The sequence below is a fragment of the Camellia sinensis genome, chromosome 13, assembly GCF_055761805.1.
Source record: "Camellia sinensis isolate YWXY chromosome 13, ASM5576180v1, whole genome shotgun sequence".
Taxonomy (NCBI): Eukaryota; Viridiplantae; Streptophyta; class Magnoliopsida; order Ericales; family Theaceae; genus Camellia; species Camellia sinensis.
The window spans coordinates 33,849,793-33,907,687 of NC_138973.1; the positions used below are offsets into that span (position 1 = coordinate 33,849,793).

At 32.0% G+C, this 57,895-nt stretch overlaps 4 protein-coding genes and 1 pseudogene across 6 annotated transcripts; 1 reads left to right on the plus strand and 4 right to left on the minus strand.

The window, feature by feature from the left end:
* The first annotated feature begins 10,931 nt into the window (after positions 1 to 10,931).
* LOC114284933 (thioredoxin-like fold domain-containing protein MRL7L, chloroplastic) lies at positions 10,932 to 22,022 on the plus strand. Of its 3 annotated transcripts, XM_082901908.1 has the most exons (6): positions 10,932 to 11,188; positions 16,760 to 17,059; positions 17,802 to 18,057; positions 20,607 to 20,688; positions 21,425 to 21,536; positions 21,630 to 22,022. In XM_082901908.1, exons 4-6 carry the CDS (start codon positions 20,626 to 20,628, stop codon positions 21,758 to 21,760), a joined length of 306 nt encoding a protein of 101 aa, XP_082758034.1. In that variant the 5' UTR covers positions 10,932 to 11,188; positions 16,760 to 17,059; positions 17,802 to 18,057; positions 20,607 to 20,625; the 3' UTR covers positions 21,761 to 22,022. The 3 variants fall into 3 exon arrangements, with proteins under 3 accessions (XP_082758034.1, XP_082758035.1, XP_082758033.1); XM_082901909.1 differs by lacking the exon at positions 17,802 to 18,057; XM_082901907.1 differs by lacking the exons at positions 16,760 to 17,059; positions 17,802 to 18,057.
* On the minus strand, positions 14,342 to 15,469 carry LOC145805293 (putative disease resistance protein RGA1). The gene has a single exon (XM_082900410.1). The coding sequence runs from the start codon at positions 15,467 to 15,469 to the stop codon at positions 14,342 to 14,344; it is 1,128 nt and encodes a 375-aa protein (XP_082756536.1).
* Positions 16,430 to 16,969, minus strand: LOC114256646 (putative disease resistance protein RGA4 pseudogene; annotated as a pseudogene).
* A 3,666-nt stretch (positions 22,023 to 25,688) lies between the features above and the next one.
* Positions 25,689 to 27,291, minus strand: LOC145805294 (putative disease resistance protein RGA4). The gene is made up of 4 exons (XM_082900411.1): positions 26,890 to 27,291; positions 26,584 to 26,669; positions 26,133 to 26,344; positions 25,689 to 26,065 (listed from the first exon to the last, which is right to left on the minus strand). The coding sequence occupies exons 1-4, from the start codon at positions 27,289 to 27,291 to the stop codon at positions 25,689 to 25,691; spliced, it is 1,077 nt and encodes a 358-aa protein (XP_082756537.1).
* LOC114269651 (putative disease resistance protein RGA3) lies at positions 27,056 to 28,510 on the minus strand. The gene has a single exon (XM_082901904.1). The coding sequence runs from the start codon at positions 28,362 to 28,364 to the stop codon at positions 27,360 to 27,362; it is 1,005 nt and encodes a 334-aa protein (XP_082758030.1). The 5' UTR covers positions 28,365 to 28,510; the 3' UTR covers positions 27,056 to 27,359.
* Between the last annotated feature and the right edge of the window lie 29,385 nt (positions 28,511 to 57,895).

Here is a 57,895-nt window from a genome sequence, read left to right on the forward strand (position 1 = left end):
AGTGGTTCCAACATGGAAACCAACAGAGATCTCTGTAACAGTAGCAGTACAGTACAGTAACAGTAGGTTGCTATGCATGCCACGAATACAGTTCACAAATAGGACATCATTCATTCAGTAAGTAGTGTCATTTCATAAAGCAGTACAGTCATTATTCAGAAAATAATTTCAATTGAACATATCTTTACAACATTGTTACTCACAGAGTTCTAGGCTACAGATAAGCTATAGCATCCTTGGATGCCAACCCTACATAGTTACAGGATGAACACACACTAAGCTATACAGTTGGAAAAATAATAACTTAATCCCTAATTTGCCTCGGTGTGGTTCTACATCAATATCATCATTAAGATGCTTAAACTAGGCCTAAGAATGCCTAGAATGGAATGAGGATGCAAAGATGCACTATAAAAATATTTTCAGAATTTTCAGAAAATAGGGGTCCCGCTCGAGCGTGGGTTTCCCCGCTTGAGTGGACTTGCAAACAAAAGCCTACACTCGAGCGTCAACCTTCCCGCTCGAGTGGACTGCAAAAGTAATGGATGTATGAAAATCACGCTCGATGGGCGCTCGACACCCGCTCGAGCGTGTGACACAAGTCCTCGCTCGAGCGTGCAAAACCCCGCTCGAGCGGACTGTAAACACAACAGAAGTGCTGGATACACGAATTTCCCGCTCGAGCGCCACTTACCCAGCTCGAGCGGGAGTCCAAAATCTGGAATTTCCAGATTTGAACCTCAAGCTCAAAATCAAGTTTCAATATATCAAATTCGATCCTTCTGGGCTAATTTTCTAGAAAACACTTTAAAACTCATAATATAACATGATTCAAAGCTCAATTTGTAAAATCAAAACCCAAAGGTGAGTCAATTAAATACCAATTTCAAACCAACTTTCATGAACATGATGTACATGCAACATGCATGAATTGGAACAACTTCAAAGCTTCAAATACATGTCCTAATGAGCCAATTCTTCTCAAAACATGGTGAATTCATGGATTTCAACAATAATATGGACGTGCATGCAATAATTTTCATGAAAACAACTCTAAACTTCAAAATATGCACATGCATGCAAGGAATGAGCTTCAATTCAACAATCTAAACCAATTCTAGGCTCAACTCTTCAATTTAAATAAAACATGAAAGAACTAACTTAAATTCACAATTAAAAGGATGGACACACTACCTTAGGTCCTCAAACTCAAGAATATAAGCTCAATTGTACAAATCCTCTACAAATTCTTCAAGTCTCCAAGCAACTTCAGGTTGAATTCAATTCCTCTCTCACTCTCACTCTTAGTCGGTTTAGACTAAGAAAAAGGCTGAGGAAATGTTGATTCTAAGTCTCAAAATATGATATGGAGTGGGCCACTAAGTGGCAAAGTTGTAAATAAGACCAACTCTTATAATTTAGCTTCATTTAATCTAATTTAATCATACCAAATCGCATTTCAATTAAATATGCCATAAAATCACATTAATTCTGACTAGCATAAAACATAAATCAATTTCAGATTCGGCCGCCGATAAGGCCTTCAATTCGCAGTTTAAAACATAAAACATGAATAGGTAATTTAACAGTCAACAGATAGAATTGCATTCAAACTAGCACAATAAATCAATCGATTCAAAATTTCAGTCAGTCAGTCAATTAACATGCTTAATCATAAATTAGCACTAATCAGTGTTATTATCAGTAAACAGTGGTGAGGGTTGTCACACTTCACCAACCCAGTCCTTTATCGGGATATATAATTATTTGTCTGAAAGGCCCCTGTAATTTGTCTTGTTAAAACATTTCCTGTTTATCAATATTCAATTTAATGTGTACACACAGTTTTAGAAACAGGAAAAACAGAAACAAAATTATTATTATGGAAATAGTGTCAAATAAAAATAAGCACTCAAGATTAACCATACACATCAAGGGTTGCTTAAAAGACCCATCCTGATAACATGCTCTTTGTATGTCTTTGGTGGCAATCCCTTTGTGAATGGATCAGCAATCATAAGAAAGGTGCTTAAGTTTTCAATTAACACTTGTTGTTTCTGAACTCTTTCTCTAACGACTAAGTACTTTACTTCCATGTGTTTGGATCCACTGGAGTACTTTCCATTCTTAGAGAAGAAAACTGCTGCGGTATTGTCACAATATATCTTCAGCGGCCTGGCAATTGAGTCAACAACACCAAGTCCTGAGATGAAATTTCACAACCATAAAGCATGATTTGTAGTCTCAAAGCATACCACAAACTCAGCCTCCATAGTAGATGAAACAATAATGGACTGCTTCATACTCTTCCATGAAATTGCTCCACTAGCTAGTAGAAAAACAAAACCTGATGTAGATTTTCTACTATCAAGGCAACTAGCAAAATCTAAGTCTGAGTATCCAATAACTTCCAACTGTTCTGATCTCCTATAGGTGAGCATATAGTCCTTTGTTCCCTAAAGATATCTCATAACTTTCTTCACTGCTTTCCAATGTTCCATTCCAGGATTACTTTGGAATCTTCCCAACATTCTAACTGCAAAACTAATATCTGACCTGGTACATGTATGGGCATACATCAAGCTCCCTACAGCTGATGCATATAATGTCCTTCATTTGTTTTCTTTCCAAGTCATTCCTTGGACACTGTTTTTCACTTAATTTATCACCCTTTTTAATGGGTGCATCACTGGCTGAACAAAACTGCGTATTAAATCTCTCCAAAACACAATCAATATATCCTTTCTGAAATAGTCCTAGCAATCCTCGAGATCATTCCCTAAAAATCTCTATGCCAATAACATAGTTTGCCTCACCCATATCGACCATTTTAAAGTTTTTGGAGAGATATTCCTTGATTTTATGCAATAAACCAAGGTCATTACTTGCTAACAAAATGTCATCCACATATAGCACCAAAATAATGAACTTACTCCCACTAACCTTTAGATATATTCATTGATCAACTGCATTCCGAAGGAGGTAATGGTATCATTAAACCTTAAATACCCTTGCCAGGAAGCTTGTTTGAGGCCATATATGGATTTTCTTAATTTGCAAGCTAAATGTTCTTTACCTTTCTTTGCAAATCCTTCTGGATGCTCCATATAAATTTCTTCATCCAAATTTCCATTTAGAAAAGCAGTTTTCACATCCATTTGATGCAACTCTAAGTCATAATGAGTTACCAGGCTAAGATGATTCTAAGCGAGTCCTTCTTAGATACTGGAGAGAAGGTCTCCGTATAGTCTATGCCCTCTTTTTGAGTAAAACCTTTGGTAACAAGTCTGGCTTTAAATCGTTCGATATTACCTTTTGCGTCACACTTGGTCTTGAAGACCCATTTACACCCGACCTTTTTGCAGTTATTAGGCAATTCGACGAGATCTCAAACACTGTTTTGTTCCATGGATTTTAACTCTTCGTTTATAGCATTGACCCATTTAGAAGAATCATCACTATTCATGGCTTGTGAAAATGAGGATGGATCTTTGTTAATCCCAATATCAAAATCAGATTCCTGTAGATACACCATGTAATCATCTGTAATGGCAGACTTTCTTTCCCTCTGAGATCTTCTCAGAACTGCCGGTTGTGGTGGTTCTACAATATTTTCAATGGTGGTATCTTCATGAAGTGGTGAAACATGAGGTGGTGAAGGATTTTCATTATGTTGTCCGTTTCCCTCAGCCTGTGAAATAGTCTGAGGAACAACAATTTTTCGATAAGGGTCAAATGTTGGCACATCCACCCTAATTTCCTCGAAATTCACCACTCTTGTTTTCTCACTCCCACTAATTTCACCATTCTCTAGGAATTTAGCATTACCAGTCTCCATTATCCTTGTACTGTGATTAGGACAATAAAATTTGTACCCTTTAGACTTGTCTGGATAACCAATGAAATATCTAGATATTGTTCTTGAGTCCAACTTTTTCTCTTGTGGGTTGAAGATTCTTGCCTCTGTTGGACAACCCCAAATATGTAAGTGTCTTAAACTAGGTTTCCTACCAGTCCACAACTCAAAAGGAGTTGCTGGGATCGCCTTACTAGGAACCCTATTTAAGATATATATTACAGTCTTTAAAGCTTCACCCTACATTGAAATAGGTACGATTGAGTAACTTAACATATTCCTAACCATATCTTTAAGTGTACGATTACGCCTTTCAGCAACTCCATTTTGCTGTGACGTACCAGGCATTGTATATTGAGCACAAATGCCTTTCTTTTCTAAGAATTTGGCAAATGGGCCAGGATTTTGGCCTGACTTATCATATTTACCATAATATTCACCACCCCTGTCTGATCTCACTATTTTAACCTTTCTATTTAATTGTCTCTCGACTTCAGTTATGTACACCTCAAGGATGTCAACAGCCTGAGACTTTTCATGAATTAGATACACATATCCATAACGTGAGAAGTAATCTATAAATGTGATAAAATATTTTTCACCACTAAGACATGGGATGTTGAGTGGCCCGCAAATATCTATATGAATTATCTCAAGAAGCTCATTACTTCTTGTGGCACCTTTCTTGGTGTGTTTGGTTTGCTTTCCTTTAATGCAATCCACACATATCTCAAAATCAGTGAAGTCTAGGTTTTCCAAAATCTCATTCTTTACCAATTTTTCAATTCTATTTCCAGAGATATGCGCCAACCGTTATGCCACAAGATTAAGGATTTTTCATTAATTAGACCACGTTTTAAACCAATATTCGAATGCAGAGTTACTAATGATTGTGCAAACTCATGATTTAAGGTAATTTTATATAAACCATCACATAAATTACCAGAACCAATCACTGTTGAATTAAACATTAAATTGAGTTTTCCACAATTAAATAAAACTGAATATCCAACATGATCTAATTTGGATAACGAAACTAAATTCCTAGAAATTGAAGGAACATAAAAAGTGTCTTCTAGATCCATCTGATGACCCGTCTCTAAGATCAGTCGGTAGGTTCCTACAGCTACCACTTCAGCTTTGAGACGGTTCCCCATATAGACAAATCTTTCACTTTCCTTCGGCTTCCTGGTTGAGAGGTATCCTTGCATGTCATTTGTAATATGGGTCGTGGCCCCAGAGTCAATCCACCACGTATTAGAAGGTACTTCAGCAAGATTTGATTCATAACAAACTAAAGAAAATTTCTTACATTTCTTTTCGAACCAAGCCTTTCGCTTGCTGCAGTCTTTCTTCACATGTCCCTTCTTGCCACAAAAGTAGCACTTGACAGTGAAACCATTCTGCGTCTGATTTTCTTCCTCAGGATCATTCTTTTTCTTTGGTGGATTTTTCTTTGATTTTACAAACTTACCCTTGTTTTTCTTTATAGCTCCATGAGTTACAGCCAATGTAGTTTGACGTCCTTCCTCCTTCAACCTCACTTCCTTCTGAACACACATATTAGTTAGCTCATTCAAACTCCACTTATCTTTATTGGTGTTATAGTGAATTTTGAATGCGCCGAACTGTTATGGAAGTGAGTTGAGAGTAAACTGCACAAGAAAAATTTCGTCAACTTGCATTCCTAAAGTTTTAAGCTTTGCAGCTTTGTCAGCCATATTGAGGATGTGATCCTGAACTCCTCGGTTGCCATCATATTTCATTGTTGTCAATTCAGCCATAATATTGCCAGCAAGTGACTTGTCAGCAAATCTAAATCGATCTTCAACAGCCTTTAAGTATTCTAATGCATTAACAGTTTGAGGTAAGGAGGTCTTGATGATGTTATTTGCAATGGTCATCTTCATGAACATCAAACTGAGTCTATTGGACCTTTTCCAAGATTCAGAAAGGGCAACTTGTTTTGTAGTACTATATTCATTAATGTCTGCAAGTTTATCTTCAAGTAATGCCATATCGAGGTCCAACACACCCAGTGTAAACTGAACATGTTCATACCATTCCGAAAAATTCGAGCTAGTAAGTAGAAGGACACCCGATGCAAGAGAGTGCAATGAGGTGGGAACTATCACTGAATAAGATAAAAGAATATACATATTAAAGCTTTGAGAATTATGATGAACTATTGATATCACATAAGTCTTTCATTTGGGCAAAACTTAGGTATATCTATTGTCCACTCGTCAAGAATCACTCATGTAGGTCTAAAGTAATTTATGCAATTTTTCAGCTAGTTATGTTACCTTTGGGTATTCAATTCTAATCTGTCAAATTACATAAGTTTCATTATCCTACCCAGTTTATAATTATTTGAAAGTGACTCTCCTTTGGGCTAGTCTCAATCTCCTAATTATAACTGCAATTGAGAATATTATCGACGTTAATGTTACCCTTTTAACAATTCTTTTAGTAGTTCTATATTCATAAGTTTTACAAATCTAAGCCACTTTGGCAGCTACTAAATTAGTAAACCCTATGAATACGGAACTAACCAACAATATTTTCTATTCATTAATTTTGAGTTATTTAATTATCATTAATTTAATCACAATTTTAATGAAATCACTATTTTATGATTTCTAAAATTTATTTTATGTGATTGCAATTACCAATATAATAATAATAATAACTCTGGACGAACATGAATATTTATATATCAAAATCATGTAATATAACAATCATGAATATCTCATATAATGGTTAATAAGAATTACACCTAATATGAATTAACTACTTCAATATTTAATATTCAATGTCATAAAATTATATCATGATATCAAAAACTACATGTACAAACACCCAGACAACTACACTACATGCATGTGTGTATGCGCACGTTTATAGAAATATACAATATATATATATATATATATATATATATACGTAAATATGTACCATAACATGACTAACTAAATAGCAGTAGGTTGCGTATAAACATTCTGACGCAAACATGCAAGAAAATTAATAGATACAAGTATGCCAAGAATACAATATATATATATATATATATTGGGCTTAGGACATGTTATCAGCATGACAAAATCAATCCGCATAACAAAATCAAAAAAACAAAAATGGTGTATTATACGTTTGATCAACAAATTGAGATAATATTTTAAAATCAATACTTTTAATAAAACAAAGGTACCGTTTATTAATAACAGTATCATAAATATATCATTATTCCAAGGTGTATTGATTCACAAAACTAAAGCTCTGATACCACATGTAAGATTTAATAATACATGTAACCATAATAATAATACGAAATTATGCTTTACAGGACCTTGAATTCAATACAACTCATGAATAAAACGAACATACCTTTGTCAGCCATTGAATTTAGAGAAGTTGAGAAAATACCCCTAATAGTTGAACCTTTAATTCTGGGCTCACCTAATTAGGATGACTATAAAGCTTAGAGTGATGGAAAATACTTATGATATGTAAGGGAAGTCACCCATCCTTATATAGAGGAGAGAAGAGGGCCAGATAAACTCTATCAGAAGAATTCCTAATCCATCAAGGTTTCCTTCTTATCTTAGAAGAGTAATTATATTAAAATTCTAATTACTGAACTTGATCTCAAATATTGGCCTTATCCAATTGTGGAGTCCAAATAAAATAAAACATGTAAAAATATTTAGGCTATTGGGCCACACTAGAAAATAAATCCAACAAAAATTACCAAACCCACCCTCACCATCGTGACCCTCCCTCTACAACGATCTTCCCTAACCCATCGGAAAGAAGCTTCTCGCCAAAGGCAACTGCAGTGGCGAAGCTTCAAATCGAAGCTTCAAATCCTAAATCGGAGCTTTGAATCTGTTTTGCACGATCGAACTTCTGCTAACCCTAGATCTAGATCTGAAAACCCTAGGATTCTCACTCACTCTCTCTCTCTCTCTCTCTCTCTCTCTCTCTCTCTCTGTGATGAAAAAAAACGAGCCATGACCGAGGTGGGGAGGCTGGGTTGTTCACTGGTGAGGGGGAAGGGAGAAAGGTTTGCATAAGGGAAAGGGGTTGCCGGCAAGGTAGGGAGGTTGTGGGGGTTGCGATGCTGGCTGGGTTTCGATGACGGTGGCCGGAGGTGGAATTAGGCGGCAGAGAGTGGTGGTATGTGGGGGTGCCTAAAAGAGTAGGGTTTATAATTTTGTCCAAATGGTAATTTGATAAAGGGATATAAGTGTAATAAAAAAAATTATGAAAATAGTGTGTATTGAGAGGTTTTGTGATGTGTAAATAAAATTACTCATATTGAAATTAACCTTGTTACTTTTTACGGTAAATTATACTTTTAACGATTAAGCTTTTGTTCAAATTTTATTTTGATTCTTTAGTTTTTTAGAAAATAATTTCACGGTTCATTGAAGTTTTGGAAGAAACTACACGGGCTTCATTTTCATTTTCCTGCTAGGTATTAATGCAAGGGGGAATTGATTTTCATCAAAATTCGTTGGATTGATTTTTTGGGTGAAACATTTCTACTCACAACATTTACCACATAATTTATAAAAATTAATGAGAAAGTCAACAAATATACAAATTAATGGATGAGTTTATGTTCCAATTTTTTTATCCTATTATTTACATATATTGACAATTTCAATTATGTTATCTAGAGTGACATTATGGGTCAAAGTTCACATGAATCTGTCTGGAGTACTCTGTACTGATATCATAAAGACGTTAAAAGATGTTAAAAGATACAAGGCCACTAAGGGCATCTACGATGGATGTGTTAAAATTATGTGTTATATGATAAAAAGTGAGACCTAAAAATATGTATTAAAAGTTTGTTAATTTAGTCAGTGAATAGTGAATGAATGGCGATACAATAGATGTGTCAAAGGGTGTGTTAAAAAATATATATATATTAAAACAATAATTTAATCAAAAATTTTAAGCGAAAAAAAAAATCTTTCCGTTGACCGCCGGTTGACCAGTCGAACGTCCCGCTAGTCAACCGCTTAGACCAATTTTTCTTTTTTTTTGAAGGGGCTAGACGTCCAAGCGGACTTCCCCCAGGCACACATCGCTCTCTCATTCGTTGGTTAAATCGCTCGCCGCAATTAACACACATTAACATCTGACACTAACACAAAACACTAATACACCCATTAGCAGCTCCATTGTAGCCCCAAACAACACTTTGACCTAGCCAAAACTTGACATCTAACACTAACACAGTTTAGTGTGTCCATTGTGGATGTTCTAAGAGCACAAAAGATGTAAGTTTCCCACATTTAAAAAACATGTTGTAGTCTGATCTGTTAACTTAGATCATCACTAATTTTTAATTTTTTTTTTATCAATTTTAAAAATGATTAAAAATCAACCCCGTTATCATTAAATATATATCAAATCAAGGGAGAAAATACTTTTTTTTCATTAAATTAAAAATTTATTAAATCCTTCATCAAATTAGAATTTAATGAAAATTAAAAAAGACAAAGCAAGAAGATATTTTTTTTCAAATTACAATAATAGTCCCTGTATTTTAATCTTTATGTCATTTTAGTCCCTGTAATTTTATTTGACTCGATTTCGATCTTAAATTTATGATTTTGTTTCAATTTAGTCTAATTGATTACAATGTTTTTACAGGGCAAATTATGCAAATGGTCCTTGTAATTTACCCGTTTTGTCATTTTGGTCCCTATTGTTTCAATTTGATCACTTTTGCCATTGAATTTTACGGATTGTGTCATATTAGTCCAATAAATAACAGCGGTTAAGTTTGATGGATGGAAAATCAAATAATGTGTCAATTTGCTGCATGTAGTTTATAGGATGTGTCAATTTGATCCCTGTAATTTATAAGAAAATCAAAATAGCAATGACCAAATTGACACATTCTGTAAACTATAGGGACCAAATTGACATATCATTTGATTTTCCGTCCATCAAACTTAGCCATCGTTATTTATTGGACTAATACAACACAATCCGTAAAATTCAGGGGCAAAATTAATCAAATTGAAACAACAGGGGCCAAAATGATAAAACAAGTAAACTACAGGGATGACCGCTGTAATTTGCCGTTTTTTATATTTTTTATGAAAAAAACACATATAAGTGGAATATGTTATATTTTTAGAGTAAAATTATAAATTTACTTAATTCAGTGAGTTAACCTAAACTAATTCAATACTTATTTTTCGTCAAAACACTAACGACATTATTAATTGGGTTAAATTGACACAAAATTTAAAATTGAATCAATTGAAAATGGAGAGATCCAAATGATGCAATGGGCAAAATGTTGAGACCACTGCTATAATTTACTCAAACAAAAAAATTTAGGATAAGAGAAATAAATTTAAAAATATTTTGATAAAATAATTGGAACCAGTCATATCAAATCAAACATTTTATTTAAATTTAAAAATCAAATTAGATGAAAAAAAATTAATGAAGGGTTGGGATGGTCTTAAGGCCACGTTTGTTTGGCGGATTAGGTTGGATGAGATTGTTAGTGAAAGGATTGTTAGTGAAGGGATTGTTAATGTGGAGATTGATAATAAGGGGATTAAATAAAAGTATGTTTGTTTTGATGATAGTGTGGGAGATAATTAGTGATGAGATTGTTAAATTATTTTTGTATAAAATAAATAAATAAATTATTTCTATATTAAAAAAATTAAAACAAATATTAAAGTAAACAAGTGCACTTGGTAAAAAAAATGAAATTAAAAAAACAATTTTTTTGTATAAAATAGACTCAATCTCCTCACTATTTTCCTAATCCCACTCAAAATCTACCCAAACTAATCCCCTGTGTGATGTGTGAGAGTATTCATAATCCCATGAGATTACCAGTCCCCTCCTATTTTTTCCAACCAAACATTGTCTATGTAGGGCCCACGGGATTGGTAGTCCAATCTCCCCACCTATGGAACCAAACAAACATGGCCTAAAAGAGTTAAAATATCAAGGTTTTATTTGAAATAATAATAATAATAAATTTAAAATAAAAAATAAAAAGCAGAATTAAGGTAGTTACAAAGGGTTAAGACCTGGGAGTTTCTTTTGGGGACGAAAGACACGGAAAGCTCAATTAAAAGGACAATGGTGAATTTCCATCTTGCGAAGATTGACGAAACTTTTAAGCAGTTCTTGCAATGGTAGACCTCAATTTCACTTACATTTTCCAGAGCCAGAATCGGGAACCTTTTCAAGTTCAAGTTCAGATTCAAAGATATGTTTGTGATTCAGATTCAGCCAAATCATATTCCCAATTCAGTTTCAGACTCAGAGACTTCTCAGGTACGTCATGTTCTTTGGGCAATCTCTCATGTTTCCGACACTAGTCTAGAATTAATGTTTGCAAATTCCAGATTCTACAAATTGAATTAGGAACTCGCTTGCTTGATATTATATTAGTTAGTATGATTGAATGTCCAAATACCTCATTTGCTGGATGTTGTAGTTGGAATGTCTGTAAGGATACAACACTATGAAATGTGTCATTATAATTATATATCCCATCATCAACCAATGTTACACCTATAATCCACACAAAACTCATGACACAAGTAAAAGACTTCAAAATTAACATTCTCACAAATAGTTATAGCAGATATTGAACTCCAAATCATCACAAACAATAGAGAGCACGAAAAGAGGCCATGTAGAAGAAGGCTAGAGCCCCCAGTATCCCCCACACACTAACATTATTACACACTGACAAATAAGACCTGCATTTAATTTTTATTCTGCAGAAGAGAAACTAACACAACAGAGTCGGATAACAGAACAGCTGACTCAATCCACCTCCTATTAGTTAACCTCAAACCCATGAACAGCCCAAAACCTTCCTGCCGACAATGCTTCCGATGCCACAACTACTTCAAGCCTAGCAGCAGCCACCATCAGCACCTGCTATTACAAAAGCAATAAATTATTGTATATTTGAAAACGAATCAAATTACCCTGCAATGACACAAAGAAAAACAAAAGAAAACAAAAACCTATAAAGACGGAAAATTCAATCTCTAAATCATGGAGGACTCAATGCACTCTCAATCATGGGAGCTGTCTCAATGCGCTCAGAATCCTAGACATTGGCAATTCCTGTCATAGGTAAACCACAAATTCATACCGTCAACATAGAAAGTAATCTTTAGACATTTATGCTTCCAAGGCCATTTTGAAGCAAAACCAATTCGAATAGACCATCTTAGATTGCTCAGGTTTAAAAAAGTAAATGGTTTATGTTCTTCAAATATAACCAAGTTCAAAACAAATGATTCATCTTCTTCAAACCATTAGATAAGTTCTTTCAATTCGAGTAGTTCGGTTACACTTGAATGTGAAAATTTAGTTTCAGCAAGCTTTCTTGAAATAAATAAAAAATAAATAATAATAACAAAAAAAAAACACACAAAAACACAAAAACAATTAAAAGATAATAAGTAACCATTTTTAACCAATAATTGTGATTGACAATGGAAATTGAAGTTCAAATTATGAATCATGCCAAACAGCTCAAGTCCAATCAATTTTGTGACAAATCTTTGCCATGAGAGGTAGCCAAATCATCACACAAGTCCTGGTGAATGATTTCACCCAATGTATTAGGCGCCATTTGTTTCGCCATGAAATATCATGGTCAATACTATTCAAAGTACATATGAAGCCTCGTTGCTTTCATACACACTGGACGTCTTTGTTCTCTCTTGCTCTCTACATATATATATATATATATATACTTATACATATATTATGGTTGAACAATTGATCAAAATTAAGTTTTAGGATTATTGTTTTTGTTGCTTTCAATCATTATCTTATTTTATTCATTGAATAATGATATACAAACATAATTCGCATACAAAATTTCTATACATAATGATATGTTACATTTATATCCACTTAGTAAAAAACAAAATTTGCAGAGTGTCGTTGCCACATCATTTGTGTTCAATTCTATATGAATATCATTTTTCTTTATTCTTTTTATTTTTACTCTATAATTGGTTCTCTATTAAGATATTTTGTTGTAGAAAATATTTTAGTGTTAACCAAACATCATAAAATAAAAATAAAAATTTATTTTTGAGCAAAATCATCTTACATGAAAAATATTTTACAGCGAAACAAATGGAGCCTTAATGTTGAAATCTCAATCAAATTGAGATTAATTTGTTTAACAACTTTTGTGAATTGGAGAAAATATACAAATTCAAATTTAGATACTGAACAAATTTACGTGAATGTTAAATTCATCAAAGGTTAAAAAGTTAGGTTTGGCATAATTTATTTTTTGGAGAAAAAAAAAATTTGTTTTACATTATTTGTTTATAAGCGGGTTACCCCTTGACATTTTATTTAATCTAGTATATCACAGCTATAAACCAACTAGTGATACAGTGAGTAAAAGAACAATCATATACCTTAAAAAGATATTAAATAGAGACGTCTTGATGCAACATCTATTACATGGTTAAACAAGTACAATAGGATGTGGAAACCCAACACAAAATCTAAGGGTCCTATATTCGTCAAGAAGCCTTTTTGGTCCAAAAAGAAGTGTCCACGGTGGTGTTTAGTAGTTAAGGGTACTATGGTAACTTCAGTTTTGCTGGACATGGGTTGTAGGGTTGCCCATGGGTTTTATTTTGGGTCAAGTTATTAAATGGGTTATTAAATATGAGTTTTATTATGTCTAAAATAATCTTAGTGGTCAAAAGTCCAAGTTTCCTATTTTGATATTGAAGTAGAATTAGTAGTCATTAAAGTTTCCTATTATGATTAAAGTAGAATTTGAAGTCATAGTTGGTCTAGAATATTAGTAGTTGCTAAATATTTTTAGTTTCTAAATTTGAGAAATAGTCCTTATAAAATTAGGAAAGTTTTTAGTCTATAAATATATGTGTAATCTCAATGATTCAATAGCAGAGTTAATATTATGAAAATTTGAGATTGTGTTTGTGTGATTGGCCTATCCCTTGTAAGGGTGAAGCACTTCTCTTTCTTTCTCTCTTCTTCTTCTTTTTCTATCCAACAAGGTTACTGTTCACGTCACTGTTCACAGTGCTTAGAACAACCACCCAACTACCCCTAAACACTTGTTTTTTCATTCCCAAAACCCTACGCTTTTACAAACCCTTAAACTCTTATTCTTTTAAATATTTCTGCAGTCACAAAATCCCACCAAATCTAGCCCTATAACTCTATTGTTGTTGCTGCCAATATACTTAAACCAGGCTCACTACTTATAGGAAAGTAATCCCTACTCGTCCTACATCACGTTTGGTATGTGCGCAATTTTATACCAATCCTCCCCCTTTCCCTTCTCACATCACCTTTCTAGTTCAGGACTGCAATGCCAAATATCTATGCATTGGGAGTTTGGTAAGGCTTTGAATACTCGCGCGGAAGTGATGTAATCTTCGGGCAGTAGTTAATGTGCAACGATTAGAGAGATTCAAGGCCTCGTAGCCTTTTCTCTGGCAAAGACTTGAGCTTTGGACATCGTAGGATCTCCAATGACTTTAATGTGGCAAGGCTTGCGAGGTCTTCTGGCAACACTTTAAGCTCTTCACAATACTTGATCACTAGTGACTCATGAAGAGTAAGGTTCCTCATAAACTCTTTTGGAAAACAAACCGTCTCTTTATCATAACCAATAGTTAGGGAAGTGAGACTATTAAGATTTGATATTGAATTTAGTACCATGGTGCACTTGCTGCTGAACCACAATTCTTTAGGAGACGAAAGATGCGGCAAGCTCAATTTAGGACAATTACTAATGCATATCTTTTGAAGATGAGGGAACAACTCTCTTCCCTCCTCCCTTGACAAAGCTTTCAAATTTGGACAATAGTAAACATCAAATTCTACCAAAGACGGGAATCCCCCACCGCCAGGATATTCATTTTCAATATACTCCAGTACTTCATCCATTCCATGAATTTCAAGAATTTGTAGGAAAGGTAGTTGTCCAAATGGTGGAAGTTGTAAGCAGTTGTTGCACTTGTATAGCTGAGCATTAACTATATTTTTAAATTCAACATTTTCGGATGATTCAAATTCAACATTTTCTTGTGATTCAGCTTCATCAATTTCCTGTGATTCAGATTCATCATTTTCAGATTCAGATTCAGCCAAACTATATTCCCAATTTAGTTCCATCTGACTAAGATTTTGCTTTCCCACTAAATTGGCTTCTTTTGCATCCATCGGATTTCTCACTCTCTCAAGGTGCTCGATACAAAGTTTTCCACCAAGGTTTAAGCTTTCAGCTAGGAGATTACAATCAGTGCTCTTACCCACAACAAATACAGTTAATGTCTTCAGGTAAGTTAGCTGCCCAATTTTTTGGGGCATCTCAATTAACCGACACCACTTCAGAAAAACATGTCGGACACTTCTCAGGTACATCATGTTCTGGGGCAATCTCTCAAGTTTTTGACAGTTGTCTAGAATTAATGTTTGCAAATTCAAGAGACTACAAATTGAATCAGGAAGTTCCTTGATATGAGCATGGGAAAGGTTCAAATACCGATGTTTTAAGTTTCCAATTGAGGATGGCAACTCTGTCATTGGTCTCCTCCTTGCATCAAAAGTTCGTAGTGAACCAAACTTCCTGAAATCCCACAAAATTTTGTCGTCTTTTTCAAAGGAAGTCGGTTGATATTTCAGTCCTAATGTCCGTAAGGATACAACTTTCTGAAATGTGTTATTAAACTATCTGCAGGCCTGACAACCAATCTTACATGATGAACTATTTTGTTGGATATATTAATTGAACTGTTAAACTCCATCATTTGACATTCATCCTTCATAACTGATTGGGCAAGATCATGCACAAGATCCAACATAATTCATCTTTCTCCACGTCTTTGAAAAAAGAAATCCAACATAATTCATTCCAAATCTGATCACCAATATCTTCCAGCTCCCGTCCTCCTTTGCTTGAAATATAGCCACTAGCCATCCAAAGATGGATTAAATCTTCCTTTTCAATGCTAGAACCCTTTGCGAAAATGGCGCAATAAGCAAAACACCGTCTTGATTCTAATGGAAGATTAAAGTAACTTAATCTTAAGACAGGCAAAGATGGAATTTTTGTCCTGGAGTAAGTTCCAAATTTCACTTTCCAGAACATAAAGCCACTCCTTTTCCTCACTTTTGAAGCGCATTAACTCTCCAAGGGACTTTGTAGCTAAAGGCACATCGCCACACTTCTTCACTATCTCCTTCCCAATGGCCACAAGGTTTGGAAGTTTTTCATTTCCATGTCCAAACATTCGTTGCGTGAACCACAACCAACAATCTTTGTCGGATAAAAATGACAAGCGATGCGGTGGGATAGTTTCCATGATTGATGCAACCTTTTCAAGACGAGTAGTGATGATAACGGAAGCGCCTTTTGATCCACATGCTAGTGAATACTTGAGAGCATCCCACTTGTCTGGATCTTCATCCCACACATCATCCAATACAATCAAGTATCTTTTTCCTTCCAGCATGTCATGAAGCCTTCTCTCAGTGAGTCTAGGTCTACAGCCTTGCATCGAAGTGGTGTTTCACCCTCTCATCATTGAAGGCCATTTGCGCAAGGGTTGTCTTTCCAAGCCCTCCTATACCAAGTATAGGATACACAGAAACATCCTCACTATTGCATACATCCTTGACCAGAAAGTTGACAATCTTCTCTTTATCTTCGTCTCTTCCATAGAGTTGTGGTTGAGTTATAAAGGAGCTGGTTTCACGGCTTACATCATATTCATCTTGCTTCTTGTTCAAGTGAAATTTACTACGATTAGCAGCAATCGCATCAAACTTGTCTGTAATTTCTTTTATTTTATTCCCTACATTGTAACGAAACAGAATATTTGGGAGAGGCATAAGTAGTTGGCAAATAAGAGAGTACCTTCCTCTTGAGAGAAGCAGAGGGGGATCCTTGGCCTTCAGATTGGCATTGGAGTGCTTTGGTTGCACACTCAACCAAGTATGTATGGCTTTGTCTTGTAGTTGTTTTTGCTCGGCATCTTCGAGAACAGCATGAATGGTGGAGAAAGCGCTTGAAAACTTTTTCATCTCCTTGTCAACACCCCAAAGCAAGGCCACAGGGGGAAGAAGAAACGGGACAGCCTTGGTGACTTGCTAGCTAGCTATCTGTATTCAAAGGTAAGCTCTCAAAATTCCAAATGCTTTTTTGTCAAACTGAATGAGAAATGATATCAAAAATAAAGGTTTCCATAATCCGTACACTAGAATTAACTGTGCAAGAAGACAAATGACAGAATACTTTGTTAAACGGCCATAGACTTTAAAAAAATAACTTAATTCATTTCATTACCTGCCTAGTTAGGACCTTACCATACTCATATATCATATACCACATCATATTACATGTCTTCCTTATTGATAACGAATTCACAACGACCCAGTCCAGTTGGATTGGAGAGGTGCTATTTGGTTGGTGAGGTTGGTTATGGGTCTCGTTTTGATAATTCGGAACGTTCATTTTGTAAAATATTTTCATGTATAGTATCTACACAAAAAATTAGATCGATTTGGTAATCATAACTTATTCAATTTATTGTGTTTATCATTAAAAAAAAAATAGATGATTTATTTTTTAAAACACACTTATCTGGCTTTTTTTTAAAGATAAATGCAATAAATTGAATATATATGTTATAATTATTGGATCGACTTAATTTTTTTTATAAATAATATACATGAAATGACTAATAAAATAAAGAGATATTTAGTCTAACATCTCTCTCTAACTTTTAGTAATGGGAGAGGTTCATAATATATTTGTTTTTGTAACCTAAGGTCCCTCACCCACACCCATATACCACACCACTCTCTCATTCTCTCTCCTCTCTCCTCTCTATCTTCATCTTCTCTCCCGATCTAGAGCCGTCAACGCAGCAGCACCGTAAGGGCGGTGGTGCATGGTGGATGTCCTCATCATTGCCTCCACTCCGCTCTCTCTTTTCTCTCCATCGTCTTTTGTGTAGGTAGAGGGCCATGGAAAAGGAATACTCAGTTGAAGTTAGAGGGAAGGTTGTTGAGGCGAGAGATATGTCGGTGAACGGCAGCAAATAATAAAGAGCGAACCGAAAACATCACCACCACCACCACTCACTCCGATTGATTTCAATTTCTTCAAGGTAAAAATATGAGCTTTGTTCACTGATTCAATGGTGTGTTTGTTGATTTAAGATTTTAAAATGTATAGCAATTTGAAGAATTTATGTTGATGTATTGACAGTAGCATTTCTTTGTTCGAGTAGGCAGAAAGAGCTTCTAAGATTGAAGAAACTTTACCTCAACAACCACAAGATGACCTGAAACCCTAACCCAGCAAAAGCACCCGCTCTCCCTTCTATACTTTTTTTTTTTTTTTTTTTTTGTAAATATGCTCAATTTTCTCTGGTTTGGTCAAAACACAAAGACAGAGAAAATTGTGAGTAAATTAGAGAAATTTCAAACTATAGAAAATTGGTCAAAACACAGAGAAATTTATGAGCAAACCAGAGAAATTTCAACCCAAAAATTTCAAAACATAGAGAAAATCAGAGAAATTGAGCAAAGCAAAAAAATTTCAAAACACAGATAAATTTGTCTGTGTTTTGAAGTTTTTTTGGATCAAAATTTCTCTATATTGAAATTTCTCTGGAAAAATATTGAGAGACCTTAATCACTATGAAAATATTACATGTCATTTATCCAATAAAATCTTAATACTAGGGACTTTAAAAAAAATCTCCTAAAATAAATTGTTTAAATTATCAAAATAAAACACATAGTGAGCTTTATAAGTTCAGACAATACTCTCCAATCCAAGACCTATACTGAGATCTAATTGACAAAGTACATACATCGACCACATGGATGAGCGGTAGGGTAGTGGCTAATTGAGGGTTTTGACGAAACTGTGTGGGCTCCTTCCTCTTCATTTTCCACTGCCTGTCCCTAGTTGACCTAAAAAAAATGTTAAATTCGAAGATATAAAAATGAGATATACGAACGAAAGAAGGGTAAATTATAGTAATCTTCTTTCTCTTGTTTTTCTGAAATTACACTGACCTCACTTGTAACTAATGATATTAATGAGAGGATTAGTTTAATAATTTTAATGTTAAAGATATTTTTGTTGATAACCATTAAATATGAGATTATAATTTTAGTAATATCTTATATGGTATTTGGTTATGACTCATTTTTTTTATTATGACATTTGTAGTAATTAACATCACAAATGTTATAACTTGTATATGGTATAAATAAAATGGTATGTATTCTTGAATAACTAATTGTTATGACAAAAGTGATGATGAAATAAATTAATTAATTAATTATATAAATATAAGATAAGTTATTTGGTAAATGGGTTTTAGTCCAAAGTCTGAAGAATCCAACCATTCGTAACTTGACATATTGGGTTTCACTCCATAGGTTAAAGAATCCAACGATGCTTGAGCATAATTCAAAGATTAAATGATTGGCCCAGCTATTGATGTATTCTGTTAGGCTGTGTTTAGATCCAAAAATAATTTGGTGAAATACAAATGAAATATAATTAGTTATATTTCACTTAATTTTTTCTTTTCTCAATTTCTATTCAAATATATGATCCAAACATAAGTATAATGCTTAAGCTCAAATTGTCAACCAATCATAAAGTAAACCCTGGCACGGTGGGCATCACTCCACTCAAATGGTTAAAGAATCCAATTAGGAGCATATTTAATAAATAAGAATTATTACTATTATTGTTAAAAATTATTCCCATTCCATTCATTAAATGTATATCAAATCAAGGCAGAATTATTTTTTTTCATTAAATTGAGAATTTATCAAATCCTGAATTCATTAAATAATTCGTCAAACTAGAATATAATGAAAATTAAAAAAATGATGCATGGAGATGATTTTTTTGTTTCCCATCAAATTTGATGAAAAGAGAAATCTGAGATAAGAAAGAATTTTTTTTTTTTTAAAAAAAATTGATGAAAATTTGATTAAAGGATTGTAACAGTTCTTATCAAATCAATTTTTTTACTCAAATTTATAATTAAATTAGATGAAAAAAAATTAATAAAGGATTTTAAGTGCTCATATAAGTAGAAGTGAGGTTAAATTAAAAGAACTAGTAGAAAAATGTCCCATGCATTGCTTTAACTTTTCTTCCTTTAGTTAATTGATATGAACAGATAGTTGGAATCGTTAGAGCATCTCAAATCATCAGAGCATCTCTCTCTCTAGGTTTAGCCTAATCCCTAAAACTGTCACTTTTCTATATATTCCTTGGTAACAATTACCCTTCTTGTGTACCAATTTTCAATTTATGTGATTGATGACTATCTGGTTTACACATTGAATCTATGTTCAATCTTCTCATCTACTTATAGAAGTTCATTTTCAATGGGTCAATGCAAATTGAATCAAGTGTTCTTTCACAATTTCTTGCATGCTTACAGCAATCACTGTCTAATATGGAAGGGAAAGAAAAATTATGCTTGTTGTTTAATTTCTAAAGGCTTGGGTCAATTAATTGGCGATGTTTATTGATGTTGATTTTCCATGGTGCATTGGAAGCTGTCAGAATATTTTTAATGAGATGTCAAACTTTCATGATTGATTTTATAGCAAAAAATGCTAGATTTATAATAGATTATATTTTTATTATTTAATGAAAACTTATGAATCTCTGCAGACCACTGGAAAATGAAAGGATGCGGGATGAATTGGAGAAAGCTGTAAATATCATATGGAACTGTCGGCTACCATCACCAAGAGTAAGTAAAGCCATTTACTTATTTTTTATTATCCTCATCCCACCTGTTAACATTTATTTTAGAATTAATTACCTAAAAATCCTATTTACAAATGCTATGATAGCTCAAGTCCTATCTAAGATTTTTTGAACTAATAAGTCCTATTGAGTAAAATTGAGAATATTATCATTTTTTTCCAATTTTTAAAACTAAGAATATTATCAATTTTACATAGTAATATTCTAGATAATTGTCTCATTAACTGATGAAAAAAAATCAGAGCATAAGATTAAACGTTTCTGCCCTTCTACTTATTGGTTTGATTCAACTATCTAATAAAAATGAAAATATTATCAGTGTTTTTCATTTTTAAAGTTTATTTATTTATTTAATTTTTTTTTTTTTCAGTTTTGTATATCAATATTCCATCATCATACTCCTTCATAGACACAAATTTTTCAGTTTTGCACAAAAAATAATTCAATTTTTTCAAATTGCACATAATTTTTTTAGTTTCTTCAATTTGAAAGTTGATATTTTAAAGTTTTGAAAATCAAAATAAATGTCAAATCATCATGTTCTCTTATAGATAATCATAAATAATGAACAATCATTATTTGAAAGGTAATTCTGACTATTAAAAATTTAATAGGACTTGAAGGTGCAAAAATCTTAATTAGGACTTAATGAAGTATAAGTTCATAAATTAGGACTTGTATGTAAATGCCCCTTTATTTTATTTTCAACTACCAAACAGTGTGTTGCAATAGATGCTATTGTTGAGCTTGATTTGGTCTCTGCTCTACAAGTGTCCGTCTTCCCAGAGCTTATCTTCACTAAAGCTGGAAAGATCTTATACAGTGAGAAAGGTAAATTTTCTAGTAAATAAATTATATTCTTGACACAGCCTCATCCTTGAATCATAATAATTGTATTATAATTGATTTTTTCCTGGTATTCAGTGATTCGAACAGCAGATGAGTTGTCAAAAATAATGGCATTCTTTTATTACGGAGCAGCCAAACCGCCTAGCTTGAATACCATTGGAAAGAGTGAAGAACCAATCCCCACCATTTCAATCAACAGCAAATAGTGGCAGAATAAAAGTTGTACATAACTATATATATATATATATGTATGCTATGGTTTGGAGAATGAGAGTTTCTGGGTTAGCGATGTTGTGTTTACCATGTTGTTCCCCATACAGATCAATGGACACCATGAAAATTTAGCTCATATGTACATTTTAGGGGAGATTTATTATAACTACATTTAGCAATTGTTTGTTAGTTTCAGTGTGAAAACTGAAAATTTTGTTGTTTAGGTGCAAGATGAATAGAGTTTCTATTTTTTAATCCTTGATTTTGGTACCAATATAAATAATAGCTTGTTGCATTCTTCACATGACCAATTGGTGTATGGAGAGGGCTCACATGAAAGGCAATTTCTCAGGGCCTATGTTTACCCTTTGAGAGACACGGGAGCTTATGAGTTCATGTCAATTTAGACATTTATAGCTTTGAAAATCCAAGAGGGGATTCGTATTTTAGCTAGATAGTGTTAATATCATCGTTCTTCATTATAACAGCGAGTCCCAGCCTCGGAACATTGGCAGTCACCCCCCTAAAGAACACTTCATCAAGTGTGACCTGCACAAATGCGTTCCACGTGGAGTTCCATACACACTGACAATTAATTTGTAAGAGTTTATGCAAGCTATAATCCACAAAAAACTCATGACACAAGTAAAAGACTTCAAAATTAACATTCTCACAAATAATTATATGTAGAAATTGAACTTTAAATCATCGCAAACAATAAAAAGCACAAAAAGCGGTCATATAGCAGGCTAGAGCACTCAGTATCCACCACCACTAACATTATTACACATTGACAAATAAGATCCGTATTTAACCTTTATTCTGCAAAAGAGAAACTAACACAGCAAAGTCGGATAACAGAACAACTGACTCAATCCACCTCCTATTAGATAACTTCAGGCCCATAAACAGCCCAAAACCTTCCCACCAACAATGCATCCGATGCCACAGCCACTTCAATACTAGCAGCAGCCATCATGACCCAAGAGCATGGCAGCACCCTATTACAAAAGCAATAATATTACCTCCAATGACACAGAAAAACAAAAGAAAACAAAACCTATAAAGATGAAACGTACAATTTCTAAATCATGGAGGACTTAATGAGCTCTCAAGTTCCTGGGATAGGTCAACACCAAGCCAGTCATAGATAACCACAAATTCATACCATCAGTATAGAAAGTAAACTTCAGACATTTATGCTTCTAAGGCCATTCTGAAGCAAAACCAATCCGAATAGACCATCTTAGATAACTTTGGTTTAAAATAAATAAATGATTTATGTTCTTTGAACATAATCAGGTTCAAAAAAACAAATGATTTTCCTTCTTCAAATAATTTGTTACATCTGTCCTGCTTTGTATGAACTAGCTGAAGGTTAGATATGATGAAACATAGTCGAGATGAAGAGAGCTATAAAAAAGCTAAAGAAGCAGTTGACGATATTGAAGGAAAGGAGCTTAGAAGAAGAACATTTAGCTCAAATTTTGCTAATGTAAGGCCAGGTTTAGAACTGAATAAACCAATCATTAAATAAGTTCTTTCAATTCAAGAAGTTCGGATACACTTGAATGAGAAAATTTTCTTTGGGCAAGCTTTCTTTAAGAAACACAAAAAACAATTCAAAGAAAATAAGTAACTATTTTTAACCAATAATTGTGATTGACAATACAAATTGAAGTTCAAATTATGAATCATGTGAAACATGTCATGCCTAATCAATTTTATGACAAATGTTTGTCATGAGAGGTACTATTCATCACACAAGTCCTGGTGCATTATTACACCCAATGTCTTAGGATAGGGTTATTTCGCCATGAAATATCATGTTCAATACTATTCAACATATATATCAAGCCTCATTGTTTTCATACACGTTGAATGTCTTTGTTTCCTTTCTCTCTCTATATACATATATGTACATATATACCTATACATATATTATAGTTGAGCAATTGATCAAAATTAAGTTTTGGGATTATTATTTTTGTTATTTTCAATCCTTGTCTTATTTTGTTCTTGAATAGAGATAAAAGATAGTTTTAGTCCCTAAAGTATGCATTATTTTTCATTTTAGTCCCTTAAGTTTTAATTTTGTCATTTTAGCCCTTAAAGTTATCAATTTGAGTCAATTTGGTCCTAAGTCTAACATCCGTCTACATTGATAACAAGAATATGAATAAAAGATAGTTTTGGTCTCTAAAATATTCATTTATTGTCATTGGAGTCCCTCAAGTTTTAAATTTTGTCATTTTGGTCCTCAAAGTTGTCAATTTGAGTCAATTTCATAACTTAAATTAACAACTTTGGGGATCAAAATGACAAAATTTAAAATTTGAGGAACTAAAATAACAACAAAACAAATGCATACTTTAGAGACCGAAGTTGTCTTTTACCCAAAGATAAAATACTTTTCCCGTTATCAATGTAAACGAACGTTAGAGATAGGATTAAATTTACTTAAATTGGCAACTCTGTGGACCAAAATAACAAAATTAAAGGTTAAGAGATTAAATAACAAAAAATGCATACTTTAAGGATTACAACTGTTTTTTATCCCTTAAATAATGATATACAAACATAATTTGTATACAAAAAATCTATATATAATGGTATGTTACATTTATATCCACTCATTAAAAATCAAAATTTTCATTATTATAATTCATAATTGTGAGAGTATTGTTGTCACGTCATTTATGTTTAATTCTATACGAAAATTATATATATGAATATTATTTTTCTTTATTCTTCTTCTTTTTAAAGTTTACTCTATAATTGATCCTTAATTAATATTTTTGTTGTAGAAAATATTTTAGTGATAACCAAACATCTAAAAATAAAATTAAAATTAAAAATTTCTTTTTGGACAAAATCACCTAACTGAAAAAATATTTTATTGCGGAACAAACGAAACCTTATTGTTGAAATCTCAATCAAATTGAGATTAATTTGTTTAACAACTTTTACGAATTAGAGAAAATATACAAATTCAAATTTAGATACCAAACAAATTAAGGTGAATGTTAATTTATTATTTGGTGATTTTTTTTAAAAAATTATTTGTTTATAAGAGCATCCAAACCAGCCTCTTCAAATTTTTGGTCAAATTATAGCTAAAAAATCTATTTTACTATTTTAGCTAGTCACCTCTTTAGTATCTACTGTATCAAACTCTCTATTCTAACTTAATCTTATTAAAATATTATTTTCATATTGTGTTTGTTATTCTTTCCTTTTTTATAAATTGATGAGTTACCGAACCAAACAATTCTTAAAAAATGCAAAAAAAAAAAAACAAAAAAAAAAATGGCCATTGACCTGTTGACTGGCCGAACGTCCGGCCAGACTTCCGGGCGAACATTCGATAACACTAATCTTTGTGTTGTAGCGATGCACAGTACCTCGCTTGTTGTAACGAGGTACTGTAGCAATCATAAATTAGAGAGATACTGTAGCGAGACTAATGGATGTCCATTTTTTATGAACAGTATCATTGGTTTAGCTAAAATCCGATTTTAGCTAATTTGACGTGGATGCTCTAAGTGGGTTACCCTTGGCTATTTATTTAATATAGTGTGTCACAATTGTAAACCAACTAATAATACAGTGAGTAGAAGAATAATCGTATACCTCAGTAATAGAGACTTCTGGTATGTGCGCTATCTTATACCAATCCTCCCCCTTTCCCTTCTCACATCGCCTTCCCAGTTCACGACTGCAAGACACAATTTCTATGCGTTGGAGTTTGGTAAGGCTTTGAATACTCGCTGCAAGCGATGCAAGCTGCGGGCATTTATAAATGCGCAACGATTGGAGAGATTCAAGGTCTCGTAGCCCTTCTTTAGGAAACACTTTAAGCTCTCGCCAATCCGCCATCGATAGTGACTCAAGAAGAGAAAGGTTCCTTAGAAACTCTTTTCAAAAACAAACCGTCTCTTCATCATGAGCTATAGTTAGGGAAGTGAGACTATTAAGATTTGATACTGAATTTAGTACCATGGTGCACTTGCCCCACAACGACAATTCTTTAAGAGATGAAAGATGCGGGAAGCCCAATTTAGGACACTGACAAATTTCTATCTTACGAAGACGAGGGAACAACTCTCTTCTCTCCTCCCTTGACAAACCTTCCAATGTCGGACACCTGTAAACTGTGAGTTCTTCCAAAGATGGGAATCCTCCACCGCCAGGATATTCGTTTTCAATATACCCCACTACTTCCATTTCCCATATTAGAAGGCTTCGTAGCAAAGGTAGTTTGTCCAAGCGGTGGAAGTTGTAAGAAGTTCTTGCACCTGGAGAGCTTGATTTTAACTACATTTTGAAGACATGAACCCCTCATCCAGAGCGGGAATCGAGTACCTTCGTACCCTGTTACGTCCAACTCCTTTAGGTTTGGATGAGGTTGAAGGGCTTCAAGTACTAGTTCAGATTTAACATTTTCCTGTGCTTCAGATTCAACATTTCCCTGTGATTCGAATACAGGCAAACTAGATTCCCAATTTAGTTGCAACTGGCTAACATTCACTCTCTTAATGTGGTCGATATGAAAGCATTTCAATTCAGCTAGGAGACTACAATCAGTGCTCTTACCCACAACAAATGTATTTAATGTCTTCAGGTTAGTTAGCTGCCCAATTTTTTGGGGCATCTTAATTAACGGACAACCTAACAGATAGAGATGTTGGAGATCATCTTCTGGGGCAATCTCTCAAGTTTCCAACAGTAGTCTAGAATTAATGTTTGCAAATTCAAGAGACTACAAATTGAATCAGGAAGTTGCCTGATACGAGTAAAGTAAAGGTTCAGATACCTCAGATGTTTTAAGTTGCCAATTGAAGATGGCAACTCCTTCATTCCTCTGGCTTCTGCATCAAAAGCTCGCAGTGAACCAACTTTCTGAAATCACACAAAAACTCGTCATCTTCTAATGAGACAGTTGGTGGACATTGCAGTCGTAATGTCCGTAAGGATACAACTTTGTAAAATGTGTTATTAAAATTATCCCCAAGCCTGACAACCAATGTTGCATGACGAACTTTTTCGCTGGATATATTACTTGAACTGTTAAACTCGATCGTTATTCATCCTTCATAATTGATTGGGCAAGATCGTGCACAAGACCATGCATCTGGAACCTTATACTGTCTTTATAGTACCTCAACTCTAGGAAAAAAGATATCAAACATAATTCATTGCAAATCTGATCACCAATATCTTCCGGTCCCCATCCTCCTTTGCATGAAATATAGCCATTAGCCCTCCAAAGATGAATTAGATCTCTCTTTTGAATTTGAGAACCCTTTGGGAAAATGGCACAATAAGCAAAACATTGTCTTGATTCCAATGGAAGATAAAAGTAACTTAATCTTAAGGCAGGCAAGAGGGAATTTTTGTCCTGGGGTAAGTTCCAAATTTCACTTTCCTTAACATGAAGCCACTCTTTTTCCTGACTTTTGAAGCGCATTAGCCCTCCAAGGGCCTTTGCAGCTAAAGGCACACCACCACACTTCTTCACCATCTCCTGGCCGATGGCCACAAGGTTGGATGTTCTTCATTTCCACGTCCAAATGCTCGTTGCTTGAACAACTACCAACAATCTTTCTCGGATAAAATTGACAAGCGATGCGGTGAAATAGTTCCCATAATAGATGCAACCTTTTCAATACGAGTAGTGATGATTACGGAAGCGCCTTTTGATCCACATGCTAGTGAATACTTGAGAGCATCCCACTCGTTTGGATCTTCGTCCCACACATCATCTAATACAATCAGGTATCTTTTTCCATTCAGCATGTCACGAAGCATTCTCTGCAGGGAGTCTAGGTCTACAGCCTCGCATTCTTTTCCTATTGCAGATACTATTGTTTGTTTGATCACCCTCTTCACATCAAAATCTTGAGAAACATAAACCCAAATTTTAAGATCGAAGTGGTGTTTGACCCTCTCATCATTGAAGGCCATTTGAGCGAGGGTCGTCTTTCCAAGCCCGCCTATACCAAGTATAGGATAAACAGAAACATCCTCAATATCACATACATCCTCGACTAGAAATTTGACAATCTTTTCTTTATCTTCATCTCTTCCATAGAGTTGTGGTTCAGTTATAACGGAGCTGGTTTCACGGCTTACATCATATTCAACTCGCGTCTCCACCACAACTCTCTCGGTCAAGTGAAATTTACTACGATTAGCAGCAATTGCATCTAACTTCAGTGTAATCTCTTTTATTTTGTTCCCTATTTTGTGACGAAAAAGAATATTCTGAACAGGATAACAAGTTAACAAAGAAGTGCTTGCCTTCTTGAGAGAACCATAACCTAGGCCTTTTGATTCACATTGGAGGGCTTCGGTTGCGCACTCATCCAAGGTGTCATTTGCCTCGTAGGCTGCATCATTGAGCTCTTTCAACCAATTCTGTATATGTTTGTCTTGCAGTTGCTTTTGCTCTGCATCTTCAAGGACATCCTGGATGGTGGATAGAGTGCTTGAAAGCTTTTTCATCTCCTTGTTTACTCCACAAAGCAATCCCACCTCATTTCGGATCAAGGTGTTAAGATTTTGAAGCACAAATGGAAGAAATGGCACAGCCATGGTGACTTGCTAGCTATCTGGATTCAAATCAAGGTGAGCTCTCAAAATAGCAATTTGCTTTGCCAATTTGACCCAAGTTGAGATGTATCGTATCAAAAGAAAGGTTTCATAACAGGAAAATGCTATGACCCAGATAGTTTATTAAATTTTTTATATTACCTTGTGATTTATACAAATTTATATGCGTGTGAATTTTATATCAATATAAAATAATAAAAAAATTAATAAATTATTTGAGACCCTAACCTAACTCTTTATAAAATAATTGTGCGCTAGACAAAAGGGCCAAGACTTTGGAGAGCCACTTTTGGATTATTTTGAGAAATAAATTAAAAGTTAATTTTTTAATTTTTTTTAAAATAGTGTAAAAAATAAATAAATGATATGATTTATAAAAAATTAAAAAAATGTTGTTAATTTTTTTGTATAGGTTGTTGGCTTTTTAATTTTTTAAATAAATTTTTAACTTTTTGACTAAAAAAATTACTTGTCAAACGAGGCCTAATTTTGTCTACGTACATTTTAGAAAATTAACAAGTATTTCAAAATTATTAATTTTAACATTTAATTTAGACAAAAGAACTGAATTGAAAGTAAACTTAAAATGTTTAGACCAAATTGTTCAAATTAAAACTATCAAAATTAAATGTTGTATTGAAAAATTGGTTAAAATTTTATTTTTTGAGTTTTTTTGGAAAAACATATAAAAAATAAGTAATATGACCTAAAAGAGATTAAAAATTAAAAAATTACTTTTCACCTCTTTACTAAAAAAGGTCTAAATAAAATCAATCCCGGTTGGTAGCTCGAAATTCGTGGGTCGAATTTGGCTCGACACCAAAACGACATCGTTTTGGTGTCTATTTTTTTTTTTTTTTTTTGTGTTTAATCAAAAACGAAGAAGAAGAGGGGAGAAGAAAAAGAGGAAGAAAAAGAAGAAGAAGAGAAGAAGAGAGAAGACGAAGAAGAAGGGAAGAGAGAATTGGACAGGAGGGGGCATCAACCAGGGGCGGAGGCGCGGCGGAGGCTGAGCTGCTGCACGAGCACGAACTAGCACAAGCCTGTCGTCGGCAGAACCAGCACCCGCTGTCGTCCTCCGTCGTCGGCAGAACCAGTACGAACCAGCACGAGCCTGTCGTCGGCAGAACCAACACCAGCCCGCCATCGTCCTCCTTCTCTCTTCCTCTTCTTTTCTTCCTCTTCTCTCTTCTCTCTTCTCTCTTCCTCTTTTCTTCTTCTCTCTCTCTTTTCTCTCTCTCTCTGTATTCAAATGCCAGAAAAAAAAAAAAAAAATATTTCGACCCAAAATCGGGCCACAGACTTTCGAGCTACCACCTATTTTTCAAATACAATAAAGATGAAAAAGTGTAACTGATGACTTATGGACCGAAACTTTGTTCACACACTGACATATTCTAATGTAAAATAATACACATAATTTGATTAGTGTATAACTATATCTAAAAAATATATTAATTTTACTTTTAGGTCAAGTTTGGCATATTGTAAAAAAATCAAAAAGTTAAAAAGTTAATACTATTCACCAAAAGTTAACAATTACGGCTGCACAACTCCCAATCCTAATTTTTCCCTACAAATCAATTTTTACAATTTTTTATTACACATTTTTTCATAAAAAGTCAAAAAGTTAACCCAAATATTCATATTTTCTTCCTCTATTTTTTAGTCCAAAAAGACAAAAAGTGTACTTATTTAGGACACCCCAAACAACTCCTTAATCACTTGGGCTCTATAATTTTAAATCAATTAAAATTTATGTTTTGTTCACACATATAATAATGGGAAATTATTTTTAAGATTTTATAAGATAAATGACATATAATACTTTTATAATAGTTAAAATCCCTCAACATTTTTATAGGTAAAATTTGACTCAAATACAGAGTAATTTCAAAATTTCTCTATAAAAATTGAAATTTCTCTGAGTTGGGGAGAAATTTCTATGAATCTGATGAAATTTTTTTGAATCGAATTTTCTTTGTAAAAATATTGAGAGACCTTAGCTAATAAAAAAAAATATATCTTGGACTTCTCTTACTACGCAAAATTAGAGATGGATGTTTCACTAATTTTCGCATGATAATTAGATTATTTTGTACAACTAAGCTTTCGTTCGGGATGTGAGTTGGTTTTTTGACTATTTTATTCTGTTGCCAAAAAGCCTTGTTTGGAATAAGTGAGAAAAAATAAAATAATCATGATTTAAATGTGATATTTTGTTTTATTTGATTAAAATAGCCAATTTGATCCTATATGGCTATTTTAGCCCAAATGGACATGCCTTATGGCTAAAGATAACAAAACGTGATAATTCAAAAATTATTTTTAAACCAGACAGATTTGTACTAAAAAATTTACCACATCATTTCTTTATTGCCTCATTTGGATATGGGTTGGCTTTTTAATTTTTTTGGCTGTTTTAATATGAGGCTAAAAAGCCTCGTTTGAGATAGATTTTTTAGCTTTTTTGACTTTCGTGAGAGAAAAAATAAAATGAGTATGGTTTGAATGTGACATTTTGTTTTATTAACTTTTTAATCTATTTTGTCTTTTTGTAACTAAAATAGTCAAAAAGCTAAAAAAATTGACTGCCAAATGAAGGCAAAAGAAGCGGAAGAAGAGAAAAGAAAATAGTTTAAGGTATCTGATATTAAGATTTTTTATTTTTATTTTTATTCACATATTAAGATTTTATATGATAAATGACATGTAATATTTTCATAAAAGTTGAAATCTCTCAATATTTTCACAGAATTTTCATCTCGTCACAGAAAAATTTGTCAATGAGCTAAAATTTATCTAATAATATTATTGAGAGATCTTAACTAAAAAGAAAAAATTTATTACTCATCACAAGAAAATTTGTCAACGAGTCAAACTTTATCTAATAATATTATTGAGAGACATTAACTAATAAGAAAAAATATATTTGATCACTCCTACCACTACAACAAAAACATACTTTAGTGGCACTACATTAGTGGCATATTTTTAGAAAATGCCACAAAAAATGATATTTAGTGTCACATTTTTGAAAAATGGCACAAAACAACAAACATAAAAGGCTCTAGTGACATTTCAATGAATAAGTGTCACAAAACTACAACAAAAACATACTTTGGTGGCACTACACTAGTGGCATATTTTTTAAAAATGCCACAAAAATGATATTTAGTGGCACGTTTTTGAAAAATGTCACAAAACGACAAACATAAAAGGTTCTAGTGACATTTCAATGAACAAGTGTTACAACACTACAACAAAAACATATTTTAGTGACACCATACTAGTGGCATGTTCTTAAAAAATGTCACAAAAAGAATATTTGGTGGCATTTTTTAGAAAAATGTCATAAAGCTTGAAAAATCTAGAAACCCCCTAGATGTTGATTTGTGATTATGTATCAATTTTAAGCAGAATATAACAATCCCAATCAAACAATCAAGAGAAAGAGACAAAACGATTTAACGTGGAAAAACCACAATTGGACACCTCCAACTGTGATAAAAAAACCACGGGCAACAGCCACAAGACAATCCATTAAGAAGAATTAAAGGAATTACACAGGTATACTCTCAATTATCTAGCGAATCCACAACGCCTAATTGAACCAACCTCTATGTGCCTCTTCCAACCCCATCTTCACCACGGAATTGTCTTTCTGATGAGCCACTCCGGATTCCACCAAAGCTTCAGGCTTGAATTCTTCAGAATCCACAACTGAAGAACAACTCTCTCTTTTGTAGAACAAAACACAACCTTTGATGTACTCTCTTTAGATCATGAGTTGAATACTTAATAAAACATCAAAGAAAACTCACAAAAAATATCTCCAGATATAAACCTTAAGATCCAAAAAGAAGATCTGGAGAAGTTCAATCAATTGCCTAGTTTTGGGAGAAAACCAAGTATTTATAGAGAACCCAAAAGTAATCCTAGATTGGGATGAAAACAAACTCCTTGAGAAATCCGGATTCTGAGGCTCGCTCGAGCGAAGCTTTTCTGGCTCGAGCGAGGAGTGTATTTTTCATGATTTCTACTAGTGCCTTGGCTCGAGCGACGGATCCTTGGCTCGAGCGAGGAATACACTTTTTCAGGTTTTTGTATGGACGCAATCCGTGGCTCGAGCGCACATTCTTTGGCTCGAGCGAGCAATCCCTAGCTCGATCTAGAACTCCTTGGGTCGAGCGAGCAACGGCGGACATGCAATTTTGAATGCAATTTTGCAATTTTCTTCGGCCGCGAGCTGACCGGGCAGCTCGACCCCCGTAATAATCAGCGAAGTGGCAATCTTGAAAGCATTAACATCACAAACTTCTCTGAACGGCACAATTCGGGGTGGATTCGCATCTAACAACTCATAGCCTCACTGAAATAAAAGTGCGAAAATAAATACATCTGAAAGGAGTTTTGTCAAACGGGGTTGCCAAGAATAAAAACCTAACAAAGCTACAAACATACAAGGCTCTGGTGGCATTTTAATTAAAAAAAGTGTCACTTCACTCCAACAAAAATGTCACTACAACAAATTTACACTTTAGTGACACTACACTAGTAGCATGTTTTTAAAAAATGTCACAAAAATAAAAATTGACATTAAATGTTTTAGAAAAATGTCACAGAACCACAAAACATATAAAGCTCTAGTGGCATTTCAATAAAGAAATGTCACATCAATTTTATGACATTTTATAAAATAATGACACAAAAAATTATGTTCGTGACATTTACCAACAGATGCCACTAAACTTTAGTTGCAATGGCATTTTTTTAAAAATGTCAGGACACTAGGTAGGTGCAAATTACTTTTTATGACACTTAGGTGAAAAGTGTCATAAACAAATATTTTGTAGCATTTTGAGAAATACCACTAAGCCAAAAACTTTCCAAGCTTATAATGACATTTTTGAAAAACAAAAAATGCCAATATATTTTCTAAATTTTTAAAATGCAGTAAATGATTAAAAATAAATGAATTAAACTCAATACACACTACAGGAAAAAGTATATTTGGCGACTAAATTTCCTGACCAAAAAAATTTGGTCGCTGAAAGTATAGCTTTCAGCGACCAAAACAGCATTAGTTGCCAAAAGTAAAGCTTTTTGGCGACTAAACAATTTTAGTAGCCAAAAGTCTACAATTGGCGACTAAAACTAAGTTTGGTCACTGATTATATGAGTTTTAGTGACTAAAAAATTTTCAATAGCCCAAAGTAAAGCTTTTTGGCGACTAAAAAAATTTAGTAGCCAAAAGTCTACAATTGGCGACTAAAAATAAGTTTGGTCGCTGATTATATGGGTTTTACCGACTAAAAAAATTTTAGTAGCCAAAAATAAAGCTTTTTGGTGCCAAAAAAAATTTTAGTAGCCAAAAGTCTACAATTGGCGACTAAAAAATAAGTTTAGTCACCAAAAGTGGTCATTTTTAGCGCGGGAGAACTAAAATCCAAAGGTGGGAATAAAATTTTTTGGTGACCAAAATTTTGATAGCTGAAAGTGCATCTTCGGCGACCAAATCCGATTTTGGTCGACAAAAGTTAAGTTTTTTAGCAACTAAAAAATAATTAGTAGCCAAAAGCGGTCTTTTTTTTTTATTTTGGTAGTAAATAGTTTATTTTACATAAATTATGTTCAATAAAATAATTATGTTTATACATATACTTTTATATTAATATGGATGTATGTACTATATAAATAATATATGTTGTATATATAATCATGTGGTGCTATAGAGGTGTGGAAGGTTGGCGGTTCGAGTCTCGGCAAGAGCGGATCAAATTGTTCTACAACGAATTATCGTCATGAATTGCACTTGATAGCGTCACGAATAGTGCCTACTATGACATTAAAGTGTCACTGAAAGATTTTAGTCTTGATGGTGTAATGACACTTACAAGTGTCACTAACTCTTTTTTTAATGGCGCTTGATAGTGCCACAAATAATATCTACCATGATATTAAAATGTCATTGAAAGTTTTCAGCTATGATGGTGCAGTGGCACTTGCAAGTATCTACCGTGGCACTCATATCTACCGTGGCACCGATAGAAGTGGCACTTGTTCAAAATGCCACAAGACCAAAAAATGTCATTAGAATAATAGTTTTGTGGCATTTTCAAATGTCACTAAACTAAGAAAATGTTGTAGTGTACTATCAAAAGTTAAGAAATGATGTTTCACTAATTTATCCAAAAATAAAAGAAAAACAAACAGTAAATGTTATCAAATTACACTTAAATATTTTCAATTCAAATTGATGTTAGGATAACTAAACATTTTCAGTTCAAAAATTGGATGTGGGTTGGCTTTTTAACTTTTAGCTGTTTTAATCTGAGGCTAAAAGTCTCATTTGAGATAGATTTTTTTGCTTTTTTTACTTTCGTGAGAGAAAAAATAAAATGAGTATGGTTTGGATGTGACATCTTGTTTTATTAGCTTTTTAATTTATTTTGTCTTTTTGTAACTAAAATAGCCAAAAAGCTAAAAAAATTGACTGCCAAATGAAGGCAAAAGAAGCGGAAGAAGAGAAAAGAAAATAGTTTAAGGTATCTGATATTAAGATTTTATGTTTTTTTTTATTCACATATTAAGATTTTATGTGATAAATGACATGTAATATTTTCATAATAGTTGAAATCTCTCAATATCTTTACCGAATTTTCATCTCGTCACAAAAAAATTTGTCAATGAGCTAAAATTTATCTAATAATATTATTGAGAGATCTTAACTAATAAGAAAAAATTTATTGCTCATCACAGGAAAATTTGTCAACGAGTTAAAATTTATCTAATAATATTATTGAGAGACATTATCTAATAAGAAAAAATATATTTGATCACTCCTACTATCAAAAGTTAAGAAAGGATGTTTCACTAATTTATCCAAAAATAAAAGAAAAACAAACAGTAAATGTTATCAAATTACACTTAAATATTTTCAATTCAAATTGATGTTAGGATAACTAAACATTTTCAGTTCAAAAATTGGATGTTATTTCGTTTGGGAAGAGAGGGTTTGGGGCTAATTTAGTCATAAAATGACAAAATAGACTTTTTAATTCAATAAAATAAAACATTACATCCAACTTATAATTATTAAATTCTTTCTTCCACAAAAACTAAAAAATCTTTTTTAAACGGGACTTTTTAACTCCAAATTAAAAATATGCAAAAAAAAACTAAAAAACCAACCCCAAACGAATTACATGTGCTGTCTTAAAGCTCCGTTTGGCAAGAGCTAAACGGGATTTTTTTGGCTATTTTAGCCACAAAAGACAAAATAGGCTATTTTAGCCACAAAAAACAAAATATCACATCCAACCTATAATCATTATATTCTTCTCTCACAAAAAAAGTCAAAAAGTCAAAAAGCCCTTCCCAAACCAAACTTTTTAGCCCAGGCTAAAATAGCCAAAAAAACCAAAAAGCCAAAAAACCAACCCACTTCCCAAACGGAGGCTAAGTGGAACCAGGCATAAATTTTGCAGGAACAGACCTATTGGAATTTTCTTTTGTAATTTTTCATTGTTATCGTTATTAATTATTAATTTTGTAATCTTTGCTGGTCTACTCTCAGGTTTATTTTGGTAATTAAAAAAAAAAAAACTTATTAATTTATTTGAGTTGTATCATTTTTTTACTTTTTTATACATTTAAAAAAAATTAAAACAAATTAATAAACTGACTTTTTTTTTAATTATCAAAATAGGCCTTGATCTTGATTCAGTTTAGATTTAAAATGTAATTAATATCTCATTTCAATTAAATTAAACTATATGATATAATCAAGTAGAACACACTTACGATGAGAAACATCTTAAGCTCCGTTTGGAAAGTCGGTTGACTTTTTGACTATTTGAGCCTGAGCTCAAAAGCTTGGTTTGGAAAGAATTTTTTAACTTTTTGGCTTTTTTGACTTTTTTTGTAAGAGAATAGCGTAATAATTATGGGTTGGATGTGATATTTTATTTGTTGTGTCTCAAATAGCCTATTCTGTCTTTTGTGACTCAAAGAGTCAAAAGAGCCCAAACGAACCCTTCCCAAACGAAATGACACGGGATAAGGGGTCACTACTGTGCGTAAAGCACAGCAGTGACTGTGGTGCTTTCATTTGAAGTATATTATAATTTTATTTTTATGATTCAAACCGTTAATTTAATAGGGTTTGTTGAGTACTTCATACCTACCAAAAATCATATTAATCGGATATCAATAACTATATGATCAAATTGCATATTATTTATGTTGTTTCTCAAAATAAAACTTATTATTTATTTTTTTGGTTATCGATCGTATAGTTGTTGATATCCGATTAATATGATTTTTGGTAGGCATGAAGTACTCAACAAACCCTACAAAATAGACGGTTTGGATCATAACAATAAGACCATAATACACCTCAAATGGAGGCACTACAGTCGCACAGCAGTGACCCCTTATCCAATGACACGAGGTGAACCAAAAAAAAAAAATCGCAATAATTGATTTGTGCAAGAGAATTTCAATAATAAACAAAGAAATGGAAAATGGATGCAAGGACTTGGAAAAGACTCATCAACGTGTCGATATCATTACAAGTTCATCTTTACAGCTAAGATTCCCAGCAAGTTGATTGAATTTTTCAGGAAAATGCATCGTTGTACTTCCTGGGGTTCGAATCCATTTCACGGTCCGTTAAGAATTTTTCACTCACTTTATAACGCCCCGCTCGGAATAAACATTGGGATTAAAATAATCATAGAAGATAAAATAAGTAATTCTAATCAAATAGGATAAAGTATTACATTTAATTCATAATTATTTTATTTTTTTCTCACAAAAATAAACAAAAAAAAGTCAAAAAATTATCACAAACGAAACTTTTTAGCCCCGAACTAAAATAGTTAAAAAATCAAAAAATTAAAAAGTCAATTTATATTCCAAACGAATCCTAAGTATTTTATATTGACAAATTTTTAAGAAGTCTTGTTTTTAATGGAAGAATAACAAAATAATGTATATCCAATGTAAGGGTTGCCGTGGGTCGGTTGCGGTTACAGAATCTTTAATTCGTCATCTGTCTGCCAGATTGGCGAATTGAAAAAAATCAATCTGCATCCGTCTATCAATCCGGCAGATGTGAATTGAGCGGATTGGTAGATGGATGCGCATCGATTTGGCGGTTTAAAATTTTATAAATTTTCAAAATAATTCAACTTGTGCACTTCCTAAAAAAAAAATTACAGTCAATGACTTAAAAAAATATTACTATCATTGCATGTGAAAAATCTAAAAATCTCATAAATGTTGATTTGTGATTATGTATCAATTTTAAGCAGAATATAACAATCCCAATCAAACAATTAAGACAAAGAGACACAACGATTTTACGTGGAAAAATCACAATTGGACACCTCCAATGTGATAAAAAACCACGGCAACAGCCACAAAACAATCCACTAAGAATATTTAAAGGAATTACACAGGTATACTCTCAATTATCTAGCGAATCCATGCTTAATTGAACCAACCTCTATGTGCCTCTTCCAACCCGTCTTCATCTCGGAATTGTCTTTACAATGAGCCACTCCAGAATCCACCGAAGCTTCAGGCTCGAATTCTTCAGAATCCACCGAAGAACAACTCTCTCTTTTGTATAACAAACAAAACCTTTGATGAACTCTCTTTTAAACCATGAGTTGAATACTCAATAAAATATCAAAGAAAACTAACAAAATATCTCAAGATATAAATCTTAAGATCCAAAAAGAATATCTGGAGAAGTGTACTTAGCTTTGGGAGAAAACCAAGTATTTATAGAAAACCAAAAGCAATCCTAGATTTGGAAGAAAACCAACTCCTTAAGAAATCCGGATTTTGAAGCTCGCTCGAGCGAGGAGTTTAACTTTCGTGATTTCTACTAGTGCCTTGGCTTGAGCGACGAATCCTTGGCTCGAGCAAGCAATCAACTTTTTCAGGTTTTTTTGTGGACGCAATCTGTCGCTCGAGCGAAAACTCCTTGGCTCGAGCGAGCAAGCCTTAGCTCGAGCGAGCATTCCTTGGCTCGAGTGAACTTCACTCGAGCGAGCTTTCCTTGGCTCGAGCGAACATGGGCGGACATGCAATTTTGAATACAATTTTGCAATTTGCTTCGACCGAGAGCTGACCGGGCAGCTCGAACCCCGTCATAATTAGCGAAGTAGCAATCTTGAAAGTATTAACATCACAAACTTCTCTGAATGGCACGATTCGGGTTGGATTCGCATCTAACAACTCATAGCCCCACTGAAATAAAAATGCGAATAAAATTACAACTCAAAGGAGTTTTGTCAAACGGGATTGCCAAGAATAAAAACCTAACAGCATGTCTCATCCAAAGAAAGAAAGTTTGAAATTTTAGAATATTACAATCATTGCATGCCTCATCCACATATTATAAGCATAGCATGTCTTATCCACATAAAGTATTATATTCTGTGATTCTTAAAATATAAAATCATTCAAACCATCAAAACCATGAACAGAGCAATAGTAGAGCTTGTATGTCTTTATATTGTTACATTTATATCTGCTTTTTAAAACAAAAACCAACTAGCGTACATCATCTTTTTCATTTATTATTATTAGAGAAGATTTAAAAATAAAAAAATTATAGATAAATACTACATTTACTTTTTTTCAATTCAGAAAATATATTCAAGTTGAAAACTCTTTTTCAATAGAATATGTTCAGCAAAATATTTAAACTCTTTTTTAATTGAAAACACAAACAGAATATCTAAACAAATTGAAAACACAAAATCTTACAAATTACTAGGAGTGTTCGCGGTTTGGTGGTTCGGTTCCAATCAAAGGAATTTCAAATCTGTCATCCGTAAAAAACTATGAAGATTGAAAAAAATCAATCCGCAACCGTTCGCTCGTCATCATGAATCAGTCCAAAATGCTGTAGATCAGTTCGGTTTCGTCAATTTGAGCGGATCGGTATATCCGCTGCCCACGTCTAATCCAGTGGTATAAAGGTTTTATTTGAGATGTGGATTAGTTTTTTAGTTTTTTGATTATTTTAGTTTGGAAACAAAAAAAAATCTTGTTTGTGATGAATTTTTGAACTTTTTTTATTTTTGTAAAAAAAAAATTATTATTATAATTTAAATATAATATTTTATTTTATTAATTTTTTAGTCTCTTTTTTTTTTTGAAACTATTTTACCAAAAAGTCATATGTCAAACAATGGCAAAGCGGACAATATATTCAAAAAAAAATTTCTTTTAGGAGTAGCTTGCCTCCAGTCTAAGATCAGACTAAACGGTATTGTTCGACCTGTGGAGACTCATCATGAGTTTCGTTTTGATAATCTAAACCGTCAATGTGTAGAACTCGTCGAGTACATATGCCTGTAAAAAATCACGTTGATCGGATATCGATAACTATCTCATCGGATTAGTTTTTTGTTAACTGTTAATTTGTTCACCGTCAATTTTTTTTTATATAAAAACTGATTTGATTACATAGTTATCGATATTCAATTAACATAATTTTTACAAATATATAGTACTTAATAAAATTAAAATATTAAAAAATTTAAATTATCAAAACAGAACCTACGTGAATCTTACGAATTAAACAGGACAGTTGGTGCTCGGCTTTTTCGTACTTTTGTCGAAATTGATTGGATTGCTTTGGTAAAATGTTTCTAACCAAAATTATTATTAAATGAGTTTACCTTTTGCTTTTGCTAGTTTTGGTGGGGGTAAGTCAATGCACAATTAAGGTCTCTTTGACAATTAGATTGCAGGTAGTTTATTAATTTTTTAATTTTTTCTAATCACATTATCTCTTTATTATTAATTTTTTAATTTTTTTAGTCATACATTTTGTTTGGTTTTAATTTTTTAAAAATATTTTTCAAAAAAATTTACTTTCTTATTTTTCGTATTTTTTTTATTTTTACTGAATTTTTTTTAATATTTTAAGCAATTTTTTTAATTTTTAGACAAACCTAACATAAACACACTTAAAGAGTAATTTTTGTGAAAAAATCTTTAAAAAATTCACTAAATACCAAAAATGTAAAAAAAAAAAAAAAAATTAGTATATTTTTTATTTTTTTTATATTTATTAATTTTTTAAAATATTTTTTTACAAATATTTTATTTTTTAGATACATCTAAGTAAGATGCATCTAAAAAAGTAAAAAAAAAAATACTTAAAATTTTAAAAATATTCACTAAAAACAAAAAATAAAAACTCAATTTTCAAAAAACTTAATTCAGAAAACTAAAACCAAACACACTGATTATTATTTTTATTTTGTACACATTTTTATAAAAAAAATTAAAAATTAAATTTTAACCTATTTTCTAAGGGTGAGCAGCGGATATATCGATCCACCTAAACCGACCGAACCGATCCAATCCAATCCGTTGCATTTGGGACGGATGCATGATGACAACCGGACGATTACGGATTGATTTTTTTCAATCCGCCTAGTATTGGACAGATGGCAGATTTGAAATTTCTTTGGCTGCAACCGAACCGTCAAACCGCGAGCACCCCTAATAATTTGTAAGACTATATATTTTCAATTTGTTTAAATATTTTGTTATGTTTTCAATTGAAAAGGAGTTTAAATATTCTGTTGAGTATGTTCTGTTGAAAAAGAGTTTTCAACTTGAATGTATTTTTTGAATTGAAAATAATAAATGTATTATTTATCTATATTTTTTTGTTTTTAAATCTAACTTTAAAAATAATAAATAAATAATATGATATATGCTGGTTGATTTTTGTTTTCAAAAACTGAAATAGATATAACAATACAGAGACATACAATTTATGTGAATAAGGCATGCAGTGATTGTAATATGTGGGTGAGACATGTAGTGATTGTAATATTCTAAAGTTTCAAACTTTCTTTCTTTGGATAAGGCATGCAGTGATTGTAATATTTTTTTAAGTCATTGACTGTAATTTTTTTATTTTTTATTTTTTAGGAAATACACAAGTTGAATTATGTCGAAAATTTATAAAATTTTAAACCGCCAAACCGATTAGGATCCATCCGTCAATTCAACAATCCGCTCAATCCACATCCGTTGGATTAACGGACGGATGCGGATTGATTTTCTTCAATACGCTAATATAGTAGACGAATAACGAATTAAAGGTTCTATAACTACAACTGACCCACGTCCACCCCTACTACTTTCTGCCATAGGCCTAAGAAGTTGATTATATTTGCACAACTGTAAATTTTTTTCTTTTAAATTTAAATTATAAATTATAAATTATAGAAAATTTATATCTAATTTGACATTTAACTATAATAAAAATACTTCGAACCTAACAAAACCTTCAAACCAATAATAGGGAGAAAAAGTTTGGTAGTGTGGATTTAATTTTGGAATTGTGATTCAAATTAAGAAAAATTAAAATTATTTTCAAAACTTATAAATTTAAAAATTATTTTTAAAATAATCAAACATATAATTCAAAACTTAAAACCAAATTTTTTTAAAAAAAATTCAACAAAAATAATTTTTTTATTTTGATCTTTAAAATTATTTTTTATTTATTGAAAAAATATATTTTTTTATTTTTGAATTATTTTTTTATTTTTAAAATTTTTCGGAAAACTTGTTATTTTTTTTAAGTACTGGCCAACTAATTTGTTATGATTTAGATATATATGGGCGATCCAATTTTTTTTTTAAATTTTAAAAAATTTAAAAATATTACAAATATTAAAATATTTTAAAATAAATATTTTAACAAAATACAATGCACAAATTTAATAAATAGAACGCACATTAAAATAATAAATAAATATTTATAATAAAAAATATTTACCTTAAAAAAGTAAAATTAAGAAAAATTTTAAATATGTAAAAAAAATTCAAAAATTTTAAAAATACAACTCAAATTTCAAAACTCAAAATAAAATTCAAATTTTTTTTCAAAATTTATAATTAAATAAATTTTTTCTCTATAAAATTTAATTTAAAATTTATAACTCAAAATATAACAAGACGTCCAAATCATAATTTTAAAATTAAAATTAAATGTGTCCTTCGCCCTGTTTGGGAAGACTTGGAAAAGACACGTCAACATATCAATATCATTATTGTCCATCTTTACAGCTAAGATTCCCAGCAAGTTCATTGAATTTTCCAGGAAAAAATATCGTAGTATTTGGTAGAGTTTTAAAATTATGATTTAAGAATATAGTTATATTTTAAGTATGTGAGTTTTGAAATTATGATTCAAGTGTGAACAATTTATTTGGTTATGAGTTTTGAAAAATTTTAAATTGAGTTTCAATTGAATGATATAACATATGATATTTGATACAAAAATTAACAACTCATAATCAAACACATAATCCAAAATTTTCTTCAAAGCTCATAAAAAAAATTTAAAAAATTTCACAAATATATTTTTTTTATAATATAAAAATAACAATCGCAAAAAAAAGAAAAAAAAAATGAACACTGTTCCGGTCAACCGACTGGACGACCAGTTAGCCCAAATTTTTCCTCCTTAAAAAGAGTTTTCAAAAGTGAATGTTGAATTAATTTTTGAAGACGCTAAATAAACATCACACTCAGAAGTGAGTGTGGAATTGTATTTTGAAATCTCCACCAATTGGGGCGCTTCATTTTCTTAGCATTGGTTTGGTGTGGGTTAGGGGTGAATTGGCATTAAAATAGCAACAAAAAGATAAAATAAATTTTTTAATTCGTAAATTATAAGTCCGGTTTAGAAAACTTATTTAATCCTATGAATATTCTTTTAGAGTTTGAAATTCTATTTAAATAAGAATGTGTTCTATAAGGTCTTATGAGTTGTAAATAAATGATATTAATGTACTGTTATACTCTTAATTTGTTTTCACATTGTACCTTATTTTCTTATTCATCATATCACGTTTAAGAAGGTTTTTAGTAAAGACAAGTCTACAGGCAACGACAATGGAAGTTTTTTTTGCCTTGATCACGGGATTCCAGTGCATTTTTAAAAGGTTGCTTAAATAGATGTGGATATGGTTGATAATATGATGAAGTTTGAGAGTTGGTGTTGATTCCTTTGACAGATTTCAACTCCAATAGATTGAGGGGAAGAGGTATTTATTTTTATTTTTTTTAAGTGTGTTGCTGTTTTTTGAAGTGTGGATTGTTCATCTTTAATAGGGTATTGACAATTTATTACACTAATTGATAGGCATACTTTGGCCAACATTTTGATTGAATGTGTATATTTGACATTGTGATGGTTGATGTGTTTCAATATGTTCAATGTGTGGGGTGGTGTGTATGGGTTCAAGGGTTGGGTTAGGGGTATTTGGTTTTGGTTGTTAATTGGATATCGAACGTGAACAATATCGTAGGATAGTAATTGTACATTGAGACCTAAATGATCGTGTTACGATACATGTTACATTTAGTGTGTAACATTAATCTACATACACTATGTAGTAGATGACGTTTGTGTGTTTGTTCGGTTGTGTTGGGGCAATCCCACATCGCCTAGGAGGGACACTTGTAACCAACTTATAAGCGTACTGGCCCCCTCCACCTTGTACGAGCCCTTTTAAAGCCGTGAGGCCAACGGGCGTCGTTTCGCCACCTCGCCAGAGCAGACAATATCTTACTGGGGCGCGAGAAGCCAGTCACGTCAGTTTGGTGGCCCGTGCAGGTCGTCCCGCAAACTCTCTTGCTGTTCACGGCCCAGTCCGCTGGGGGGTTATGTTGGGGCAATCCCACATCGCCTAAGAGGGATACTTGCAACCAACTTATAAGCGTACTAGGCCCCTCCACCTTGTAAGAGGCCTTTTAAAGCCGTGAGGCCGACGGACGTCGTTTCGCCACCTCGCCAGAGCGGACAATATCTTACTGGGGCGAATAAAGCCAGTCACGTCAGGTTGTTTATGTGTTTGAATGTGTATCGTGTCTTTGTTGTAATCAGTGTTTACATACATATCACAGTACGGTACGCAAATTTATCAGGGATTTGGATTTGTAATTAAATGTGGATTGAATTCCATCACTCGATGTTTAAGTTACACAAGGTTGAGGGTGATGGTGGTTCAATACATGCATTGGGCTGGGTTGTTACATGTTACATTTAGGATATTACATTATGCATAATTCAATGTTGGGTTTGAGATGAGAATCATATGAAAATGTCACGGTGGGATTGAGATGTTACATGTTATATTTACATTGGGTTTGGGATGAGAAATATATGAGAATGCCACGTTGAGTTTGGGAATGTCACATTGGGTTTGGAATGTTATATGTTACATTTATGTTTTGAATTTCAAATTTTCAATCATATAAATATAATCACAATCTATAGTAATATTGGATTTTCCATATTTGATATTGCCATTAATCAAGTTATTTTGAATTTCAGAAGCATATGAAAATATCACGTTGGGTTTGAGAATGTCACATTAGGTTTGTAATGTTATATGTTACATTTACATTTTGAATTTTAAATTTCCTACCATATAGATATTATCACAATCTATGATAATATTAGATTTCCCATATATGGTATTGCCATTAATTAGGTTATTTTGAATTTTAAATTTCTAACTATATAGATATTATCACAATCTATGGTAATATTGAATTTTTCATATATAGTATTGTCATTAATTAGGTTATTTTGAATTTCAAATTTCTAACCATATAGATATAATCACAATCTATGGTAACATTGGATTTCTTATATATGGTATTATCATTAATCAAGTTATTAATTAATTAAGATTGGGGGTAGATGCGTCCACAAGAAAACCACAAGAGCTATTGGGTTATCAGTTTTTTCATAAGATCATATCTTGTATAAGTCTTCCAAATATGACTTATAAATAATTTGACCCTTTTTTAAGTAGTGGCCAACTAATTTGTTTTCTATTTTTTTTTTAAATTAAAAAAATATAAAATATTACAAATATTAAAATATTTAAAATTTTAAAATATTTAGAATAAAATTTATATATTTAAAAAAATAATTTTTTTAATTTTTAAATATTTAAAAATAAATATTTTAAATATTTTTAAAAAATACAATGCACAAATTTAATAAATAAAACGCACATTAAAAAAAATATATATTTATAATAAAAAATATTTACCTTAAAAAAATAATTTTTAGAATTTTTTAAATATGTAAAAAAATTCAAAAATTTTCAAAATATAACTAAAATTTCAAAACTCAAAATAGAACTCAATTTTTTTTTCAAAATTTATAAATAAATAATTTTTTTCTTTTTAAAATTCAACTAATAATTTATAACTCAAAACATAACTACACTCTCAAATCATAATTTTAAAATTAAGGAGTGGTTTTGAATGTTTTAAATAAGTGTATTTTTTTATTTTTTATAAAAAAATATGTAAAAAAAATAGAAAAAATGGATTAAAAAAATAGGAAAGAGATATTATTAGATGTTAATTGATATGATCTAAATAAATGTATACGAAGACTCGGAAAAGACTCATCAACATATCAATATCATTACTGTCCATCTTTACAGCTAAGATTCCCAGCAGGTTCATTGAATTTTCCAGGAAAAAAGCATAATTGTGCTTCCTTTTCTTAGCTTTGATTTGGCATGTGGGTTAAGGATGGATAGGGTTAAAATAGTCTTAAAAGATAAAATAATTTTTTTAATTTTTGGATTATAAGTTGTTATATTAATTCATAATTATATATATTTTTTTCTTATAAAAATTAAAAAGGTTAAAAAATTTATCCTAAACAAAACTATTTTAACCTCAATTTAAAATAACGGCTGTGATTGAGGCCTCAAAAATGAGGCTCGAAATTGCCTCGAATGCATTTTTTTTTTTTTTCTGGGCTAATACATTGCAGAAAAAAATAAATAAAAATAATAATAATAATAACAAGCAAAGCATCAACCCAGCAAAAAAAAAAAAAAAAAAAAAAAGAAGAAGAAGAAAATTCGAGGCAAATTTGAGCCAAAAAATTTGAGGCCTCAATCATTAATCAATAATTAAAAAATTAAAAAACTAACCTACATCCCAATCCAACCCTTACTTATCAAAAATTGATTGGATTGCTTTGCGGGTAAAATGTTTCTACCCCAAAATTAATAAGAATAATGATTTGTAGTTCAAATTTTCCTCTCCTAATCCCCCGAATGTCCAAAATGACGTCGTTTTGGGCATTCTTTTTTTTCTTTTCTTCTTCTTCTTCTTCGTCTTGCAGGTCTGAAACAGAGGGAGAGGAGAAGGAGAGGGAGAGGGAGAGAGAGAAAGAGAGAGAGAGAGAGGAGGCAGGTCGTCGTCGCAGCCCCCTCCGCCCGCCGTCGCAGCCCTCCGCCGTCGCTTCTGCCCATCGTCGCAGTCCCGCCTCCGCCGATCATCGTCGCAGCCTCTACCTCGCAGCCCCTCCTCCACCTCCGCCCCCGCCCTTCCTCTGCCTCCAGCCCAATTTGTTGGTCCCCTCTAGTCCCTCCTCCTCCTCCTCCTCCTCCTCCTCTTCTTCATTCTGATTTTCTTCTTCTTCTTCTTCTGAAAAAAAAAAAAAAAATGAAAACGCCGAAAACAGCATCGTTTTCGTTTCGGGGGGAATTCGGGAAAGCTCTTTCGAGCTACGTAGCATTACCGAATTAATAAATGAGTTTACCTTTTGCCTTTGTTAGTTTTGCTGGGGTAGTAGGGAAAGCACAATTATGAGAAGTTGGTACAAAATTAATTTTTTAGCTTTTTTATGACTTTTTGTGTAAAAAAATGGGGGTTTTTTTTGTGACTTTTTTATATAAAAAAATTAAAAATTTAAAAAATTAGTTTTTTTAACTTGTTGCCAAAACACCACTATGTCTGCACAACTATAATGTTTTTTTTTTTCAAAATTAAAATTATAAATTTTAGAAAATTTATATCAAATTTGACATTTGACTATAAAAAGTAAGTTAAACACAGCAAACCCAACAAAAACTTCAGAAGTTTTATGGAAAATTATTAGACTGTCCCACAACATATTAGCCTGTTTGTGAAGGAGTTAAAATAGTTAATAAAGATAAGAAATATTAAAATAGTTAATAAGATAAAATATTAAATTTAATTCATAAGAATTTTATTTTGTTCTCTTATAACCATCAAATCAACTTTAAAAAAATCAATTAATTTTCTAAATACAATTTTTTTAGCAGATTAAAATAAACAAAAAAAAAAAAAAACTAACTAAAATAAGATTCTGTGTATTGATATTTCTATATTATTTATCACAACTATATATGTCAACAAAGTATATAATATCAATGACTTTATTTTAAAATTGAAATCAAATAAATTATGTTATTTAGTAAATAGGACTAGTTTTGTAGATTTTATTTTTTATATTAATTTAAGTATGGGTAAAATTACAAGTTGGATCATATTAGAGTGCTAAGTAGAATCAATTTCCGGGTAAGAATGATCATGAAAATCGTCTCAATTTTTCATATAATTTTATTCATCACCAATCAACAACTGATTTTTTTTTTTTTTTTTGCTTTCTCTATTTGGATCTAATAAATGATAATGATTTGGGTATTGCATCCATAAATCACCACTTAAGTAACCACAAAATAATTAAAAAATCTAATCAATAGATGGTTCCAATTCTGTTCCATCAATTTTGAAAGGAAATTTAGATGTTTAAAGTTTGGGCTGAGTTTCCCTCCAATCCATATCGAATTGGAAGGTACTATTGGCTTCTTCAGTTCTACAATTTAAACGATTTAGATTATCGAAACGGGACCCGTAATAGACCCCACGAGGACTGGAGGGAAATCACCCCCTTAAAGTTTCCCATTACTTTGTATTTGTTGCATTCCATTGATTATTGTTTTTGTCGTTTTCATTAAGATTACAACTCTTAATCATTTCTTTTTGTCAACACAACATATAAGTAATTTATTAATTTATTTGAGTCACATTATCTCTTCATTTATTTTTATATCTTTTTTGCAATAAATAAAAAAAATCAAAAAATAAGTCGTACCCAAATCAAGCAGGCATATTTTTTCCCTATTCAAAATTGAAATTATTTGGATTAACTAGTTGAAATCAAGCAGCCATAATAGTATGTTTTTAATATTATAATAATTATTATTTTTATACTTTTTAAGTCCACTCAATCTAGAGATACTTAAAAATATATATATTTTGCATAAAAATCATTTAAAAATTCATTAAATATAAAAAAAGTCATATTTTTTAGTATTTATTAAAAAATTTAAATACTTCTTTCACAAGTAAATTATTTGAAAATAAATAATATTAAACATATTTTAATCTATTTTATTTAATAATTTAATCCATTAATCTCATCATTAGATATCTAATCCCATATGTTTTCCTTCCATGTTAGTCCAATTAAGTGTGCTTGATTTCAATTTTCTAAATTCAATTTTTTGGAAATTGAGTTTTTTGTTTTTGTTTTTGTTTTTAGTGAATATTTTTAAAATTTTAAGTAATTTTTTATTTTTTTAGATGTATCTAAATAGTAAAATATTTGTGAAAAAAATATTTTAAAAAATTAATAAATATACAAAAATATAAAAAATGTACTGAATTTTTATATATATATATATATATATTTTGTATTTAGTGAATTGTTTTTTAAAAAAATTCACAACTATTGTACTTTTTAAGTGTATTTATGTTAGGTGTGTCTAAAAATTAAAAAAAAAAATACTTAAAATATTAAAAAAATTCAGTAAAAACAAAAAAAATACGTAAAATGAAAAAGTGAATTTTTCAGAAAAGTGAATTTCGGATATGGAAGCCAAACAAAGTGATTGTTAGTCTATTGTGAGTGTTAATCCCATTACACCCTTCTACAATCAAACACTCTATATGGTCCTCCTTTACTATTAGTCCAATCCCCTCACTCGTGGAGCCAAACAAACACAGCCTTAATGTGGGGATTGTTAAATTATTTTATATACAATAATAAAACAAATAAAACTATGATTTTACTTAACAAAAAATACAAAAACATTAAACATGAATGTTCAAAAAAAAAATGGCGAACATGTAAAAAAAAAAATTGCACTTGGCCGGTTGACTGGCCAAATGTCCGGCCGGAGGTCTCTCGAATGACCAATAAAACTCTAAGCCAAACGGACTATTTTTTAATACTATCTTCTCGTTCAGACTATCAATCCCCTCACCTAAGACCTTTCATAATCCGAATGAACTATCAATCTAGAGCACCATAAACAAAAACAATCCTGATATATTGTTACTATTTCAATATCAGTCTGCTCCAAGACTGCTAGAGAGAAAAACAAACGGACCTTTACAGCTAGATTCCGTAATTTTTGAAGTTTTAAGGAAACTATTCAGCTGGTTTGCTTTGAATTTTCACTTTTCAGAAAATTATTTTGTTTTTTGTTTTCATTATTATTTTTTAGGGTAAAGCATCAATAAATCCCAAGTTTAGATCTTGTTAACCATTTAGTCTTGTCTTTTATTTGATGAACCCATAGGTCCCATTTCAATGTTAATGACATAATTGTACACCAATTACGCTCATATTGTACCAATATTAGGGGTATATGTGGGTTTGTGTAATGTGGAATTTACAAATTTGTCCAAAAAGCTTCTTGTATGTTTTTTGGGTTTCCCTCATTCCCGTTAAAACGAAGAAGACGAAGATGGAAGGTTTTGGTATTCCAATGTTGAAACCACAATGTTTTCTCCATTATTGCATTATTCGATTTTGGTAACGTTAATTCACAGTCTATATTGCCCAATTTAACATTTGTGTTTCATTCCAAACCCTAGAAGCACAAAAACCCCCTCGTGTACGTACATTTCTAGTGTCGATTAGGGTCCGACACAAAGTCGATTTGCCATTACAATTGACATTGCCTTTCACATTAGTTGGTGATTGTGTTCCGAATCCATGGCAGAAGGTACGTGCTCGTGATGTTGTTTTATTCTCTTTGTTTGATGTTTTAAGTTGTATGAGTAACATTGTAGATTGGGTTTGGCATTGATGGTGCTTACATAATGTTAATTAATCATCTGTGCTGTTGTTATATGTAAGTAAGTAATGTGGATTTGGAATTGGTTGGGGGTTAATGTCGTGTTATGTCCTTCAATTTTGGGGGTATTAGTTCTGCTAATGTAACAAGCCTTAAATGAAATTATTTTGCTGTTTGGGTTATTATGTGTTTGTGCGATGGTGTGTTTGTAAGTATTATGTGAAGTTATTGATGTATGTTCCTTGTTGGTTGTGTTGTTCTATTCGAATGTGGTCGGGAATCCCATGGTTTTTAGTGTGTATAGTTTGTAGGTGATATGTGATTGCAATGACATTCTTTTCAGTTAGGGTGTAACAATATTGTTGGTGTCCACGTTGACTAAATGCAATGTTAGTGTGTCGGTGCTTGCGTTTGTGTTGTTGTTGTGGTATTTTAATAGTTGGGTCCCCATGTTTGGGTTAGTTTGTTCATATTGTGTACACATCGTAGGTGTATAGTAGCAAAGAGAGCGGGCGAAAGAACCAAATATGTGGACACATCGTACGTGTATAGAAGTGTGTGTTCGGTATGTATTTGTAATTTCAAACACACCCCCCCTCTAAAAAAAACTGTGGGCTGCACCCGTTAATGTTTAATTTATGTGTATTGTTGTTGAACACGTGTAGGACATGATGAGGAATGCAAGTGTGCTGTTGCGTACCACACCAAAGCTGCACGAGGACACCGGTACACCCATTTCCTGGTCTACCATGTGAACTATTGGATTGTCATGGTGCATGATGTGGAAACCAGGACGTGGAAGCATTACAACTCCATGAGGTAGAGACGAGAAATGCGAGATGACCACTACAATGAGGCACTTAAAGTGGTAAGCACGTGAATGGTACCGGGTCTTAATTTAAATTTTATTGGTTTTGTTTATTAATTTGACGATTGGTTGACATACTCTTATACAATTATTCTCCTCGAGTGAATGATGTTAATGCTCCTATTATTATGTTGTATGTTACGTTGCTAAATAAATGTATGTATTGATTTGTCAAAAACAATGGGTGGTCGACCACCACACGAGCTTCGTGAAACCAAGGTTGGCAACCAACAATGTTCAGGTAACCAACAAGGTTAAGTCAACAATGATAGTTGCCCCAAATAATGTTTGGTTTGACGCCGAGACCCTAGAAATACGAAAAAATCTCTTAGCTTACACTGACATTGGATCATCGGGAACGTTTGGACCAATGTGATTGTGAGTTATTGGTTAACAATGGTATCAGGTATGTGGTCTGTGATGTTTCATTTCCCTGGTTTATGGTACATCATCGTTGTAATGGGTAGTGTTTGGCAATGTTGGAGCATGTATTGAGTGTGTGGCTGTATGTAATGGGTGTGTAGGGGTTTTTATTTGGCCTATCCGTTGTTTGATGTTATTGGTTTGGTGGGGTTGTAATTGAGCCGGAGTGAAGTCATGTACTGCGACATATCAGTTTGTGATTGTAATTATGGTAATGTAACATTGTGCATGAAATTATGTAGGTGTTTCTCTAGTGATATGTGTTTGTTGTCATTATATATTGGCCTGAGTGCAATGGTGGAGTCATTAATAAATGGGTTGTCATGTTTTGTTGCAATGTCGAAAAGAGTCCCCTGTTTGTTCCAGTTGCATGTGTGTATAGTAATGATGTGGATTGTGGTAGATGTCCATGTTAGTGGGAGGGAAATTTAATTGATGATGTAGATGCTTAGGATGTTTAATGAAAGCCTTCAGAAATGTGTTTTGTTTGAGTGGGGGTTCGTTGTATTGGTGGTGAAAGATTTTGTCGACTTTTGTGTAGAATTTGATTGCGATTGTCCACGTAAATGTTAGGACATGCGACTTCCATGTTAGTAAAAATTAACCAACTTCAATGGAAGCAATGAATCCATTATGTCAGTGTATTAATTGTAGGTATATTGAAGATTTTATGGAATGTTGATGACTCGCATGTTATTGGCGATGATTTGTTGGAGATGTACACGTTACTTACTGAAAGTGCATGGTAATGAAGGTGCATTTGTCAGAATCATGTATGTAGTGGGCCTTGTATGGGTGGTAGTGTTAAAATCAAACAAAATAAATAAATAAATAACAATCAACAACAACACCACGATTTCACATCAGCCCATCCGCGTCAAATGGCTAAACATTACTAACCCTACAAATCACTCCACGCAATCCTTTACAAAAATTTCAAAAATTAACACCATACTATAACCAATCTACCCAAACATCGGGAAAAAATCACTACCAAAATTACATTCAAAGGTAAACAAGTAAACTCCAGAATATACCATAAATAAAAGGACTAATTGGTTTGAAAGAAAACTTCGAAGACTAAATGGAGCAACATTTTCCCAAATGGGATATTTGGGTAATTTTTCCTATTTTTTAAATATTCTAAGCAATTTTTTTAATTTGTAGATACACTTAACATAAATACATTTAAAAAATATAATATTTGTAAAAAAAATCTTTAGGAAATTCACTAAATACCAAAAAAAATAAAAAATAAGAATTCAATATATTTTTCGTATTCTTGTGTATTTATTAATTCTTAAAATATTTTTTTTATAAATATTTTATTTTTTAGATATATCTAAGTAAAGTGCATCTAAAAAATTATTTAAAATTTTAAAAATATTCACTAAAAAAATATATATATATGAAAAAAAAAATTAATTTTAAAAAAATTAAATCCAAAAAATTAAAACCAAAGATACTCATTGGGCTTCATTTTTCCTGCTTTCATTTGACTTGTGATGCAATGAGGATATGCTGCGCTTTTATCAAATTTGATTGGATCGTTTTGGGTGAAATGTTTTTACTCCAAAGTATACCACACAATTTCTTCTCTAGTCAATAGAAAAGAAGAGAGAGAGGCGACATACAAGAAATATCCAAATTAGCTTTGTTATTTTTTAGTATAAATTATACTTTCAATATTCAAACTTTCATTCAAATTTCACTTTATTTTTTTTCTTTTAGAAAAGAATTCAACATTTGGTTAAACATTTCAAAAGAAAAAGAATTCAAAACTCATTGGATTGATTTTTTGGGTTAAACATTTCTACTCGCAAATTTTACCACATAATTTATACGAATTAATGAGAAAGTCAACAAATATACAAATTAATGGATGAGTTTATGTTCCAATGTTTTTTTTTATTTTTTTATTATTTACTTATATTAAGACAATTTCAATTATGTTACATAGGGTGACATTTTATGGGTCAAAGTTCACATGAATTTGAAATCTGATGTGGTGAACTTAGATCATCTTTAATTTTTAAAATTTTTTTTAATCAAATTTAAAAATAACTAAAAATTATCCCCGTTCCATTCATTAAAAGCATATCAAATCAAGTGATTTTTTTTTTTTTTGTTTAAATTGAGAATTTATCAAATTCTTCATCAAATTAGAATTTAATAAAAATTAGAGATGATTTTTTCTTTCCCATCAAATTTGATGAAAAGAAAAAAAAATTAAAATTTTTTTTGATACAAAGTTGGAACAGTTCATATCAAATGAAACTTTTTATTCAAATTTAAAATCAAATTAGATTAAAAATTAATGAAGGATTTAATAATTAAAAGTGACATTAAATTAAAAGGACTAGTAGAAAAATGTCACGTGTATTACTTTAACTTTTCTTCTTTTAGTTAAGTTAATTGATATGAACAGATAGTTGGAATTATTTCATCTCTACTCATTTTATCAAATTGAGAACTAATCAAATTTTACATCGAATTTAAATTTGATAAAAATTTAAAAAAATTGTACTGGGATGATATTTTTCATTAAATTTGATGAAAATGAAAATTTACAATAAAAGGGGAATTTTAAAAAAAAGTATAAACATTTGATGAAAAGATTGAAATAGTTCATATCAAACTAAAAAAATTAGTAAAATTTGAAATTAAATTAGGTGAAAAAATTGGTAAAAGGTTAAAAATGGTCTTACAGAGTTCAAATATTAGGATTTTATTTGAATTTTTTGAAAAATAAATCTGAATTTAATTGGTTACATGGGAAAAAACCTGAGAGTATTTATGTAATTTCTCCCTTTAATCAATTGGAAAATACTAGGGTGGGAATCATGCCGTGTCGTGTTGTTTTCGTATCGTGTCATATCAGGTTTGTATTCAAAACAATCTAACACTAACACGGTCTATTTAATTAAACGTATTAATTATCTTGACATTGACCTAACTTATAATCTTATTAATCCTAACACGACATACTTAATACGATCAGCAAAAATTTATATTTCAGATTATAATCAAATTGTACCGCCTATTTAATAAATTTTTTGTTTTTGACATCACATGCATAAGAATAAGTTGTTCAAACATTGACACAGAATGATAATATATGCCAATATCTATGAAAATAATTAAAAATATTCATCACTAATCCATTACACATTCAATGTAAACTATTGTTATTTATTAATATTTAAATATCCAATAAAATTTTAAAAGCAAGACAAGTTTTTATCTAATACCAAACTAATAATAATAATAATGTTGCAGCTCTATCCCATTTAAAGTAATATTAATTGTTGTGATTCTTTCATGTTAACTTCTGCCACAAAAACTATAGCGATCCCGGTTTTCCCTTCATTATTTAATTGTATTCCGGGCTCAGGGTCCGTGGACGTTGGTTGTTGTCTTATTCTCGTTTCCATCCTCTACTTTTTGTATTTGAGTCTTAGGTTGTGTTGGGCAGGTTTGAAACAGGTTGGTTGTGTTTAGAAACAAAGAGTTGATGCCTAGATTTTGGCCTTCACGCTCGAGCGGGCCCTTTGCTTTTGTTCCTCCGCTCGAGCGGGGACCTTCGTCTGCAGAACTTTTAGAAGTGTGCATTCGACGCTCGAGCGTCGCTTTTCACGCTCGAGCTTTTCACGCTCGAGCGGGGGCCTGTGTCTGACGTTCGAGTGGGGTGTTCCACACTCGAGCGGGGTGTTCCACGCTCGAGCGGACTGTGTTGTATATCAATCTGAATTTTGACATTTTGAATCACTTTTTCGGGCCATTCTCTCTCTCTAGCTTTTCAAAACCCTAATTTGAGAGCTCCTCTCTCTAGAACTCTCTCTCTCTCTAGTTCTTGATCTTGGTTTAGTGAGACCCAAGCCTTGTGCCTTTATTAAAGTGGTAGAGCTTTGCAAGCCTTCCGTTTTGATCCGAAAATCTTGAGGTTTGGAGCACTTTTGAGTTGGGTCATCATCTCATTTGGGTCTCTTCACTTGAGGTAGGAATAACTACTCATATTTATCGTCTTTGATATAAATTTGTGGTCATTTCGATTTAATGTTGAAGTTGGGAAATTTTGGGTGTTAGGGTTTCAAAATGTATAAAGAGGGGTTTCATCCTTTTGACCAATACACGGGTATTTTGGGTTTTAAAATAAGGTTATTGATGTTTATTGACGATATTTGAACCTTTAGGTCAATGTTGAGAAAAGGAAGAGAAAAACCCTAATTTATTGTGATGAATTAATTTGTATATTTAATTTGGGAAAGTTATGAAAATATGAAATTGAGTTGGAAATAATGAAATTTGGTAATTATGAGGTTTAATGGTGGAGTTGGATTGATTGATCACTCACCTTTGAAATTGTAGATAATTTATCTGTTTGATAATTTATTATCTGTTTAGAAATAATTGTTTGGGCTATCGGTGGAGGATAGTCTTGATTGTTGTAGACACTGCATGATGATTAGGTGAATTAAAACTAATCAATTGAGTACGTCATTGAATATGACGGATGAAATAACACATTGAATATGTGCTTGGTTTGATCATTGTATATGATAAGTGTTTAAATACATTGTATATGTATATTGTTTGAGAGGAGATAGGGGATGTACTTCAAGGTTTGGGAGGAGATAGGAGATGTACTCCTAAACCGGATTTGGGAGGAGATAGGGGATGGACTCTAGTAATAACTGAGTTGGTCGAAGTGTCCAGGATGAAAATCCCGAAATCCTAATTGCGTTTGTATAACGTAGATAAATTGAAGTATTGAAGTGTTGAAGTGTTGAAGTGTTAATTATGTGAGTTGTAGTCTCATGTTAATTGATCATAACCAAAGTATTATTGATATGAGCTGTAATCTCATTTGAACTGTCAGGATGAATAGAGAGCTATATCTATGAATTGGTTTGGATAATGAAATGGAAAGAGATGTATGTTTGTTTATATGAGTTAAACATTTATCAAATACTAATGTTTTAGTTATTGCTCATATTATGTTTAGCATATTTTTACTGGGCGTTGGCTCACCCTATATGGGATATCATTTTCAGGCTCAGGTGTTATGCCGCCCCCAAGGCCTTAGCTTGGATAGTTTTTGGAGTTGAAGACTCTTTTGGTTGTTTTAATATTTTGGTGATACATGTAAATTCAAGCCAAGGGCTTATTTGTGTAGAGAGTTAGGGCTTTTCTTTTGTTGTAACCAAGTGTTGACTTGGAAAGTTATAAGCCTATAGGACATTTACTTTTGTTGTCAACATGTATTACGTTTTGTAAGAATACTCTGATGAATGGAAATATGTTTTATTCCCTTATCTATGTATATCATGAATGTTGGGTTTATATATATTATTTTGAGGGCGTTACAAAAATACTGCTGTTACACATTAAAAAACTCTTTTTTTCTACCACTCTTGAATTCTACTAATTTATCATTAAGTTATGATTGGACTTCATTAGGTATATATATATTATATAGAGATTTAACTTTTAATCTAAAACATGAGAATGAATTATTCAAGCTTATATAGTTACTCTTGTATTCGACTTATATGCAAGTCAATAATGGTTCAACATATCAACACGAACATTTACGCATGTCAAACGTGTCAAGTTTTGACTTTACGTGTTTAATCCAAACATGCCCTATTTAATATTTGTATTTTCAAGTCGTATCATATTTGAATTTGAATAAAAAAAATAGTTAACCCTATCCCTTTAATTATTCGAATAATATTAATGAGTTACAAATTCCCACCCCTAGAAAATAACTCACCTCCTCATAACAATCAGGATTTAGGGTTAGGGTAGTGAGACTAACATAATAAGATTTGATAACCCATTGAATTTAGAAAAATGCTTGAGAGCTCTAGGAAATGAGCTCTAAACCATGCACTAATGACATGGAAGTGTGTGGCGTCCAGTTTGATGTGATGCTTTAGCTTGAATTTTTTTTTTTTTTTGGGACTGCCAGCTCAGTAGCATTGTTGTTGAATTTATTACCAAGTGGGTGCAATTGATGAAGGGAAATATAACCGGTTTGGGTTTCAGTCTTCCACCAAAAAAAAAATGAATTTTTAATTCATAATTTTATATTTTTAATAAAATTTTAAAATATTTTCATTAATTATTTTTAAATTTTTAAATTCATTTAATTTTAATATATTAATTTTTTAATATAAAATCTTTTTAAAAATTTATTAAATACAATAAAATACAAAAAC

Bases quoted from the DNA above. Each gene is read 5' to 3' on its own strand.
- LOC145805293 (XM_082900410.1), bottom strand. From the start codon at position 15,469: ATGACAGAGTTGCCATCCTCAATTGGAAACTTAAAACATCGGTATTTG.
- LOC114284933 (XM_082901908.1), top strand. From the start codon at position 20,626: ATGCGGGATGAATTGGAGAAAGCTGTAAATATCATATGGAACTGTCGG. The intron at 20,689-21,424 runs GTAAGTAAAGCC...ACTACCAAACAG, and splicing joins GTCGGCTACCATCACCAAGA to TGTGTTGCAATAGATGCTAT. The intron at 21,537-21,629 runs GTAAATTTTCTA...CCTGGTATTCAG, and splicing joins GATCTTATACAGTGAGAAAG to TGATTCGAACAGCAGATGAG.
- LOC114269651 (XM_082901904.1), bottom strand. From the start codon at position 28,364: ATGGCTGTGCCATTTCTTCCATTTGTGCTTCAAAATCTTAACACCTTG.
- LOC145805294 (XM_082900411.1), bottom strand. From the start codon at position 27,291: ATGGTGAAGAAGTGTGGTGGTGTGCCTTTAGCTGCAAAGGCCCTTGGA. The intron at 26,670-26,889 runs GTGCACGATCTT...GTGTGATTTCAG, and splicing joins GGTTCCAGATGCATGGTCTT to AAAGTTGGTTCACTGCGAGC. The intron at 26,066-26,132 runs GTACTCGATTCC...CAAGCTCTCCAG, and splicing joins GGACGTAACAGGGTACGAAG to GTGCAAGAACTTCTTACAAC.